The following is a 71697-nucleotide window of genomic DNA, read 5'->3' as shown; positions in this document are numbered from 1 at the left end:
CTGATTGGAGCTGGCTGCCCATCTATTTTCTGGCACAATGCCAAGGGTTTTAGAGCAGGGGTATCAAACATGTAGTCTGGGGGCTAAATCAGGCCTCCGGAGGGCTCCTATCAGGCCCCCAAGCAACTGGCTGTGATCTGATTCCTTCTCCCTCCTTCTTGCTTCCTTCCGCATAACAGCTTGCTTTGCCAAGCTTGCTCAATTGCACAGGAGCTATAAAGCAAAACCTCTATTTTCTCCATTGACTGAGGCTCCTCCGTTGGGGAGAAAGGGGGGAGGAATAGCTTGCTTTGCCAGGCTCTCTCAATCACACAGCAGAGTTACTGAGCCAAGCCTCTCTTCCTTCTATTTGCTGTGGCTCCCCCCCCCCAGTCCCCTGGGGAATGAAGGAAAGAGCCATAGCTTATATAGGCTTCCCAACCCTCCCACCCTGGCGGGGGACTCCAAAATTTCCAGCCTCTTCCCCCGCTCCCCCAAAAAAGGAAGCGGGGGGAGGGGGGAAACGGCGCCAAGGCTCAGGCTGAGGTAAAGGAGGAGGCAGCCAGTGGCCCGTCCGCGCCGCCACCAACCGGCCCTTGACGGTGCTCCGGGGCAGCCTCCCCTCCCCTCGGGGCTGCAGCGGTGCATGGCCTTGTCTGGTGGCTGCTGGGGCTGGCGGGGGGCTTCGGACGGCGCGGGTGGCTGCTCGCCGCGGCCTCGGGGCTGCCCACGGTGCCGCTGGCGCTGGGCCTGGCGGCGGGGCTCCTGCTCTCTGCCATGCCGCCCCACTGGAGAGGTAAGTGGTTGCGCTGGCTCTCCGCCACGCCGGGGCAGCCTCCCCTCCCCTCCCTTCCCCTTGGGGCTGCAGCGGCGCATGGCCAAGGCTCAGGCTGAGGTGAAGGAGGAGGCAGCCAGTGGCCCGTCCGCGCCGCCACCAACCGGCCCTCGACAGCGCTCCAGGGCAGCCTCCCCTCCCCTCCCGTCCCCTCGGGGCTGCAGCGGCGCATGGCATTGTCTGGTGGCTGCTGGGGCCGGCGGGGGGCTTCAGATGGTGCGGGCGGCTGCTCGCCGCGGCCTCGGGGCTGCCCGCGGTGCCACTGGTGTCGGGCCTGGCTGCGGGGCTCCTGCTCTCCGCCACGCCGCCCCACCGGAGAGGTAAGTGGTCGCGCTGGCGCTGGGCCTGGCTGCGGGGCTCTGAGGGGAGGCTGGGGGTTTTAATAGTAGTCTGCTCTTCTCGGGGAGTAGGAGGGATCTCAGGGCAGACCGGTGCCCTCAGCCCTGTCCGCTTCCCTAATGATGGGGGCCGGTGGGGCTCAACAAGAGCTGAGTAACCTTTGCTCCCTTAGCTTGGTTGGGGGTGTGAGTGAAGTTCTGAGGAGTGGGCTGGTAAGGAAACCAGTGACTAAGATAAAGATCAATATTGAAATGTAAGCATGTGTGCTGTCCCTTTAAATGTGATGGCCAGAACTCTCTTGGAGTTCAATTATGCTTGTCACACCCTTGTTCCTGGCTCCTCCCCCAATGTCTCCTGGCTCCATCCCCAAAGTCTCCTGGCTCCACCCCCAAAGTCCCCAGATATTTCTTGAATTGGACTTGGCAACCCTAAGCTTATATATATTTGTGTTTGTCTGTGTCCTTTATAAAAATTATATCTCTGCTACCTAATCTTAAATAGGTATACACATGGCCCGGCCTGACATGGCTTGGCCCAACCTGACATGACTCGGCCCCTCAAGGTCTCATTTATGTCAGATCTGGCCCTCATAACAAATGAGTTTGACACCCCTGCTTTAGAGGTTCCTTATGTATAAAGCCCAAAAGGACACGGGACCAGGATGCTTGAAGATCCATCTCAACCCATAGCATCTAGCCTGCAGTTTCAGATCTTTTGCTGTCTACCTCACTGCTTTCAGAGGTGAAGTTGGGTGGTGACCAGAGACAGGGCTTTTTCAGTGTTGGCCCCTCACCTTCAGAATGCCCTCTCCAAGGAGGCTTGACTGGCATCTACCTTACTTTTTTTAAGTGCCTGGCTAAAACATTCCTTTTACCCAAACTGTGAACCGAAGGAGTTTGTCTTTTAAGCGTTTGATGGTCTGCTTCTGGTCTGAGGATCATTTCAGCAACATCATTTTAAGCTGCTCACTGTATATTTTGTGTAGCCATTGCATTTTAATGGCATTTTTAACGGTTGTGCTTTAGCTTTGACTTTTTTATGGCTGTGTGTTAATAGGGTTGTTTTTAGTGGGAGTGTTTTAACAATTTTGGGTTATTATGGTAGCTGTAAACTGCCTCCAGCAAGCCTCTGGAGAGGCTGGTGTTGGCAACCTTAGCAACCATATTGAGTCTGATCTATTTTACAGAGTTGCTGCCATGGTTGCATGAAAAGTTGGGAGAGGAGGACTTTTTCTGGACCAAATAAATGCTCAGAGGTATTGTAGAACATGCTGGAACAATGCATTCCCTAAAGAAATAGAGATCAAATAACATTTTCCAAATGAAGCGTGCTGTATCCCACCCTGACCACCCCTAGTCTTCACTCCAGTGTACAGTGTAAATTATCTTAGGTCTAGGAATCAAAAATAGCATCACCAGAAGGAGAGGAGAAGGAGAATGAACTGACCCTCTCCTCCCCAGTCTTTAACAAGTACATTGTGTGTGTGTCTGTGTGGGGAAATAATGTCTCCAATGGGAAAACAAAAGTGGGAAATCAAGATCCTTCCTTCCTCTTTCTTTCTTTCTTTCTTTCTTTCTTTCTTTCTTTCTTTCTTTCTTTCTTTCTTTCTTTCTTTCTTTCTTTCTTTCTTTCTTTCTTTCTTTCTTTCTTTCCCTAAAAGCTCAGATCAGGGTGGTGTACAGCAACATACTAAAACAAACATATCGTACAGTTAAAAACAGCAAATTACAATAAAATTCCAATATCAATTCAAAGTTAAACAGATGGTGGTTGAAATTTCTAGTTGTGCTACTGCTGTGTGTGTGTTTTGGGGGGGGGGTTTCTTTAGAAGAAACAACTACACAAGGCACTCCATTTTTGCTTCTGTTTTTTTTTTTGTCTGAATGCTTTGTTTCAACTCTTGTTTCAATTAAATTAATATCTGACAATTAGCCACTTCCATCTAGTCTGGCGGCTGTGTTCATTAAGGCGCTGCGCTGCTCTCCTATTTTATTTTGCTCCTCCAAAATCCTCTCTATCTTTCCTGCTTAGCCAGCTCTGAGAGGGAAGGCTATTAACATGTCTCTAAGATCTGTGTTTCCCCCGGTCACAGTGACACACATGCATTATTTACAGGCTGTCTGTCAGCAACGAAGTCTGAGAACTATCAGGCAGTTTATTAGATTGAAACAAACGTCTTCATTTTCTCTGTTTAAAAATGCTCTGTGCAGAACATGAACGATGAGCCTGCCACTCGTCAAAGTGCATCTTTCTTCTGGCCAGTGCCTTTCGTCCAGTTATTAAAGCATAATGGACAACTATATGCATTCTGTTATTTACGCTCCTTTCATGAAAGATCCAAGTATCTCTCAGCTCTTACTAAATATTTGGGAGCTGATTCAGCTATGGAACTTCAGGGGGTTTTTTGTAGCAGGAACTCATTTGCATATTAGGCCACACACCCCTGATGTAGCCAATCCTCCTGGAGCTTACAGCAGGCCCTGTATTAAGAGCCCTGTTAGTTCCAAGAGGATTGCCTTTTGTGGTATTTGCTATTTCTCTAAAGCATCCTGACCCTGTAGCGATATAGATTCAACTGATTTTTTTAAAAAAGCATTGGTAAAAGCTATCTTGTACTGCTTGTGTGTGTGTGTTGGGAGCAGAGGGAACAGTGGGCATGAGGGGATAACCAAGGAAAGCACGAAGAAGACCCTCCTTCTGGGCACTTCATTGCTCATGTGAACGATTTGCAGCCTTGCCCCATGAAACAAGAAGAAAAAAGAAGACAAAGAAGAAGAAGAATAACAACTACAAGAAAGATTTTGGATTTCTATCCCACCCTATATTCTGAATCTCAGAGTCTCAGAGTGGTCACAATCTCCTTTTACCTCCCCCCCCACACACACAACAGATGCCCTGTGAGGTAAGTGGGGCTGAGAGAGCTCTCCCAGAAGCTGCCCTTTCAAGGACAACTTCTGTAAGAGCTAAGGCTGACCCAAGGCCATTCCAGCAGCTGCAAGCGGGGGAGTTGGGAATCAAACCCAGTTATCCCAGATAAGAGTCCACGCACTTAACCACTACACCAAACTGTCAATTCAATTCAAACTGAATTGAAATGAATTGTCATTCATAGTAGATTTTGATTCATAGAATAACAGAATCACAGAGTTGGAAGAGGCCATGCATATGAGCTGATTTGGAGCCGAGTTATGGCTGGAAAATGAATAGGCATCAAATTAGCTATCCACAAGGACTTGGCGGGGGGGGGGGGCGGGGAGAGCTTATTTTTCAAGCATTCTACATTGGATTAATTTTTAAAAATGTCCTTGCAGTCTCACTTAATAAAATACGTTGAGGGTGGAGTTAGATGGGGAAGGTGATATGTCCCCTAGGCAACTGTATGACGCTCCCTTTCCTTCCGATCTGCCTTTTAGAAAGGTCATATTTGCATTATGCATGGTCAACCCTCAGGGCATACATGATCACCCCCCCCCCCTTGAAAATTCTCAGCCAAATGAATGGCTCAGGGTGAGAGACAGCCTGCTGTCTTGTAAGTGACAGTTCCACGACTAAAAGTCCAAGTCACTTTCAGTGGTTAACAACCATGTGGCTGATGTAGCTGCTGAATGTAGGAATGCTTCATCGGAGCTGTGCAAGACTTCGTGGAGTCTGCAAAGAGAGGCAGGAGATAAATATTTTAAAATTAAATAAATTAGTAGAATCTACCTGCATGTGCTCTCATATACACTCACATTCTTACTATGAGCTGTGAGCAGAAAACCCTGCTCAAATGCAAGGGGATTAGTAGAATCTACCTGCATGTGCTCTCATATACACTCACATTCTTACTATGAGCTGTGAGCAGAAAACCCTGCTCAAATGCAAGGGGATTCAGCTCAGAAGATAGTTGAATATTGATAGCTGTTTAAATTCATATATTGACGTCAGTGGTTTCAGGCATTGCTAGCGGTCAGATCTTTGGAATCACTGTAGAAGGAGGTGCTGGAAGACCTCAAAAGAGCAAGACGGTATGTAGCCAACACTCACTCTACAGCTATTGTGTTCATTTTTATCCCACCTTTCCTTGAATAAGCTCGGGGGTGGTGTAGATACTTCTCTCCTCCTCTCTTTGATCTCCATAGCAACCCTATGTGGTAGGTGACACCCAAAGCCGTTCTATGAGCCTTATGGCTTCAGAGATTTGAACCTGCAACCTTAGACTCCTATCTATTGGTTGCCAAACTTGCTTAACATAAGAGCCACAAAGGATAAACATCATATGTTTGAGAGCTGTAGGACATGAATGTTAGATGTTTGAGAGAAGGAAGGAAGGAAGGAAGGAAGGAAGGAAGGAAGGAAGGAAGGAAGGAAGGAAGGAAGGAAGGAAGGAAGGAAGGAAGGAAGGGTAAAATTATCTGGTAGGCAGTGGTTTAGAATGCAAAATAGTACAAATTTAAGATCCGTTGACAGAATAGTAAAATTGACAAATGGAGCAAACCTTTGAGTAGCATGAGCATGGGAAAGCAATAAAACAGTAATATGTCAAAACGTGAGAATGTCTTTCCTGGCCCAAACAGAAGGCATTTCTATCTCAGAAGTTTTATTATTATTACGTTACGCTTATAATAATAATAATAAATTTTATTTGTATCCCGCCCTCCCCACCTAGGCAGGCTCAGGGCGGCTAACAGCATTTCATAAGATATACAATAATAGATAAAACCGTAAATTTAACAATATAAAACATTACATTTAACAACATTAAAAACCAGTTAATACAATTAAAATAACTTGGTCTGACAGTGCCAATGGTGTTTGACGCTAGTTCTGTCAGTTTATACAATCTATAAGCTTATATCCCGCCCTCTCCGCAAGCGGACTCAGGGCGGCTCACAACATCACATTTCTGTTTTCTGATAAAGTTTCGTCTGATGAAGTATGCTTAGAGCACACGAAAGCTTACATTCTGAATAAAACTAAGTTGGTTTTAAAGGTGCAACTTGACTCCTGTTTTGTTCTACTACTTCAGACCAACACGGTTGCCCACTTGGATCTATTTACCTTTAAATGCATTCTCCAAGCTGCCTGCTGGCTTGGCTTGGAGAAGTGAGTTAAAGAGAGAAATGCCTTCTCCAAGCTGGCTGACAGGGCAGTGGGGATTTCAAGAGCCACACAATGTAAGTGAAAGAGCCACATTTGGCTCCCAAGTCGCAGTTTGGCCACCCTTGCTTCTATCCAATGCTGGAGTGCCAGCTCTGCTTACCAGCTGTGCGCTGCCCTTGGTCCTGAAACTTGCTACCCTCCCAGTCACCTGATTTGCAGTTCGTGTTCTCTGCTGTTGTTTGTGCCTGCCAATCCCTGCACAGGACCATTTCTGGAACATTATGTATTTTCCATGGCTCTGTCTCAGCCAGTGGATGGCGCCTTCTCAAAGGGCCTCTGTCTTGAGCAGGGGATCTACTTAATGTTCCCAAAGTGTTTCCTGGGCAAGTCACTCCTTACTTCCTAAAGGTAAAGGTAGTCCCCTGTGCAAGCACAAGTCATTTTCGACTCTGGGGTGACGTTGCTTTCACGTTTTCACGGCAGACTTTTTATGGGGTGGTTGCCTTCCCCAGTCATCTACACTTTACCCCCAGCAAGCTGGGTACTCATTTTACCAACCTCAGAAGGATGGAAGGCTGAGTCAACCTGGAGCCGGCCACCTGAACCAGCTTCCGCTGGGATCGAACTCAGGTTGTGAGCAGAGGGCTCCAACTGCAGTACTGCAGCTTTACCACTCTGCTACCCATGAGCTTATCTGGGCAGGAGACAAATGGTCACGGGGGATGTGACAACATCACAGTGTTACTTTATTTATTTATAAGATTTATATTCCACCTTGCTGCCCAGTCGAAGTCACCAAGATGGCGAACCATGCATGCATTTTGTGTATTTATTTGCTGCATCTATAATTTCCCCACCCCAATGGGGACTCAAAGCAGCTTACATTGTTTTCCTTCCCTCCATTGCATCTTCACAACAACCCTGTGAGGTAGGCTAGGCTGACCTGTGGCTACCCAGCAAGCTTCCATGGCAGAGTGGGGGATCTGAACCCAGGTCTCCCAGATCCTAGTCCAACATTCTAACAGCAAAAATTATGAACAATTGATTAATAAAGCCAAGTGTTGGTCTGAAGCAGTAGAACAAAGCAGGAGTCGTTGCACCTTTAAGACCAACAAAGTTTTATTCAGAATGTAAGCTTTCGTGTGCTAACAGCACACTTCATCAGATTCCTCATCTGATGAAGCGTGCTTAGAGCACAGGAAAGCTCACATTCTGAATAAAACTTCGTTGGTCTTAAAGGTGCCACTTGACTCCTACTTTGTTCAATTGATTAATAAGTAACTATTTTTTTTAAAAAAAATAGAACATTATAAATAATCATAAAACCTAATTAAAACTAAGAGTAAAATACATAGGGTGATTCATTAAGTTGATATACCAATACTCATACTACTACTAATAATAATAATAATAGCTTTTGTAGAAAAAGTCCAACATGAACTAATTTGCATTTTAGGCCAAACCCCCTGATGCCAAGCCCTGCGTTGCTGTGTGTTCCTGCTCAAAAAAGCAACAACAACAACACAGACCCAGCAGTTCAACATATGACAAGAACAAGGGGTCACTGAGGGAACAGCAGACAAAACCAAAGTCTTCCCTCACAGGTAGAGGACAATGATTGAAGGGCACAGACAAAATATCCATGGGGAGGAGGTTCACAGTTTTGGTGACACAATTTTAAAAAATCCCTCCCTTGAACTTTTACCCATCTAACCTCAGAAGGTAGAGGTAGCTACAGCAGGGCTTCAGAAGAGGTAGGTTTGTATGAGAGTGAGCGGTTCTTAAGTTACATTGTGTTTGTGAGGTCCTGTCAAGTCCCAGCCAACTTATGGCAACTCCAGCAAGGGGCTTCCAAGGCAAGTGAGAAGCGGAGATGGTTTGCCGTGGCCTTCCTCTACAGAGCCTTCCTTGGTGATTCATTTCCCTTCTGAGTACTGATCCTGCTTAGCTTCTGAGATCTGACAAGATTGGGCGATACCAGGCCGCCTTCCCTCCCTGAGGTGTATTCAGGTATGTAAAGTCCGGTCTGTGTTGCACAGCTGTGTCCCCACACTTTATAAGAACAGTGGACTACCCACATGGCAAACAGTAGGCCCTTCCCTTCTTGCTGGAGAGATGACAAGTAGGTTTCGGGACAGGCCTTCTTCCCTGTATGCCCACCTTGTGTGGAGGAGACCAACCCCTGCTTTTCAGATCAAATCCAAGACCTCAAGGTCTCCAATAATAACTTAAGAGGGAACAGAGATCTAACGTCTGCCTCTGCTTCATGCTGTTGATGAATGCATTTCAGAGTAGCAAAAGGGACCTGTGAATATTTATTAGTTTTGTGTTGCTGTTGAACAGAATGTGTTACAGAACCCAACTGAGAAAACAGCAACAGTGACAGCTGCGAAGGAATCGGAGAGAGTCGGCCTCTTCCTTCTCATGTAAACAAATGAACATATGGACAGCAGGATGCTCTTGAAAACAAGACTGATGTCTTCCAAAGAATGTCTTCTTTAACTGAAACTTGGTCGGAGGAAGGACCCATGTGAATTTGCCAAAGGATTAGACGTGCGCCAACATGTCGAAAGCATTATTTGGTGCCTAGAGCGCTTGGCGTGACCTGCTTGGATAATGGGCTGAAACACAATTCAGATGTAACAAAAAAATTGTAGTGTGCTTATGAGTTTAGGAAGCGCTCAGGCTCACTGTTTCCTTCCCGTGACCAGAGATGGCATGTCCACTAGGCTTGTCCACCAAATTGGGCCCTCCCTCCCACCCCTGATTCCAGGGTGATTGATATCACCAGGGAGGAGAGGGCCCTGGGAGCCTGGAAGAGGTCATGTGCTACCCAGCCTCCTCTGCGGTGCCTGCCCCAGTTGCCCCCGCTGCCCCCACATGCAAAGCTGGAGGGTGGGGAGAGTGCGCGCACCATAATGCCAAAGCAGAGGGAGGCTGCATGCCACCCAGCTACCATCGCTCTACTTCTGGAAGCGGAGTGATGGTGACCAGAGGTACATGGTCTTTCTGTGTCTTGCTGTGCATGCCCTCCCCACCCACTGGCTTTGCCCGCGGGGGTGGCAGCAGCAGTGGAGGCAGTGGGGTGCCTAGGGTGCCAGATGCCCTAGGACTGCCCCTGCCCATGACCCCTTGTGTGTGGCTCTGGTAGTTTGAGTTGCCAGCTTCGGGGGGGGGGGGGGGGGGGGAAGGATGGAGATCTCCCAAATCACAGCTGATCTCCAGACTACATGGAGATCTGTTCACCTGGAGAAAATGGCTGCTTTGGAGGGTGGAGGGTATGGCATCGCAGCCCTGTTCAGCTCCTTCCCTTCATAAGAACATGAGAAGCCATGTTGGATCAGGCCAAAAACCCATCCAGTCCAACACTCTGTATCACACAGTGGCCAAAAATTTATATATATATATATATATAAATATATACACACACATACATACATACATATACACACTGTGGCTAATAGCCACTGATGGACCTCTGCTCCATATTTTTATCTAACTCCCTCTTGAAGCTGGCTATGCTTGTAGCCGCCACCACCTCCTGTGGCAGTGAATTCCACATGTTAATCACCCTTTGGGTGAAGAAGTACCTCCTTTTATCCGTTCTAAATCAACTGCTCAGCAATTTCATTGAACGCTCACGAGTTCTTGTATTGTGAGAAAGGGAGAAAAGTACTTCTTTCTCTACCTTCTCCATGCCATGCATAATCTTGTAAACCTCTATCATGTCACCCTGCAGTCGACGTTTCTCCAAGCTAAAGAGCCCCAAGCGTTTTAGCCTTTCTTCATAGGGAAAGTTTCCAAACCTGTAATCATTCTAGTTGCCCTTTTCTGCACTTTTTCCAATGCTATAATATCCTTTTTGAGGTGCGGTGACCAGAATTGCACACAATATTCCAAATGAGACCGCACCATCGATTTATACAGGGGCATTATGATACTGGGTGATTTGTTTTCAATTCCTTTCCTAATAATACCCAGCATGGCGTTGGCCTTTTTTATTGCAATCGCACACTGTGTTGACATTTTCAGTGAGTTATCTACCACGACCACAAGATCTCTCTCTTGGTCAGTCTCTGCCAGTTTACACCCCATCAACTTGTATTTGCAGCTGGGATTCTTGGCCCCAATGTGCATTACTTTGCACTTGGCCACATTGAACATCATCAGCCACGTTGATGCCCACTCACCCAGCCTCAATAGATCCCTTTGGAGTTCCTCACAATCCTCTCTGGTTCTTACCACCCTGAACAATTTAGTGTCATCTGCAAACTTGGCCACTTCACTGCTTACTCTCAACTCCAAATCATTTATGAACAAGTTAAAGAGCATGGGACCCAGTACTGAGCCCTGCGGCACTCCACTGCTTACCGTCCTCCACTGCGAAGACTTCCCAAGAGTCACCCCCAGATCTCTGAGTTGGCAACCCTGCATCCTGAAGTTTTCTGGTTTCCTAGAAACCAAAGGTCTTTAAAAACAATTTTTAAAAAATTATGCATATTACAATTTAACAAATGCATCACCACCAACAAAACAACAAAATGTATTCCAGAAAATAGACAAATGATCAGGAAATTGTAAACTTAAAGTCCAGACTGGCCAAAGTTACAAAGTGCAGAATGTCCTTTTATAAATACACCCAGACCGATTTCGCACTCACCCTACGCCGCTCTGACGTTCCTCTTTTCAGCGCGGCGTCCTTCCGATTTCCCGCTGTCTGCCCTGGGGCTTCACCTTGCATCACCGTTTTTGTGAGGCAAGGAGAAACCACTAAAAACCAGTTTCTCTTTGCCGCTCAAAAATGGCGACACAGGCTGAGGCCCTGGGGCAGATAGCGGGAAATCAGAAGGATGCCACGCTGAAAAGAAGAACATGAGTGGTGTAGGGTGAGTGCAAAATCGGTCCCAGATTCCAAACTAGAATTAAACCATAGTTTAGAGTTGTGGTTTGCAGACAAGAGAACAAACCGCAGGCTGAAGGAGAGCTCCACCGGTGGCTATTAGTTATGGTGACTCAAGAGATGCCTTGCATTCAAAGACAGTAAACTTTCGAATCCCAGTGCTAGAAGGCAACCACGGGGAACACCTTGGCCTCTCTTCCTGTTTGTGAGATGTCCAGGACAACTGGTTGACAATCACATTAAACAAGAAGCTGAATTAGATGGACCACTGGTCTGATCCAGCAGGGACCTTCTTATGTTGTTGGTTTATGTTGTTTTGGCCAATTAAGACAGCACATCTCAGGACCCAGGAAACCTTTAATCCTGGAACCTCAGACCAGGGGGAAACAGTGGGAATGTATGAGCTTGAGGGCTTTCAAAACTCCTACCTGTAATGAACAAATCATGGCTTGTTTGTTATGTCTGACATGAAGCATTTGAAATGCTCTTCATTGCACTGACAGTGTTATTTTTTTTTTCTGGGTCACTCCCAACCATGAAAGGAAATATACTTACCTGGAAGCCACACCCTTGAATCTGGAAGTCCTGCCTTCTAACCTTATGTATGTGTTGAGAGTCACAAGTTTTAAAGTGGTGACCAAAGCATTCTAATCACAGGTCTTAGCAATTGCGTTGATCCAGTCTTAGCTATATTTGCTGCTATTCACAGGTCATACTAATTGCCTTAATCCAATCATAGTTCTAATTTTCTCTTCCTGGCAACGTCCTCCTCACCCACTACCAATATGTAATGGTTGGTGACTGGGTTTCAATGTATCTGGAATGTGAAGCTTATATCCAGGATACAGCTGTGAATACAAGAAAGCTTATATCCAGAATACAGCTGTGAATACAAGAAAGTTTATATCCAGAATACAACTGTGTTGGTTTTAAAGATGTCACTGGACTGAAGCTTTGTTCCCTGCATGTATTCTTCTGTATGGATTATCTCCATTGTTCTCTGCTGGTGGTCCCTGGTCAAAAGGATATTTGGCTGTCCTCAACAAAAAGGGCCTTTTTGGCCCTGGCCCCAGCCTGATGAAACTTGTTACCTGGTGACATCTGCACCCTGCGGAACCTTGCTCAGTTCTTCAGGGCATGTAAAACAGAGATGTTCTACCAGGCCTATGGTTGAGGACAGCAACGGCTCACACTGTGGCTCTCATCATGGCCTCCTCCATGACTGGCATCTGATTCACCCAGGGGAGGGAGCGAAGAGCCATTTTATGCCATCACCAGCAAGAACTCACTTGCATATTAGGCCACACCCCCTAATGCCACCATTGTTTTGCAAAGGGATATTTTTGGTTAAAAAAGAAGATATTGGATTTATTTCCTGCCCTATGCTCTGAATGTGGGAGTCTCAGAGCTGTCACAATCTCTTTTACTTCCCCCCACCCACAACAGACACCCTGTGAGGTAAGTGGGGCTGAGAGAGCTCTTACAGCAGCTCCCCTTTCAAGGACAACTCCTGCGAGAGCTATGGCTGACCCGAGGGCCATTCCAGCAGGTGCAAGTGGAGGAATGGGGAATCAAACCCAGTTCTCCCAGATAAGAGTCCGCGCACTTAACCACTAGACCAGACTGCCCCAGCATGAACTCATTTGTATATTAGGCCACATCCATAACATCAAGCCAGACGGAACTGTGTTCTTGTGCATTCCTCCTCAAAAAAAGCCCTGGTCATTGTTAATTCTTGATTTTATTGTAAACTGAAGTTAAATTATTCTGTCTGTTTTAACCTGCTGTGCACCACCCTGAGCTCTCTGGAGAAGGGCGGCCTATAAATTTAATAAATAATAATAATCCTAAATAATAGTATTCTCTAGTTTAGTATTACTTTCCTATGACTGAGGCTCAGCGTGAAAAACAGCTTCCGAGAAACAAGCCAGTAGATTGTGGGCCTGTGTCCCATCTCACCCAGATTGGACATTAAGCTGTACACTGATCCATACAGGCCCATTTTGTTTTTCTCTCTCCAAACGTTTCTTGGGAAGAATTGCTGAACCTGCACTGCCATCCGCCTCTGGTTATGGAGCATCTATCGAGGGAGCCAGTGCAGTTGAAAAGTGGTTGTTACGTTCCGGAGGGATATTATACTCTGCCCCTCGCCGAAATGAATCACGAGCAGTGACACATTCAATAAGAGGATGCTGGTACATGTTGCGTTAGCTCCAAACTCCCGAGTTTTATCCTCTTCAAGGGCTGGGAAGCAGCAGGTAGGACGAAGGCCCTGCTGTTTTCAGGCTGCAATCTGTTGCACAGGGAGCTGTCGATCAACTGTGGGGGCGGGGAGGAAGAGGACAGCGTCGCTGTGCAGCTGATGAGCACCTCCCGCACATGGGAGTCTGCTGCTAACCTTGGCAGCTATTGAAGTTATGGCTGAAACTTTTCCTTTCTAGTGGTGGTCCGAAGACGCCAGCTTGTGCAGATGTCCCTTTCGAATGGGACGCAACTGCTGTGGCTGAACCTGTCACATCCTGAGCAGGGCAGCAGAGGCCAAGGTCCCCGGTTCCAGCCAGTGAGGCTGATCCCTGCAAGAAATAGGGTTGCCAGGTCCAACTCAAGAAATATTAGGGGACTTTTGGGGGCGGAACCAGGAGACTTTGGGGGTGGAGCCAGGAGCCAGGATGTGACAAGCACGACTGAACTCTGAAGGGAGTTCTGGACATTGCATTTAAAGGGACTGCACACTTTTTAAATGCCTTCCCTCCATTTGGAAGGATAGGGGCACCTTTTGGGGGGACTTATAAAATTGGACTCCCTGGTCCAAGCTTTTTGAAACTTGGGGGGGAAGGGTGTTTTGAGGAGAGGAACTGGAAGCTATCCTGCAAATTTGGTGCTTCTACCTCAAAATCAGCCCCCCTCGAGCCCCAGATACCCACAGATCAATTCTCCATTATACCCTGTTGAAATTGGTCTCCATAGGGGATAATGGAGTGCCCAACAGAAATGTTCCTTCCCCCCCCCCACTTTCTGATAACCCTGAAGCAGGGGGAGGGCCTACAAACTGGGGGATCCCCTGCCCCGAACTGGGGATTGGCAAGCCTTTCAGTTTTGGCCATGGAGCTCCCACAATCGTCCTTGATTTGGCCAATTCTTTGGTGCGTTTATGCCTGCCAGTGTGGTATAGCAGTTAAAATAAAAGCTGGGAAATCCCAGTTCAAAAACTTAACTCTGCCAGGGATGCTTGCTGGGTAACCTTGGGCCAGTCACACCCTCTCAGCCTAACCTACCTCACAGGGCTGTTGTGGGGATAAAATGGAGGAGAAGAGAATGTTGTAATCCGACTTGGGTCCCATTGGGGAGAAAGGTGGGGTATATAAATAAAGAAATAAACAAACATGGACAGACAGGCCAATTCTTTTATTTCTATAGATTCCTGGCAATAGCCAGCCAAGTGATTTGTTTGTTTTCTTATGATATTTGGTTTGGATCAGGGTCATATTGGAGGGGAGGGGCAGATGGAATCTTTGTCTGAGTGGCTCTTGGTAGCCCAGGTTTTAGATACAAACTAGACCAGACAATTTTCAGAGTTGAGTTCTGAGGCCCCTCCCCCCACCCTGACTTAACTACGGTATCAACCACGGGTTATGCTGCTGGGAGTTTATCCCCCCCCCATCTGCAAGGCCCCAATTTAGATCAAAACCATTGCCCGGGGACTGGGGAGAAAGGGCTTCAGCCTCCACCCCCCCCCCCCAAAGTTTGGTGTAGTGGTTAAGTGCACAAACTCTTATCTGGGAAAACCGGGTTTGATTCCCCACTCCTCCACTTGCACCTGCTGGAATGGCCTTGGGTCAGCCACAGCTCTCGTAGTTGTTGTCCTTGAAAGGGCAGCTTCTGTGAGAGCTCTCTCAGCCCCACCTACCTCACATGGTGTCTGTTGTGGGGGGAGAAGATAAAGGAGATTGTGACTACTCTGAGACTCTGAGATTCAGAGTATAGAATGGGATATAAATCCAATATCTTCTCCTTCATTTCCCCAGCCTGAAATTATCCTGGGGTATACTATTTGCCCTACTGGTGACTTGTATGTGTACTGTTTGGCTCTCAAAAATGGTTTGTCCTGTTTGAACCTCAGTGAAATGCAGGGCTTTTTTTGTGGAAGGAACTCCTTACATATTAGGCCACACACCTCTTATGTAGCCAGTCCTCCAAGAGCTTACAGGGAGTACAGGGCCTACTGTAAGCTCTTGAGGGATTGGCTACATCAGGGGGCATGGTTTAATATGCAAAGGAGTTTCTGCTACAAAAAAAAGCCCTGGTGAAATGATAAAAAGTCACCCTGTGCTCACAAGATAAAGGCAGGGGCTAGCCATTTTAATAAGCAAATAGATGTATTCTGTCATTGTAATAGTCTTCATCTTTCCCCCTGGGCTCGATTCAGAATTGGAGAGTTCTGCGAAGAGAGAGGAAAGCAGGGATTCTTCCTTGGCTGAGGTAATTGAAGCCAAAGAAGAATTCTCTGGGGATGAAGATTTCTTTGTAATACAGCTAAGCCTAAACATCATGAGCCGGACAGATGCATAAGAACATGAGAGAAGCCATGTTGGATCAGGCCAATGGCCCATCCAGTCCAACACTCTGTGTCACACAGTGGCCAAAAATTATATATATATACACACACACACACACACACACACACTGTGGCTAATAGCCACTGATGGACCTCTGCTCCATATTTTTATCTAACCCCCTCTTGAAGCTGGCTATGCTTGTAGCTGCTACCACCTCCTATGGCAGTGAATTTCGCATGTTAATCACCCTTTGGGTGAAGAAGTACCTCCTTTTATCCATTCTAACCTGACTGCTCAGCAATTTCATCGAATGCCCACGAGTTCTTGTATTGTGAGAAAGAGAGAAAAGTACTTCTTTCTCTACTTTCTCCATCCTATGCATAATCTTGTAAACCTCTATCATGTCACCCCGCAGTCGATGTTTCTCCAAGCTAAAGAGCCCCAAGTGTTTTAACCTTTCTTCAGGGGGAAAGTGTTCTTCTGAATTCCACTTCTTTGAACTTCAAATGGCTTCACTATATATTTTTTTCATATCAGCTAATAATCTGGCTTTGCCAGATCATTTCCCTTGGACTCCCACCCCATTCCCTTCGGCGCTATATTCCAGTTTCCTGCAAGTATTGTGGTATGTCTAAACAGATGAATTGTCTATGCTTAAGGCAGGGTTGTCAAACATGCAGCCTGGGGGCCAAATCAGGCCCCCGAAGGTCTCCTATCAGGCCCTCAAGCAACTGGCTGTCCTCTGCTTCCTTCTCCCTCTCTCTTGCTTCCTTCTGCAAAAGAAACTTGGTTTGCAAGGCTTGCTCAATCACACAGCAGAGCTACTGAGCCAAGCCTCTGTTCCTTCTATTGGCTGAAGTTCCTTCCTCTCTTTGTCCCCTGGGGAAGGAAGGAAAGAGCCAGAGCTTCCTTTGCCCAGTTTCCTGGATCCCATGGGAGAAATACAAAAGAAAGCACATTAGGAGCTTGAAAGACTTCTCAAAATCTGTTCTCTGCAGTTTTAAGCATGTTCTAAGTTTAAAAAAAAATCTTTAATTGTGTTTGTCTGTAACCTTTATAAAGTGTATGTCTCTGCTACCTAATCTTAAATAGGAAAATGCATGGCCCAGCCCAACATGGCCTGGCCCAACAAGGTCTCATTTATGTCAGAAACAAAATGAGTTTGACACACCTGGCTTAAGGCTAAGGCCAAGAGGGGGAGGGAGAGAGGATTTTTACAAATCATGTTTGATAGCATTTAAAGGTTACCTCCTCTTGACAATTTCCTGTGGATTGATGCCAAAGAGATACAAATGTTGACCCGCTCAAGGAGTTTTGCATTTAATAGGATTTGTTCCTGATTGGCTGGGATCACCATAAGGCCAAGCCAGGAAATTGGCACTCCTTTTTAATTAGCTCCATTTGCCCTTGTTGATATTGACACATCGCTCACATTTGCCGTAGTGATGTTTGTGATGCTACTACGTTCTCCATGATCCCTGATTGGCTAGGATCTCCCTATACAAGGGGAAGACTGTAACACAGGGCAAAAAAACAAACAAACCCAAAGTCTATCGATTTGAATAAGTTATAGATGCAAATAAGAGCAAAAAGGAGAAGACATTCAGGTCCCCCCAGCCTGGCCCCAGTGAGGATTGGTGAAGACAAGGTTGTCAGATCCAGATTGGGGGTGGAGCCTAGAGATTTGGGGGTGGAGCCTGGGGAGGACAGAGACCTCAGTAGAGTCCAGTGCCGCAGAGACCATCCTCCAGAAGCATCAATTTTCTCCAGAGGAGCTGATCTCTGTAGTATGGAGTTGTAACTCTGTGAAATCCCCAGGTCCCACCTGGAGGCTGGCATCCCTAATAGATGAGATTTTGGGGGGTGGAAGGGGGAGAAACCTCAAAAGAACAGTTGTGGTTGTAAAAAATGATAAAGGGTAAAATTTCAGCGGAATATCACAGTGAAATTAATTACCTTACCAACCCCCATTTCTCCTATGTAGCCCAACATTGCTTAAGTATTGCACATGAAGAAGAAACGAGCAAATCCGTATTTTAAAAAGAAGCAGGCACTCAGATTAAAAGTCATTATTTTAATGATCTTCCCCCAAATACCCAAAGGCACTAGTCAACGTATGGACTAATGACTTACAAATAGACATGATCAGTACATTTTTTGTAGCATTTTATCAGGGTTTTTTTTTTTTTCTCTTTTGTACAGTTTTAGATGGCACATCAAGTGGATTACATCCTCACAGTACAATTCCATTTCTGGAACATCAAATCAGTGTCTGACATTAGTACAAAAGACATGCTGGTCGAAACAAGGAGTGATCGGTAGACTCCAGGGTCGGGTTGGATCCAGGTTTCGTCCTCCCTCTTTCCTAGGAATGATTCAGTGCAAATGTTGGGCCTGTTTCATCTCCAGGGCTCATCCGTACTCCCTATTTAGCAGCGTTAACCAAAGGCACAGACCAGATCCATAGAAAGGACAAACTCAGGGCTTTTTGGGGGGGAGCAGGAACTCCTTTGCATATTAGACCACAAACCCCTGGTGTAGCGAATCTTCCTGGAGCTTACAGTAGGCCCTGTACTAAGACTCCTGTAAGCTCTTGGAGGATTGGCTGCATCAGGGGTGTGTGGCCTAACATGCAAAGGAGTTCCTGCTCCAAAAAAAGCCCTGGACAAACTTCCATTCCCGCTGAACTCTCTTCTCTGTCCCAATCCAAGAGCAGCGACGCGGTTGCACAGAATGAAACGATTAGAGGGGGAAATGCGGGTTTTAAAGCAACCACATTTAAACCAATGACTTTGCAAAAATCCAAATGTGTATTATTTTAACCTGATTTCTTTTCCCCAATGTTCCCAGTCAGCTGGATTTAGGGATTTGGGAAACAAGGCCTTTGTCAACAAGATAATCATTTTAAGCTTTCTTTGCTAGTGTTCAGATTTGGAGATTTAATCATACGCTCACAAGAGCGAGGCAAATGTTAAAGGAGGCTTTTTCAATAGTTCCACCTGCCAAAGGATGAATTTTAATTTTGAAATGTTGCTGAGCTTTTTATTTTGGTAAAATTTCATGAAGGAGTGTGTGTGGGGGGGTAGGGGCGTTATGCTTGTTCTGCAGGGGAACGTCACCTTAGTGGAGAAATACTTCACACACGGGCGCAACACGAGCTGCATGCGTCTCCTCTCCCAGAAGGAAGATGAATTTTCGCCTTTAAGATTACCAGGATTCGTCTTTGACTCTTGGATGAGATACTTACAATGTAATCCTGAACAACTACATGGACCAAACTCCTACTCAGATCTCCATGTGATCCAAGTGTAGAGGGCCCAATCTGATGGCTTCCAATATGCACAGGAACCTTTATGGACCTAGTGTGCATTGAAAGGCTTCTTCATTCACTTCAATGGCAGGGTTAGCCCTACATATGCATTTTCTCTGTGCATAAGGAGGTGTCTCCTTCATAGGCATGAAGGATGGAGCTCATATTATGTGTCACTTCCTATGAACACAACAGGGCTTCTGCCGTTGCATGGAAGTTCATGGCACAGAAGCATCTACGGGACTTTGGACTGGTACCCCAAAGTTTAAGACTGTCAGCTTTGGCTCATATTTCACACAACCAGCAGCGCTTTTTTTGTAGCAGGAACCCCTTTGTACATTAGGCCACACACCCCTGATGTAGCCAATCCTCCAAGAGCTTACAGGGCTCTTAGTGCAGGGCCTATGGTAAGCTCCAGGAGGATTGGCTACATGAGGGGGTGTGGCCTAATATGCAAAGGAGTTCCTGCTACAAAAAAAGGCCTGGCCAGCAGGACTGAGGAATGTGGCCGATGAATGTTCATACTCTGCATTCAATACATCGCAGGGTCATTGTAATACAACAAATATATCACCATGACAAAGGACAACTCTACAACTTTTTTTTTTGTAATCCATTGTGGAAAAACAGTGCTATGTGTTTTAGCAGTAGAAATGTCACAAAATTACATTCTAAACAAAATACCGTAAAAGTATCTGCTTTCGACCTTTTTTTTTTTTACAGTTCTAACAAAAAAAGAGAAGAATTCAAGGCTTTATATAGATATATAGATATATAGATGATTTCCTTTAAGAAAGCACTTTAGACTTGTACACACATGTCCTGACAACATTAGATTACTCAAAGCTGTAAACTTTTGTGCAAATTTCGGTGAAAACAATGAATTCAAATCAGGCAGGTTTACACCTTTCCAGGTTTGTAGGATAAACAGGCAGATTCGCAACACTGTCAACTGCAAGATATTACATCAACGGAGTGCTGAAGGTATCGATACCAGTAACAAATGAAAAGTCATCCGAAGGAACTCTTGGTACAGATTTATACCTGAAGGTAATAAGAGAATGACCCGGTTTCAACACTTACTGAGCTGATGATCCTTTCCACATGGTGGAAGAACCAGTCGGCGGCTCTTGAGGTGATCACACACATAATAAAGCGTGGAAAGTGGTCATCCCATGTGAAGGAAGGATTCACAGAGACGCTCAATTCATGCAGTTCTTCCCCTTCATGCAAATTGGGCAGTCATGCATCAAGGCCATGTGCAGAGCCCCTGACTTACACATTACATTAGGTAGATGGTGAAGGTGTCCCTTTTTGGGTCACCCTTCCCCTTCTCCATGAGGCTGAAAGGACCACCGGGACGATAAATGTATGAACTGAGATACAGATAAGGTGCAACTCCAGGAACATGGCACCATGGAAGCTTCACAGCAACCTTTGTCATATAATGACTCCTCCTACTGCATCAAGAGCTATCATTGGTAGCTTCAAGACACTCAGCAAGCTGAGCTCTGTTTATGCCCCCAGACATAATGCTTACAAATCTGAGAGCAGGTTGCTACTATGTGGTGGACTGAGTGTTATATGTCCCCAAGGATGCTCAGAAATCTGAGCATAGGCTGGTAATACATGGTGGAACACTATACCCCCCAGAATGTTCAGAAATCTGAGCACAGCTTGGTAACACCTCAGAAATACTTGGAAATCAGAACACAGGTTGATAATACATGGTAGGCCAAGCATTACTACCCCCCCCCCCCCCGGGAATGCTCAGAAATCTGAACACAGTTCGGTAATACATGGTAGACTATGTAGCCAAGGGGTGCATATTTCATAGTAAGAGCTATCTCAGCATGATTTTTTAAAAATGTAGCCATTATGCAGGTATTCTGCTGTTTCACCCAGAGTTCCACAAGAACACAACTGTGCACCTGAGCAACTTTTATTCATTTCTGTTCAGCTTCCACAGGGGATGTTCCCAGAATAATGTGCCAAAGACCTGGAGAAGAGGTTTCCACATTGTATTTTACAAATCTACATTTCTCAAGCAGCAATCTAATATATAAATTCCCTCTGTGTGCATGTGTGTGTGTCTTTTTAACAGAATCAACAGACATTTCCATAACTCTTTAAACTTCTACATAATAATATAACCTATGAAAAGGAAATGTTTATAAAACATTACTGCTCGTTGATCTTATATGTACAGATATCTCAAATAATTACCCTCGGGCGACATTCAAACTTGATCTACTACCTCTATGTAAGAAATGTGAGACCTTTTGAATATATTAAGAGTTTTTTTTCAATTTATACCTGAGACTTTTTTTTTTTTTTTTGCATATCGGCATTCTCACACTGTATAATATTCTCGCACCTTTGCTATCACGGTACACTTTCTGACTCAAAGACCTCTTGTGTCAATTGGAGCATTTTCATTGACTTCTCCGGGGTTCATTTCCAGACCTGCTGGTATCGCTTGGAAATACTTAAAATAACCCATGAAACTGAACAAATGGACAGCTGGTATAAGACTATTTGGGCTGGTTCAGGAACACTATCGGGGTTTTCATCGTTGGTTGTCAACAGGCAGAATCCAACAGGCAGATTTGTCAAAGACCAAAGTCTGGTCTTCAAAGCCCAGCTGGTACTACAAGGCACACCAAGTGAATGATCCTCTTAGCAATAAAATAAGAGTCCAGTGGCACCTAGCTACAGTAATCCCTCACAGTCCAGTTTCAAATGTCACAACTGAAACTATGCCAGAGTTATCGTATACAAAAACAATTTGCCAAATTTCATAATTCCTTTTGACTGGTACATCTTCTTAGGATGTATTCACAGATTTAAACTAGTTTAATAGTCCTTCTCTCTCCAGAGGGGATAACTGGTGGTGCAGAGTCATAAGCAGAATTATATCTTTCTGAGCCAATCAATCTCAGTGGACTCAGAGGATTGCATGGTAAGGAAACGCTAAGACAAAATCCCCCCAAACTACATTTCCCAGGATTCTTCAGGGGAAAAGCCACGACTAGATATATTCTTAGGTCAGAGAAGAGCAAATTGTGATCTAGAAGCCATGGGCAGCTCATCCAGTCCTCAAACTGCTGAACAGTTGGACCGGGGCACTGAGCTGTCACACTGCAGCATTGCCTGCAGGGAACCGTCAAGCAACTCAAGGTTCAAGGACCATTAAGAACAGAAAAGAAAGAGAACCACGTGGGAGTGGAACCTTCAACCACAACCTTTTGAGACTCCTTTGAACCACCCCTTTGTGTTAATTGGTTACAGGCATCAGAAACAGGAGGGACCAGAATCCAACCTGAAGCCCTCTGGCTGGACATGGCCCTCTGGTTGAAAATGTTACCCACCCCCTTCCTTACAGGCAACTTTCCTTGCCATTCAAGTATTGCACGATGCTCTTTGTTTAACTCAAAGTGTCTATTTCTTTGTACCATTTGTCTATTTCTTTGTATCTGTCCATAGGAATGCAGGAACCACATAGGAAAGATAAGAAGATCTTGACAGTGCCATCCACAGCACAGTTATGTCTTTCTAAATCCACTTAAGTCAATGGACTCAGAAGAGTGTAACTCTACTTAGGATGGCACTGTTAGTTAGACCCATTTCAAAGTTCAGGCTGTCACATTCTGAAAAAAAATCAGTAGCTTTCATCACAATGTTCCCTTTGCCACATTGCTTTGGTTGGCTTTTCCACATTCATCTACAGGAGTTCCAGAAGTGTTTAGATCCTTACGAGTTTTGCACAGCATAACAACAAAGAGATTAAAATTGCTGATCTCATTTGCTACATCAGGCAAGACAATTAAAGGACTCTAACCCAGGAATATTTTTTCTAAAAGGTCAGTTTTAAAATGTCAGTGTATCCTGAGGCAAGGGGTTAGGTGCACAGGCTCAATCGCACCTCATCAGAAAATGAAAAACAATGAATTAAAAAAGAAAACCACAACACAGATTATTGGCCTCAAGGTGGAAGAAGGTGCTCATGACCATTCATCTGCTAGAGTCATTATGTTGCTGTGATGGCCTAAAAAGTATACTTAATTAGGATCCACTGGAATTGGGAGGGTTTCCCTTCCCCTGAGGCAAAGCCATAACTAGCCTGAGGCAAGAATACAAAACGGAGCCCCTTATATCTTCATAGTAGCAATTTTGGCAAAAAAGGTAAATGCATAAATAAAAAGAGTAACGACAACACAGGTATTTTAGTCATTATATACTTTTCCTGTACTCCTCAGGTTTCCATGCCCTCAAGGCAATTCTGCCCTGAAACATTAGAAATGGGCCCGTGTTGTTTTTTTTTTTTTCTGGAAGGGGCATCAAAGACACTAATTTAATCGATGCATAAACGAGAGGATTGGGGGATCAGGAGAGGGTTTATCTGTCAGATTTGAGCAGGGGCACTGCCCCTACAGCCCCCACCTAGTTACGGCCCTGGAAATGGCCCCGGGAAAAAAATGGGAAGATGGCCAAACAGAGTTGTGCTAGAGGCCCAAGATCATTTCCTGACAACAGATTTTCTTTGCACTTAAAGCTGGTCTACGACCCGGATAGCCCAGGCTAGCCTGATCTTGCCAGATCTCAGATGCTAAGCAGGGTTAGCAATAGCTACTCTTTGGATAAAAGACCACAAAGAGTACCAGGGCTAGGACTCAGAGGCTGGCAATGGCAAACCACCTCTGAATGTCTTCTGCCTTGAAATCTCTACGGGATCACTGTAAGTCAACTGTGATTTGACAGTAACAACAACAAAAATGGTATTACATGCAGCATGGGACATACAGTCCCTGTGAAAAATGTCCCGCCTACTCCTAGAGCATTTTCTAGCAAAACTCCCTCAGTTACTTGAGCCATTGAGTACTGAATTTCGCTACTCAAAACTCAGAGAAATACATATGCAATGGTACAGTGTGCCATTATATTCATAGCATTCTACTGTGTGATACCTTTGGGGAACGAGATCTTGGGGGACCAGCATCTGTGGGCCAAAGATCATGCTGAGGTTAGCTCTTAGAAACAATGTAGGCAGCTCTGTTGGAGCTGGCAGTGCCTTTGCCCCAAGTAACAGCACTGAATTTCCATCTTTGACGTAGCGATGGCAAGACCTTCTCTTGCAGGATCCGGTGCACATTTTTGCTCTTGTGAGGAAATGGTGTGTGTGTGTGTGTGCGTGGGAGGGAGGCACTTTTTCTTGGCACATTGAAAAATCCTGTTTTTGGTTTAAAAAAAATGGCAGTCAGTATAGATTTCCTGATCACAAAGAGAAATGGAAATGTGCCTTTCGTGGGTAACAGAACATTTACAGAATATCCATCTAATGGATTGCATTATGCTAGATACCATGAATCAGATTTTCCTTTAAAAAAAACAACTGAAGAGCACTATCCCCCTCCCAGCATCAACCTGATCACCAGCCAGATATTTAAGGCTGGATAGTACAGTGCTAAACTAAATGTTACAGCAGGTACTCAACTGTCCCCCCCCCAAAAAAAAAAATTGACATTGGTTTGTCCTCTTTTTCTCAGAAGATCTCACCTGCATTCAGACAACATGCTCAACTAAGACCTGGTTAAACTGCAGTTTGTGCATTGGTAGCTGTCTCTGCCTCTCTACACTTTCCCCTCCTCCTTGATCTTGGCCACGTAAGTGCAGAATGGGTAATAAAGCCACCTTTGCACTTGCTCTCCTGTGACCCAGCAACTCCCTCCCTCAATAGCTACACTATTGAGGCTCAGCCTGGTAAATTAACCGAAAGCCCTTGAAAGAGCTGAAAAGGAGAGAAGGAAGCATGAAACACAACTCTGCCATTTTGAAGGCAAAGCTTAGCAACGCCATGTCCTTGGATAGGCTGTGGGAAGAATATTTACGCTGATGCTTCACCTGCAGCCGCCCCATATTCCCCCCTGATCAAAACAGGTTCTTATTTGATGTGGTTCAAATGCAAAAAACCCTGGGAGTCCCACAGTTAGTGCTTAGACTGAGCACAATATTGAGCAGATGATCCCTTTCCATGCTGGGGAATGCTCTTCTCCCTTTGGGAGATACTCCTCCCCCTGGCAGAAGCGGCCAGGATTTTATCTGCCACAGTTGATTGTGATGTCTGAATGCACCCCAAAACATGGAACATTCATTCTTGGTACTGTGAGGCTTCCTAATTCTGCTATTGCAGGGGCTTGAAAGCTCAGTGAGATCATTTCGCTGGACATTTTGGGGGAGGTGAGGAGAAAGAGACACAGGACTGCTGGTTGAGTGGCATCCCTGTGTCTGCTCTAACCTCTCGCTCTGGCCTGCACCTCTGCTTATCATGCAATGGACACTACGAGCAGAAAACGATTTCTACCTTGCCAAATATTGGCCTTTGACCCAGATTTTGGGGATCATTTCTTGGCTGGAGCAGAAAGCGTGTTTTCCGTAAACTGTCTCTCTAGAGGGGAGAAAAACAAAAAAACCCAACTATTTTAGCATAGATCCACTGGACTATTTTTGAGGATGATGGATGGCAGGTGAGAAAGATGTGCTGCATGGACTGAAATCATTACATTTGCAGAAACGCTCCAGCGGATCAGACCCCCAGTCCTGGATACCTAAGGGCGTATCGGTCTGTGCTGCAGGTTTTGACAGTGATGTCAACAGCAAGCAAGATTGCCCTGCCGGTATTAGAGACCTTGGTCTCAGGGCTCTGCTTCTCCTCTTTTAAGCACACCCAGCTCTACCACACATGAAGTAATACATAATACGTGCAAGTACTTGTGACCATGCACAGAGTGCGTTTTGCTCACATTCTGAAAATTAAGGAGTAGGGCTTCCTTCTGGAAGGAACGCCCTGACTTGATAATCTTCTCAATCTAACAGTGTATCTGAAACGTTCACTGCTGACAGTTGAAGATGGCATCCCTCTACCAGATTTAATCTTTATGCCATTATTTCAGTCCTGACTGCGCTTGACAATTTTCGCCATTTGACTTTAAATGAGAGATGTTTACAGTCAGAAGTGGCAACTGCTTATTGGAATCAATCTTTATCTCCTAGCATATGTGAGTTAGACTGGAGCTGTTCAGTTTCTACTTGCTTGCTTGACTTCCTTTTCTGTATTCTCTGTGCTTATGTCATCCGGGGGCATTTCTGTGAGAAGATCTTTGCCATGAGTCCCACTGAAATGAATGAGTGCTACCCATGAGCACTGCTGTTCATTTCAGTGGGACTCGCAGAGCAGATCTTCCTGCTGGATTGGATCCTCTACATTCCCAAGATGAAATGGGGGGTGGGCATACAAATCAGATGGGTGGTGGGCAGCTTTTTCATCGTACCTACCACCGGCCAAGTCACATTGGCATTTACTTATCTCTATCCCATTCGTCTCCCCAGTTGGGACTCAAAGTGGCTTCAGAGCATGGTTCTCCCCTCCTCCAATTCCCCACAACAACATCTCTATGAGGTAGACCAAGGCTGAGAGTTTGTGATGGGCCCAGGGTGACCCAATGAGCTTCCCTGGCAAAAGTGGAGATTTGAATCTGGATCGTCCAGGGTCCTAGTCCCCCACTCTATCCTCTACACCACACCGGCTCTCAAGTTCAAAATATAGGACAGAATCACTCTGGTGGGCCCTACAAGAGCTGTTCATATAATCTCTGTTCCATGGGATTGCTTTGCTTCTAATCCTCTGAACGAAGGCGTAAGCGACAGCAGAGACCTGGAAAGAGAGGCAGAAGTATTCACCTGATTCTTATAAGCAGGACTAGAGACCCTCCCATCGCTGTCCAGACATGCCACTAGCTTCGCAGACTATGTGACATTTATACTGCTGATGGGCTAGGCCATGAGTATGTACTGCTGATTGGCTGGACCATGAGCAGATGACGTACAGCTGATTGGCTAGGCCATGGGCAGATTATTACAACAGAGAGAGAGACATGGCATGATATGCAGTTAGGATTCCAGTCTGGAAACTCGACAGTCAACACGTAACTAATACAATATATAGAACAGAAGATTTCATGAGCAGCTGAACAGAAGTTTCCAAGTGCTTGGCTGATCGTCAGTCGTTGGCAACTCCACACAGGCACGCACGCCTGACAAAGAAACAACAAAAAAAGGAATGTCCTGAAAAATCAAAAGTGGCAGGAAAGCTTGCTTGAACAGGGGCTTTATTTTGAAGTGACATGGGGCCAAAGTAGTGAGGAAGGGGTGGGCACTGATGTAAGGCAAGTCGGTGGAGTGGTTTCCTACACCATCCCACTCTGCATGTGTATGTGAAAGGAAAAGGGCTGGTAGAGAATAGGGGGTTGTCCATGGGCAATATAATAATTGCTGAAATTCCTGTCGCTGATGTATGGAGCAGGCTGATAGTAGCATGTTACATTTGCCGCATTGGGGATGATATTCTGCTCTCCGAGCACTTTGAGGCCCAGGATTGTAATCATGTTGAGCGTCTGCCTTCGCTCTTGCCCCATGAGGCAAACCGTGCTCTCGTTTACTACCCCACGAAGTGTCATCAGGTAGTCGTATTTGCTTTTCTCTTCCCCAATGAAATGGTTGCGCAGGTAGGACTCGATCTTCCTCTGTTGCTCTGCCACATCTGGGAAATCGATGAAGAATCTCGAACACATATACCGTTCCAACGATTTAATCTCCACCTCATCTGCCGGTTTAAAATCCCGCACCAGAAGATTGCTGTATTTCAAAAGGCCTCCTCCACGGATTTCTTCAGGGTTCCTGGTAGCAATCAGTTTGTATTTCAGGTGGTTCATGGCCTCCTTGAAGTCTCCGTACATGCTCTCTGCGATAACGGACAGAGAAGAGTCTTCTGACAGCTTGTTGTCTGCCCCGCTATAAAAATCCAACACGGAGTCTAGGATAATCTGAAAGGAATCGACACTGAACTCAAACTGCCGCCTGAGGGAATTTACAAACTTGAGTTCGACATTCTTGCCACTGTTGTTGGACAAGGAGATGAGGCTCCAGCGATCATGATCTGTGGACACTTTGACCATCTTCTGCACGTAGGCATCCTTCATAGTCTGTGCTGTGATTTTTTCCTTGTTGACACATTTTGGCAAGAAGTCCAAGAGGCAATTCAGGACAGCCTCCTTAACAACCTGAAATTCTTGCTCACCTGGAAGTTCAACCCCAAAAATGATGTCCAGGTCTTTGTAGCTGGTACCATTCTGCTTTGCGAGGATGTGACTTGCCGTGGAGCCGTTCAGGCGGATGTCTCGGATGATGATTTGCTTCTTGGTCAGCTGCTCCTTGACAACGCGAATGATGTCCTTTGGCTTTACCTCCAACGTTGGGAAGTTCCCTCTTCCATGAATGGGTATCACCTCAGTGAGCACTTGATCCAATATTTTAATCTGTTCCCAGGTGAGACAACTGAATCTGTGATCTAAATCCTCAGTCATCATGAAATCAGGTGGTAAACTAAAAAAGAGAAACACAACAGGGAAAAAGTCAGAGAGTTCTCAAAACCATTAAAATACTCTTGGATTGTATGATAAATGATCCAGATACTCAGGCCTAGTGCTAGGGGTTCTGGCGTCCCAGGCAGAACCCCGCCTCCCCCAAGGACTCTACCAGAAGTTACATCATCAGACTGTGCATGCTTCATGAGGACGCTCAGCCCGCCCCTCTCCCACTTCAAAGGGAGCCAGGAAGAGACCACCTCCTTCTTTCTTGAGAAGAATGATGGATGCATCCTCTTCTTGGCTCCCTCTGAAGTGGGAGAGGGCTGGGCAAGGGGCGGGCTGAGCCGCATGTTCTTTCTTTAAGAACACGCAACTCAACCTACCTCTCCTCTTGCCTGGCCCTCTCCGACTTCAGAGGGAGCCAAGAAGAGGCTGCCTCCTTCTTTCTTTGCAAGAAAGAAGGAGGCAGTCTCTTCCCAGCTCCCTTTGAAGCAGGAGAGGGGTGTTCAAGGGGTGGGGCAGGTCAAGCCATGCATTCTTTCTTCAAGAACGTGCAGTCCTCTCCTGCTTCAGAGGGATCTGGGCAGGCACCACAGGGGTCGGTGTGAGCAGGGATGAAGAGAGGGCTCCTGCCGCACCCCTGTGTCAAGGTGACGCCTTAGTCAGCCACCTACCTTGCCAACTCCCACGCGCCAGCCCTGCAGATACTATTGATGACCATATTTGGAGTTAGGAAGACATTTCACTTTGCTCTTTTGGATGGAGGCAAACAACTTCTGAATGTCGCTTGCCTTGAAAACCCTATAGGATTGCCACAAGTCAACAATGACCTGAGAGTACTTTCCATCACCACTTCTTGGGCAATTAATAAATGACAACTTTAGCTCTTACTAACAACACTTGGTATTTATCTGGTGCTTCTGAGTGCTCAGCACATGTCACATACATTATCACTGCAATGCTTACAGCAAGGAAGGTAGGCCAGCATTCCTGTTTCAGGGGGAGGGCTGAGGACAAGAGAGAGTGCAAGGATTCAAACTTGTCTTCGTCAAACACTCTGACCACTGCACCATCTCAGCTGAGGCAGAGCACTATAGACCAGTAACAACACTCACTGCTCTGTTGCTTCGGTCTCTTTAATTGGAGATTGAATTTAAGATCTTCTACCAAGCCAAGACACTGAGACAGCCATCAACCCATGGTCTTCAGAAAAGCCATCAACTGTAGAACACTTCAGAAGAATGCAAATCCTATTCCAGCTAGGTTTTATCCTATTTGCAAAGCCAGCGCATCCATGAGGTGACCTTAGGCAGTCACCTACAGGTGAGGCACTGAATTGGGTGCTCCCCTCCCGGGCAACAGGTGGAGTGAGCAAGCAAGGAAGGGCAAGTCCCTGCCCTTTTCACTTGCAAATGAAGTCCCTGCCAATCAGCTGATATTTCATGAAGAAGGGAGGGGGGGAGATCCTGCCAGGAAAATCTGCCATTTTTCCTGCTCAGCGATGGGCAGACAGCTGATCTGATCTGAACTAAATGATATAACATTTCTGAGAATTCTTAAAACCCACACACCTTCCCTTCCTTGAATTATGGTACAGAATTAAAAGGATTGTTGTTCCAGTGCATATCCTTATTCTGTAAACAAGAGATCAGCGGTGAGGATCACATTTCCAAGACCTTTAGATGACTGGTAGCCTTGAAATTTACCCATCCGGTAAGTTTCTGAGTAGAACAGTAAGGCCATAAGAACATAAGAGAAGCCATGTTGGATCAGGCCAATCACCCATCCAGTCCCAACACTCTGTGTAACACAGTGGCCAAAAAAACCAAGTGCCATCAAGAGGTCCACCAGTGGGGCTAGAAGCCCTTCCACTGTGCCCCTGTAGAGGCCGTGTTCCCAAAGGATGAATCAGTGTGTCCAAGTAGGACACTGCAAAGAGTAGCACAGAGGACACCAAAAGAATGGTACACGTTTGTCATAAACCCCAAGACAGAAACTTCGGCTGTACAACAGCAAGTGATGAGTATGTTTTTGCATACCCGCAATTTTAGAATTGTTTGGCAAGGCTTGCAAGACAGTATTATTCCAGTTGGCTTTTAACTGAATGACGACCACCGCCACGATATTAGATCCAATTGAATGTCCAAGAACACCGAATGCCATCCTAAATCATACGGAATTAGCACCAAATTGTTTAAACCGCTTTAAACTGTTTATTTTAATGTTTAATTGAACTGTTTTTGTTATTATTCTATGACGTTTGTGAGCCACCCTGAGCCTGCTTCGGTGGGGAGGGCAGGATATAAATCAACTAAACTAAACTAACTAAACTAAACTTCTTCAAAACTACCTTTGGCAATCACTTAGTTCAAAATATGGGTGTTAATAGTTTGGAGAAGCTCTCCTCGCCCCTTTTTAGCTGGGGCTGTGACTCAGCGGGAGAGCATCTGCTCGCGTGCAGGTCTTGGGTTCTATCCCCGGCATCTCCAGTTGAAAAGACCAGGTAGGAGGTGATGCAAAAGACCACTGCCTGAGATGCTGAAGAACTGCTACCAGTCTGAGTAGGAAGTCCTGATGGACCAATTGTCTGATTCAGTATAAGGATGCTGCAGACTCAAGAAAAGCAGCAAGAGCCAGCAGCGTCAAGTTTCACATGCTGCCAAGGGAAGGTGTGGAAAGCACTGTTTTCATGGAAGTTCATTACTAGAAAAAATAGATCATATCCAGCATTCAAACTCAGACAATGACATCTCGAAATTCACAGAGAAATGGTTTCCTTTTTTGAGTTCATTACAGCAAATTATATTCAGCCACACAAACCAGAATATCTTGATCTTCTCTACTTGTAAGTTTTTAATATTTTTCTTCAGTTTTTTTTTTCTTTTCCTTTTACTAGTACTTTTTATTTCTCTCTTTTTCTGCCTTCCTTTTCTTTTACGGTGTTAGTCGTGGATCACACCTAATAGCAATTACTCGATAGTAATTTTTGGAATAATCTGTAATAGTTTGCATAAAAATTATTTAGGCAGTTAAGAATTCTTAGCAATGCTTACTTAATAGCTTAATGATAATATGGGTTCAATTAGCTTGATTGTATTTTGATGCAGGAATTATTGCCTTAACTTTAATCTTGCTTTCATCTTGATCTCTCTCCTTGGATAGAAAATGGTCTACATATCTAGACACATCTATATAATTTAAAATTCTCACTAGATGTTTTATTGTATGTATGTAAGTATTTATGCTTGTTTATAACCTGATTCCATAAGGTAAATTGTATATGAGTATTAATATTGATATTAACTTGTATATTTTCAAAATTCAATAAAAGACATAAATGAGAGATGACATTAAGTGTTCCAGTGGTATAATTTTAAGGACGTGAGCTACAAATATAATTAAGTGAAATTACATGACTGTGGAATGAGGGGTAATCATGGCAATTAAATATACTGCCCCCAAATGACATTTCAGCATTTTTTTAATTTCTTAAAAAGATAATTCAGACATAAATCCTTTAACCACAGATCTTCAAGCATCTTGCCCACAGACATGTTGGTAATTGTCTGATGATGAAGAAGAAGATATTGGATTTATATCCCGCCCTCCACTCCGAAGAGTCTCAGAGCGGCTCACAATCTCCTTTCCCTTCCTCCCCCACAACAGACACCCTGTGAGGTGGGTGGGGCTGGAGAGGGCTCTCACAGCAGCTGCCCTTTCAAGGACAACCTCTGCCAGGGCTATGGCTGACCCAAGGCCATGCTAGCAGGTGCAAGTGGAGGAGTGGGGAATCAAACCCGGTTCTCCCAGATAAGAGTCCGTACACTTAACCACTACACCAAACTGGCTCTCCTGATGAAATCTAGTGCAGAAGACCCCAGGTTCAATCCCTGGTATCTCTAGTGAAAAGCACAGGGCAGCAGGTGATGTGAAAGACTATTGGGATATGTGGTTAATATAGCAGAGTTCTGCTCAGTCGTAGCAACGTGATACTGAGTACAGTAAATAAATCTCCCAAGAGATATATTGCAGAAAAGGGTAAACTGACATTTATTCAAGTAGATCCAGCTCACATTCAGGGTGCAGTCATAAGAAGAGAAAGAAGCCTATCGCAGGGCTGTTTTTGTGTCAGGAACTCCTTTACATATTAGGCCACACATCCCTGATGTAGCCAGTCCTCCTGGAGCTTACAGTAGGCCCTGCATTAAGAGCCCTGTAAGCTCTTGGAGGACAAGCTACATCAGGGGGTGCATGGCCTAATATGCAAAGGAGTTCCTGCTACAAAAAAAAGCCCCGGTCTAATCTAAAGAGGACTTTCCCTATTACAAATGGCCAGCTAGTCTGGCATCATGTGTGTGAGAGTATGAGGTCATTGTATCCACAAGAGAGCCCTGCAGAGATATGTGTCTCCGCAGAAGGCCATGTAAGGATTGTGAGAGGACAAAGGAAGAGAGAGGAGGGGCCAGAGGGCAGCTCCCAGGTGAAGACAAAGAGAGGCATTCCATTCAAGGAGAGAATACCTCTGCACCCTGAGAGTGATGCAATGCCCCCCCCCACCCCACAATGTCCAGGCATGTTGAGTTGCCCATTTCAACAAACACTTACACCTGAGATTCTAGAGAGCTGCTGCCAGTCTGAGTAGACATCGGTGACCAAGATAGACCAGTTGCCTGGTTCAACAGAAAGCAGCTTCACGTATTCATGTCAAAGGCTGATGAGGCAAGGAGAAAACTAAAGAAACAAGGCAGCAGGACACATACAGGGAAAGTGTTTGCCGTGCTATTCTGGCATCATTGAAACCATTTCCTTGTAATCTCGACTGTCTTTCCCAGATTCTTCCCGGCTCCCTCCTCCCTTGACACCTGTGTGCTGAGTTCAGGTTTTGTTTCTGAAATCCAGCCTTCTGCCTGGCAGAAAAGGAAGACGAGGAAGAGACAGATATTACAGAGAGACACCCGCCCAAAACAAGGATGTGGCTGCCATGGAAACCAGATAGAATGGAGTGAGACATGAAGCGAGAGAGAACTAGAGAGAGGGGGGGGGGGAGAGGGAGGGAGAGGGAGAGGGAGGGGGAGAGAGAGAGAGAGAAAGAGATAACAATATCTGGGCTCGTAAGTCAGATGATGCAGCAGCATCTGACTGATTCAAGTGGCTGGCTTGCACAAACATTGGTTTTGTGCTGACTGAAACGAAGGCCTCCTCGGAACACTTTATTCCACACAAATGAGCATCATAGAGAGGAGGAAAGTGGCTGACCCCTGCGAGGAGGATGAGAACTTCCAAACCACATCAGCCAGCTGGCCAGACAAGGGAAGGGGCTCTGCGTATTCAGGGGGTTTCTTGGGATGCAGACAAAATATGTCTTCATAAATTAATCCAAAGAGAAAAGGCTTCCTCCCCCCCTTCACATGGCTTTATGTGGGGGGGAAATATGCTCCAATAAGCATGAAATATTGAGAGCATCAGTTAAAGGGAGGGGGGAATTAACCTCTAAGAATTTCCTTGCAGGGCTGTCAGAACTGGGGGAGCACGGGAGTCCTTCTAACCTCCTCAGGGAAGCTGTTCCAGAGGGCAGGTGCCATGGTTCAAAAAGACTAGGTTTGGGTGATGGCTGATCGAATGCTTGGGTGTGGCCCAGAACAAACTAGACAGAGTATTCAGAAGCTCTCCGCTGGCACACAAATTTGTTTTAGGCAGGGCTTTTTTTTTTGCATATTAGGCCACACCCCTTGATGGCACCATTTTTCGCACAGGGCTTTTTGTAGAAAAACTCAGCAGGAACTCATTTGCATATTAGGCCACACCCCCTGATGGCACCATTGTTCCACACAGGGTGTTTTTTTAAGAAGACACTCAGCAGGAACTCATTTGTATATTAGGCCACACCCCCTGATGGAGCCAGTTTCACACAGGGCTTTTTGCAGAAAAAGTTCAGCGGGAATTCATTTGCATATTAGGCCACACCCCTGATGGTATCATTGCTTCACGCAGGGTTTTCCGTAGAAAAGGCCCAGCAGGAACTCATTTGCATATTAGGCCATGCCCCCTGATGGCACCATTGTTTTGCACAAGGCTTTTTTGTAGAAAAAGCTCAGCATGAGCTCATTTGCATATTAGGCCATACCCCCTGACACCAAGCCAGCCGGAACTGTTCCTGTGCCAGAAAAAGCCCTGGTTTTAGGAATCATAGAACCACAGTGTTGGAAGGGGCCATCTAATCCAAACCCCTGCTCAGTGCAGGATCAGCCATCCCGGACATGTGTTCGTTCAGCCGTTGCTCCCAGACTGCCAGTGAGAGACAGTATAACCCATAACAATGGCACACATTTTCTGATTGGCGTTATTGCCTCTGCTCACAATGAGTCTCCAGATTTTGATTACAGTGACTGAGCTCTCTGTTAAAGGAGTCACCCTGCATGCAATGGCATGGCTTAGGTCTGCTTTGGACCCATAGGATCCATGCACTGGTAAAGCCCAGCAAACTTCTACTGGAACAAAGGGAGAGTCCCGCTGGTGTAAGCAGCTACAACTTTGGGGGGAGGGGAGAGGAGAAAACCTGGCAGAGGCATCTGACCATGGCGCATATGCAGAGAGGGTCCCCTGTCACTATCAAAGGCTCAGTTGAGGATTAAAGACCAATACATTTGCTGCTTGAAACGGGACCTCCTGCTATGTCCAGACTGCATACCATGCGACCCAGCACTGTCCAGAAGCATGTAGTGAAGTGCAAAAAAGGAGCACTCTAGGAACCTCGTAGAAGCCCAAATCAGCTCTCCACGGGAGAGGCTGCAGCAAACTACCCATCTGGAATAGCATCAAAATTTTGGATTGGCCATCAGCCCTGCCTCTCATCCTAGCGCAGGGGTGGTTAAACTTGCTTAATGTAAGAGCCACACAGAATAAGCATCAGATGTTTGAGAGCTGAAAGACAGGAATGTCAGATGTCTGAGAGTGCAAGGAAGGAAGGAAGGAAGATGGGGAAGGGAAGAGAGACGGAGAGGTGGAAAGAAAGCAACTTTAAATGCATTCTCCAAGTTGGTAGCTGGCTAGGCTTGGAGAAGTGATTTAAAGAGACAAATGCCTTCTCCAAGTTGACCAATGAGGCGGTGGGAGCTTTGAGAGCCACACAATATGTGTGAAAGAGCCACATGTGACTCCTGATCAGCAGTTTGGCCACCCCTGGCCTAGAGCAAATCAAGCCCGAACTCTCCCTAGAAGCTCAAATGATTAAACTGAAGCTTTGGTTACATTATGAGAAGACCAGAGCCACTGGGAAAGGCGCTCATGCTAGGAGAAGGTTACAAGAAAAGAGGAGGACCCAACAGGAGATGGGTTGACTCAGTGAAGGAAGCCACAGTGGCCCTCAGTTCACAAGGCCTGAGCAAGGATCTTAATCACAGGGCATTTGGGAAGACGTTCATTCATAGGGTCGCCATAAGCTGGAAGTGACCTGCTAGCACTTCACACACACACAATATTAAAATATTGATCCTCTGGCTTTCCCATGAGCCAGGGAAGCTCAAGGTGGTATACAAAGGACTGCTCAGCGGGCAACAATCAATCAGTCAGTCAATCAATCAATAAAATGAAAACTTGAAAAAGTACAGATTGAACAAGAAACATCTTGCACCTCCTGTTCATACAGGATTGCTTCTTCCAGGTGGGGCCTGGAGATCTCCGGCTGATCTCCAACTGACAGACACCAGTTCCCCTGGAGAAAATGGCTGCTGTGGGTGGGAGACTGTAGGGCATTATCCCAAGCCAACATCCCTCCCCTCCCCACAGTGTGTATATCAGGGGTGTCGAACATGCAGCACGGGGGCCGAATAAGGCCCCTGGAGGGCTCCTATCAGACCCCCGAGCAACTGGCCATCATCTGCTTCCTTCTCCCCCTCTCTTGCATCACAGCTTGCTTTGCAAGGCTTGCGCAATCGCACAGAGCTAAAGAGCAAAATCTCTATATTCTCCATTGGCTGAGGCTCCTCCCTTGGGGAGGAAGGGGGGTGGAGAGAGCTTGCTTTGCCTGGCTCTCTCAATTGCACAACAGAGCTACTGAGCCGAGCCTCTCCTCCTTCTATTGGCTGAGGCTCCTCTCCCTCCTGGTCCCTTAGGGAAGGAAGGGACTAGCCAGAGCTTCCTTTGCCTAGTTCCCTTGATCCCATGGGAGAGATACAAACACTTTTAAGACCAGTGAGCACTAATGTTTTAAGCATCAAAAAAACCCAAATCTTTAATTGTGTTTTTCTGTGTCCTTTGTAATGTTTATATCTCTAATCTGAAATAGGTACGGACATGGCCTGGCCAGACATTGTCCAGTCCAACGAGGTCTCATTTATGGCAGATCTGGCCCTCATAACAAGTTAGTTTGACACCCTTGGTCTATATGATAGTAGAAAGTGCCATCAAGTCGCCGCTGACTTGTGGCATCCCTGTAGGGTTTTCAAGGCAAGAGACAAACAGAGGTGGTTTTGCCATTGCCTGCCTCTGCAGAGCAACCCTGGACTCCCTTGGTCTTCCATCCAAACACTACAAAGATCAACCATGCTTCGTTTCCAAGATATGACAAGATCAGGCTAGCCTGGGCCATCTAGGGTAGTGCAGCTCACTAATATAAACATTGGGGAGGGACGGTGGCTCAGTGGTAGAGCATCTGCTTGGGAAGCAGAAGGTACCAGGTTCAATCCCTGGCATCTCCAAAAAAGGGTCCAGGCAAATATGTGTGAAAATCCTCAGTTTGAGACCCTGGAGAGCCACTGCCAGTCTGAGAAGACAATACTGACTTTGATGAACCAAAGGTCTGATTCAGGATAAGGCGATTGTGAGTCGCTCTGAGACTCTTTGGAGTGGAGGGCGGGATATAAATCCAATATCTATCTTCCAATATGTTCATTGGGAATAAAGGCCAAAGTAGCTGAAAGAGTGACCACGGTATTTCCTGTTGAACCTTCCACATAGTCCCTCGTCTGTACTATGTAAGACTCACATGGCAAAGGAAAATAAAAGCGGCTTGAAATGGTGCACAAAAAGGAAGAGAACTCAATCCCTTTCGACCTTGGACTTTATCTGGTTCCATTAAAGCAATGTCAACATACAGACTGTAGGTTGTTCGCAGGCTCTGCTCTCGCCAGATAACGCATGGGTGGCTGCCGCAAGCTTCCCAGACTGTTTCTCTCGCAAAACACATGGTAACTGAAAGCCATATGCCACTCACCTGCTCTGACAGCAAGGGAACAGCGTACGATGAGTGCTGTGTTTGAAAACATGCAATATCGATTTCCTCCGACTGTGAAGTTGTAAGCCGAAACAGAAGACTGAGAAATCAGTTGGAGCCCTATCCTAACTGGGTGGGAAGGCACCCATAACTAGCAAGCTGGGTCTCCAAACTCTAAACCATGTGCTTTAAGCAGAGCACGATAGCCTCCAAACGTAACAACATGCAATATAAATATTTTGCATTAGGCTGTGCTTGAAGTATTTGGTTTCCTCGGTAATGATATTGTCAGGATCTCAAGGGAGATTAAAAATGACCTGTATCAATAGAGAGATATCAAAATGTCCCATATCAATGGATTGTTGGGCTGTCTGAATCCTATGGATGTTGCTACATGTTTTGCTGAAGAACACCAATGGAGTGGAATCTTGATTACAGATAACAGAGAGGCTTGACATATGCTGTACCAAGGGGTGTTGAACATGCAGTTTGGGGGCCGAAGCAGGCTCCCAGAGGGCTCCTATCAGGCCCCCAAGCAACTGGCTGTCATCTTTCTTCTCCCTATATCTTGCTTCCTCCTACATAACAACTTGCTTTGCAAGGCTTGCTCAATTGCACAGCAGAGCTACTGAGCCAAGCCTTTCTTTCTTCTATTAGCTGAGGCTCCTCCCCCCCAGTCCACTGGGGAAGGAAGGAAAGACCCAGAACTTCCTTCGCCCAGTTCCCTGGATCCCATAGGAGAAATACAAAGAAAGCATCTTTAAGACCAATGAGTGCTAACATATTAAGCATGCTTTAAGTTTCATATATATATGTGTGTGTGTGTGTGTGTGTGTGTTTGTCTGTGTTCTTTATAAAATTTATATCTCTGCTACCTAGTCTTAAATAGGTAAACACATGGCCCGGCCCGACATGGCCTGGCCCGACAAGGTATCATTTATGTCAGATCCGGCCCTCATAACAAATGAGTTCGACACCCCTGTATACTCTGCATGAGGAGTCTTTAAAATTGCATTGGGAATGGACTTTAGGATAGTTCCTTACAACTGCAGTGAGGTACTTAGTAACATTGTGGAGGGAAGCCCATGGGGCTGCCTTTGCCGCCTCCCCGCCTTGCTAGTAGTACTAGTATCGGGTGACATCCGTGCATCACATGACATTCCCACCCACCCCCAGAACACCCCAATGGCTATGATCAAGGTGGAGAAGGTCTGTTACATTGTTGAATAGGTTGTAGAAGTCTCACTTTTGCGTGCTAGAATGTTGGCGCATGAGAATCAATAACTTATTCAGTTGTACCTGTCAGTCCTAGATGACAGGAACACACAGGAGGCAAAATATGCTTTGTGGGCCCAGGATAGGTTAGACTAATTTCACCTGTTTCTCCCCCTTTCCATTCTGATGAGGAGTTTTGTGAAGCTCAAAACCTTGCACCCTCTTATCTGCCCTAAGTTGGGCCACATAGATATTTCCTCCGAGGTGCTTTGCGTTTCCTATCGCAGGCTCCTTGACTCCTCAAGCAGAACTTCTTTGGAGATCCGAACAGAGACAAATGTACTCACTTTGGTGGGAATCTTGCCAAGTGTGCACTTCTGAAGCTCTAACGCGATGACTCACTGGATCCTTCGGCAAAAATGAGAATCGTCATCTTGTCACCCGATGAAAACATGAACCACCTGGGGAAATGCTGTGGGCTGAAAAAGAAACAGGAAGGATTTTTTTCCCCCCTAGACATGAATACCAGGGTAGTCACCTGCTATAAATCATGCATTAGCTCTTGCTAACCCTGCAGTCATGACAATGTCCTTTAAAGTCTGAACAGCAAGGCAAGCTCTGAGATTTTGGAACTAGAACTGTGCCTAGAAAGAATCGGAGCACCCCATCACACCATAATCCGACGGCTTTCCAGCTTCCTGCTTGTTTTTTGCATTAGAGTGGGGGAAGGCCATAACCAGGGCTGGCCTAGACTATCTGGCACCCGAGGCAAGGCTAACTTTTTTTTTGGGGGGGGGGAGGGGGCCCACATTGATAACCGATTTTCAAAAAACAGATGAATTGTGGGGAAAATGAAAAGGCCAAAACTTGAAATTGCTCCCAGATAGCCCAGATCACTGAATCACGTGGGGGGTGCCCAATTCTGCGCACCAAGAAGGCTGGCGCCCTAGGCAATCACCTAGTTTGTCTAGCGACAGGGCCAGCCCTGGCCGTAACTTAGCCAAGCACTGAAAGTCCAAGGTGTGCTCTCTTAACTAGGGATAGACACAGACCTCATCACGAACCTAAATTCATCACGAAAAATCACCCTGTTCGTGGTTAATGAGCCGAGAGTTGTGCGACTGTGTCTGCAACAAACCTCCCATGAACCTCCATGGTTTTCACAGAGGTTCATGTGGTTTATGTCAGTGGTTAAGAACATAAGAGATGCCATGTTGGATCAGGCCAGTGGCCCATCCAGTCCAGCACTGTGCCACACAGTGGCCAAGAAAACCATGTGCCATCAAGAGGTCCACCAGTGGGGCTAGAAGCCCTCCCACTGTGCCCCCCCCAAGCACCAGGAATACAGAGCATCACTGCCCCAGACAGAGAGTTCCAACAATACTCAGTGGCTAATAGCCACTGATGGACCTCTGCTCCATATGCTTATCCATTCCCCTCTTGAAGCTGTCTGTGCTTGTAGCTGCCACCACCTCCTGTGGCAGTGAATTCCACATGTTAATCACCCTTTGGGTGAAGAAGTACTTCCTTTTATCAGTTCTAACCCAATTGCTCAGCAATTTCATTGAATGCCCACGAGTTCTTGTATTGTGAGAAAGGGAGAAAAGTACTTCTTTCTCAACCTTCTCTATCCCATGCATAATCTTGTAAACCTCTGTCATGTCACCCTGCAGTCAACGTTTCTCCATGCAGCAGACACATTGGCACTGATCAAATCAGGGGTGGAATTCTAGCAGGAGCTTCTTTGCATATTAGGCCACACACCTCTGATGTAGCCAATCCTCCAAGAGCTTAACAAGGCTCTTTTTTGTAAGCTCTTGGAAGATTGGCTACATCAGGGGGGTGCAGCCTAATATGCAAAGGAGCTCCTACTAGAATTCCACCCCGGATCAGTTAATCATCAAAGCCACAGAGAGGATGGACTTCTGCAGCCCAGGAAACACCAATAGTGGCCTTCAAAGCTCAACAGGCAGCGCTGGCTGCCAACAAGAGAGTTCCCCTTCTGCTCTATGGGAGCAGAATGGATATATACCCCCAGCTCACACCCAGCTGTTTTTACTTTGTAGCAGGCTGTTAGGAAGGGAGAGAGTTAGAGGCAGAAAGGAAAGGGAACTGGAAGTCATTCCACAGTGTGAAAACAGTGGTGTTGGGGGTGTTTGGTGCTTACTCTGAGGCCAAGCAGAGGGGCTCAGCCAGTGGGTTCCTTGGTTGAGGATCCACAATCCCCCTCAGTGAGACTTTTGAACCCTCAATTTCTTCCTCCACTCATTCATTCATTCATTCATTTAATTTTCTATCCTGCCCTCTCCACAAGCGGACTCAGGGCGGCCAGCAGTTAGTTCAAAACACTTCCAGAATACAACTTAACAGCAATCAAAACAATTAAAATACATAAAATACGTTTCATGGTGCTGCTCAATACTTCAATCGGCAGGATCATAACTTTCTTTCTTCTGACAGTGATCCCACAGTGATCGTAATTCCATATAAGTGGTATCACTCAGTGTAAGGTGGCAGTCCTCTCCCATTTAAGTGTTAAAAGCCTGTCAAAATAACCTGATTTTACAGGCCTTGTGGAATTGGGAGAGATCCCACAGGCCTGGGCCCTTAAGGCCTCCGGGAGGGCGTTCCACATTGCTGGTGCTATCACTGAGAAGGCTCTAGCCGATGTAGAGCACAGTCTGGCCTCCTTTGGTCCAGGGATAGATAATAGATTGTGTGTCCCTTTGGACCTGTGGAATCCTGATTTCTTACCTCTGAGCACCCCCACTGGCTTATCAGGGGCCCATTCTACTGTATCACGAACCTCACAAAATGAACCAATTTGGTAAATGGGAAGGTTTGTGGTGGTTTGTGAGACCGCACGAACCCGGATGGATCTCAGTTTTCCCCAGTTTGCGTCCATCCCTACTCTTAACATTTCTGATGAAAAAGACCTCAGATGACCCAGCTAAATAGCGCCATCCTAAGCAGAGTCATGGCTTTCTGAGGTCACGCGTGTCAATGCCTTTCCCCCTGCGTTTGGAGGGAGATGTCATAGGCTTGTGGAAACCTTTATCCTAACACTGAGTAGCCCCATTGTTTGGATTTCTTGATCCTCCAGAGGGCATTTCACAATGCTATTAGATATACTGCACAAGAGATTCCCTTTTAGCACCTGCCTGAAGGCCACACTAAATATGGCTTGAGAGGTCCACACTTAGGATCTTTCTGTTTTTAATCTAATTTAAATTGTGCCCCCACCGAAGTTGTAGTCGGGTCTGTTTTCCTCCCTCTCCCTCTTTACCAAACTAATTTTAGAAGAAGAAGACTGCAGATTTATACCCCGCCCTTCTCTCTGAATCAGAGACTCAGAGCATCTTACAATCTCCCATATCTTCTCCCCCCCACAACAGACACCCTGTGAGGTGGGTGGGGCTGAGAGGGCACTCACAGCAGCTGCCCTTTCAAGGACAACTCCTGCAATAGCTATGGCTGACCCAAGGCCATTCCAGCAGCTGCAAAAAGAGGAGTGGGGAATCAAACCCGGTTCTCCCGGGTAAGAGTCCGCACACTTAACCACTGGCCCTTACCATTCCGGCCCGATCTATATATGCTTTCCTGGGCTGTTATGAGCCCACCAAAATTCATAGCCAAAAGCCCTAGAACAGCAAAGATGAGCATTCCTTGCCCAGCCCCCCATTGAATGTAGCAGATGCCAAGAGAGTCTCTGAAGAGGAGACAGCATGTCCCTGAAAACCAGACATGGGCCTCTCCGTCAGGGCAGAGTAATTACTTTATAAGGCTCAGATAGCAGCAAAACAGTCTATAGCTCCCCCAAACATTCCCAGCGCAGTTACAAAGATTCACAGAAACATGGAACAGCAATTTTGATGGCAAGGCCCCTTGACACCCTCCACGATTTTCAAAGCTTCTTGCAAACAGAAGTAATCAAGGATCTCCCATCTCAAGTTTAGTTTGACTTGGAGTCTCATAGATTTTTTTTCCCCTTTCCAATATGAAAGGTGCAGAGCAACAAATAACGTTGAGCAAAACAGAAATATTTTAAAAAGGTGACACGTGTAATAGTAGGCTGTCACTCGCATCACAAAAATATCTAGTAGAGCATAAAGCTGTTACACGGAACATTTACAATAAACGGATTGCTATCGAGAAAAATAACAAAGCACACTGCCTAAAACACTCCGCAAACTTAAATAAATAAAACAACAAGGACCAAAAGCGAAGAAATACTTAAATAAGTCGTTGCGTCAAACAAAAAAGAGGATTTAATGGGAACAGTCAGTGAGAGGTTAGTGACGAGAGAAAATCATCCTGTGGGGAAGCAGGAGCATGAAGAGAGGAATCAAAATTCCATTTTAGGAAAGGTTCCCATTTATGTAAGAGAGAAGAAGCAAATAGTGGGATTGGACTATTAATATTAGTGGGATTAGAGTCTCAGAGATGCCTGTGATCAGGGCTTGGTTCAGACATGTACATAAATCCCTTAATGACAGCAGCATCAGGCAGAGAGTTGTATTCAGGGCTTTTTTCTTTAAGCAGGAACTCCTTTGCCTATTAGAACACACCCCTCTGATGTAGCCAGTCCTCCTGGAGCTGACAGTAGGCCCTGGACTAAGAACCCCGTAAGCTCCAGGAGGATTGGCTACATCAGGGCGGCGTGGCCTCATAGACAAAGGAGTTCCTGCTACAAAGAAAAGCCCTGCATTTATGAATGGGCTTCTCATATTAACACAGGTGACACTTCCATATTTCTTTATGTAGGAATGTAAAGGCATGGGTCAATCGGGTACAGGGTTGCCACCTTCCTTTTGGCAATCAGCAGGGGATGGAGAGGGGGGCAGGGGATGTATTTGTATTTCTTTTAAAAGTTATATTTATTTTTTTTAAAAAAAATTGCAAAAGGACCACTGATGAAGCTGAAGGATTGTTTGGGTTAGCAGAGTGCTCAAGGCACATAATGCAGCACTAGGGCTGCCAAACCCTCGAGCCGGGCGGGGGTTCTCGCACCCTGGAAGTTCTCGACCCGTGGGAGGAACCTCCCCCGATGTCGCATTGACATCACCCAGAAGTGACGTCATCGCACTGGCGACGTCGCTCGTCAGCTGTTCTAGTCATTTCCAGGAAAACTCTATGGTTTTCCCAGATACTCTAGCAATTTGGGAGGGAACCATAGCATTTTCCCCTCCCAAATCGCTGGAGCATCCGGGAAAACCATAGAGTTTTTTTGGAAACTCCTAGAGCAGCCGGCAAGAAATGCCGCTGGTGCGATGACGTCACTTCCAGGTGATGACGTCACTTCCAGGTGCATTGCACGTGTGAAAAAAAGTCCCGCCGGAGGTCAAGGGGGACTTGGGAACCCTCTGCAGCACAGTCTATCTCTATCCGGTCTGTGTGTGCTAACAAGAAACAAAGTTACACCTGGAGCCTCTTTGACTTTGTAAAAACTAATACGAGTCCTATATTGTAAGGAATTCCATTCTAGGCATGATAGAGGTAGGATTCCAGTCTAATCCAACTATCTAGGATGGATACAGATGCAGGAAGCATGTCCTGCCCTCATGGTGCCACTATGGAGAGGGCTAGGAGCAGAGTCACAGTGCAGAGAGAAGGCGTCAAGACTGGAAGGAAATAAGATTCTCTGAGAGTGGCAATCTACACCATCAAAGGGATAGCATAAAAGCAGTAGAAAAGGAAGGGTGATCAGTGTCCTGGCCTGTCTATCTATCTGACTCTCTTAGAGTCCCCCTCTGAAGTCTGAGGCTAAGAGACAGCTCAAGGTCGTTCACCTCCAACAGAAGGCAGTAGTCGAAATGTGTTTGGTCTTTCATGATTTATAGCAGGAATGTTCTGCAGGCTGTCAGGTATTTAACTAGTTTATTAAAGAATATGTAAACTGTAAAGTGACTTCGCTCAAATCTCCCCTCTGCTATGATGCTTGCTGGGTGACCTTGGGTCAGTCACTCTCCCTTAGACTAACCTACCTCACAAGGTTGTTGTGAAGAGGGAAAAAGATAGGAAAGAGCCATGTAAACCACCCAGAGCTCCTTGAAAGAGAAACGAAATACAAACATGAGAGATAACGCTAAGCTTAAAGAAGGACAAAACCTGCAATTTGCAAAGCCGGACTGTCATTTTCAACCGCTGTGCTAAGTTTAACATTACAAAGATGCCATCTTAGGCCCATTAAGTGCTCGTTTCCATTCAGTTATGAGCTCCGCAGAGAGCTGATTGACTTAACAGCGTAGGTAAAACCCTTCTTCGGCCCGAAAAGAAGAGAACTGCTGTTGGCTGCAATGACATCAAAAAAAAACAAAATAGCAGGGAAGGCTGTCAGTACAATAACAAAGTGATCAGTTGCAGGGACGGTGGCCAAAACGCATGCAAGCTTTTGATTGTTTTCACCAGAGAGCCAACAAAAGGCTGTGGGGGAAGGCAGTCATTTCGATGCAACGAAAAGGCATCAAAGAGAAGGATCCTGGTCCAGGTAAGAGACTTGGGCCCAAGCCACACATATAAAGAAAGTTGTAATAATAATAAAATCATTCCACATAATAGCGCGTGGCACAAATGGACTGGTCACTTCCAGGCTTCCATTAGACGTTGGAAATGATCTTTATGGACTTCAGAACATGCTGTTCGGTAATGCGCTAGATGGCTGCTTTGCTAGCTCTGTACAACCGAGCCGAGAATTGTTTAAGGTGGGAGGGCGTCCACCCCATAATAGCAGAGGGGTTCCTCCTGTTGATCAGCAAAGGCAGTTCCAAGAGAGAAAATTGCATTCCACTCTTAACTTCTCAGCTCCCATTTTTGGAACATGTGGTTTGTTTATTAACATATTTCCACCCTGAGCTCCCAGGAATAGAAGCATCCAAGGCAGCTTCCGACTTGCCATTAGACCCGACGATTAAAATTTGCTATCATCATCAACACGAAAAACATAGTTGAAAAGGCAGCCAGAAGAAAACGGTCATCAAAACTATAAACATATTATTATTATTATTTTTTAAAAAAAGGCCTTCGAGGGAAGTCAGCAGCATCAAAGCTAAAGGAAATCAACTGAAGCTGAAAAAGGGGGATGACGCTGGTGCTGAAAACTAAGCTGGTTTAATGCCAAGCATTCAGTTTGGGGCAAATTGTAAAGTTGAGATGACACCACATAGAAGGCCCTGTTGTGTGTGAGTCAGGATTGATGTATGCCATGTTTCAAATGGATCAAAGCCATGGAAGAGACTAGGGAGGGAAATTCAGTTGCCAACTGAATGTAAATCCCTCGTAATGATGATCTTTGCTTTAACATTAATCTTCTGCCTCTACCTTTCTCTCTGTCCACCTTTCCTTGTGCAATTTTTTTCAAGTTTTTCTTCCAAGGGGGTGGGAAGAACCTGCGTCTTATTTTTATTTCAGTCCAGTGAGACTGCGACTAAGGACGGCAGCGAATTTCTCATTCCTGTGGTTTTGACCCCCAAATTCTCATTTCGGTTTTGGTTCTCTTCTGTGCAGACTGAAATGGAGAATGTTTGTTGGGTTAGCCACTCAGAATTCATTGGCTACTGTTTTATCAGTGGGGGCTGCTAATTATTAGGGGTTAGTCCCCCCTATAAAGAGCCCCGTGGCGCAGAGTGGTAAAGCTGCAGTACTGCAGTCGGAGCCCTCTGCTCACGATCTGAGTTCGATCCCAGCGGAAGCTGGGTTTTCAGGTAGCCAGCTCCAGGTTGACTCAGCCTTTCATCCTTCCAAGGTCAGTCAAATGAGGACCCAGCTTGCTGGGGGAAAGTGTAAATGACTGGGGAAGGAAGGGCAAACTACCCCGTCAAAAAATCTGCCGTGTAAATGTTGTGAAAGCAACATCACCCCAGAGTCGAAACCGACTGGTGCTTGCACAGGGGACTACCTCTACCTTTTAGTCCCCCCAATAGCTTTCTTAAGAAGATGAACCCTCCCAGACAGGAAATGTAGGTATGTGTGGGTGTGTGAAGAAACAACAGGTCTAAGTTAAGTATGGACAAAGAGACACAGAGACAGAGACCTGTGTAAGAGAAAGCATCTTAAGATGCAGAATCCTTCCATCTAGGGAGCCTATTGTAGCGTAATACCAGGGCTTTTTTGTAGCAGGAGCTCCTCTGCATATTAGGCCACACACCCCGATGTAGCCAATCCTCCAAGAGCTTATAGGGCTCTTAGTACAGGGCCTACTGTAAGCTCTAGGAGGGCTGGCTACATCAGGGTAAAAAAAGTAAAGGTAGTTCCCCTGTACAAGCACCAGTCATTTCCGACTCTGGGGCGATGTTGCGTTCACACCATTTTCACGGCAGACTTTTTACGGGGTGGTTTGCCACTCTGCACCATGGGGTGCATCAGGGAGGCGTGGCCTAACATGCAAAGGAGTTCCTGCTATAAAAAAGTCCTGTTACCCTTTAAAAATAGCTCCTTTCTTCCTCCTATGCTCTGCCTAGGGTTGCCAATCCCCAGGTGGGGGCAGGGGATCCCCCGGTTTGGAGGCCCTCTCTCCGCTTCAGGGTCATCAGAAAGTGGGGGGAGGGGAGGGAAATGTCTGCTGGAAACTCTGTTATTCCCTATGGAGATTTATTCCCATAGAAAATAATGGAGAATTGATCTGCGGATATCTGGGGCTCTGGGGGGGGGCTGTTCTTTGAGGTAGAGGCACCAAATTTTCAGTACAGCATCTAGTGCCTCTCCCCAAAATATCCCCCAAGTTTCAAAACGATTGGACCAGGGGGTCCAATTCTATGAGCCCCAAAAGAAGGTGCCCCTATCCATTATTTCCTATGGAAGGAAGGCTTTGAAAAGGTGTGCCATCCCTTTAAATGTGATGGCCAGAACTCCCTTTGGAGTTCAATTATGCTTGTCACAGCCTTGATCTTGGCTCCACCCCTAATGTCTCCTGGCTCCACCCCCAAAGTCTCCTGACTCCACCCCCAAAGTCCCCAGATATTTCTTGAATTGGACTTGGCAACCCTAGCTCTGCCTTTAAATTTAAAGATAAAATGAGTATTACAAAACCACCATAAATTCCCAGTGCTCTGTTTTCCATTCATTTCTAGTATTCTGTTCTCCAAAAAGGAACCATCCCAGTGTTGCCCCTGGAACTTCTTGCTGCACTGGGATGTTTGGAATGCCTGGCAGCATATTATATGAACAGATAACGCACATCGTTTGTATAAATGTGCATGGTAACCATACAGCACATGAGTACAATATCAACAACGCTAACAGCAGAAATATTGGCATATTGGAAACTGCCAACACAAAAAGTATTGATAAATATTAAAAGAGAGAATCAGAGAATATCGGAAACCGCTGACAAAAATATAGATACATTTAAAATAGAAATGAAATTGAGAACATTTTTCTCATTCTTATCTATCTCCAGCCCTTCCGAGAGCCAGGAAAGGAAAGGAAAGGAAAGGAAAGGAAAGGAAAGGAAAGGAAAGGAAAGGAAAGGAAAGGAAAGGAAAGGAAAGGAAAGGAAAGGAAAGGAAAGGAAAGATCCCCTGTGCAAGCACCAGTCGTTTCCGACTCTAGGCTGACGTTTTCACAGCAGACTTTTTATGGGGTGGTTTGCCATTGCCTTCCCCTGTCATCTACACTTTCCCCTCAGCAAGCTGGGGACTCATTTTACCGACCTCGGAAGGATGGAAGGCTGAGTCAACCTCGAGCTGGCTACCTGAAACCCAACTTCCACCGGGATCGAACTCAAATCGTGAGCAGAGGGCTCCGACTGCAGTACTGCAGCTTTAACACTCTGCGCCACGGGCTTCTTTGCAGAGAGCCAAGGCTAGTCCAAACTTAGAAGCTAAGCAGGATCAGCCCTGGCTAGTCTTTGGATGGCAGAACAACAAGAAAGAAGACGCTGGATTTATATCCCACCCTCCACTCTGAATCTCAGAGTGGCTCAAAATCTTCCTCCCCCACAACAGACACCCTGTGAGGTGGGTGGGGCTGTGTGGACTCTCACAGCAGCTGCCCTTTCAAGGACAACCTCTGCCAGAGCTATGGCTGACCCAAGGCCATTCCAGCAGCTGCAAGTGGAGGAGTGGGGAATCAAACCCGGTTCTTCCAGATAAGAGTCTGCACACTTAACCACTACACCAAACTGGAAGACCACAGTTGTGGCACAGAGGCAAGCCATGGCAAAACACCTCTGACCATCTCTTGCCTTGAAAATCTAGGGTTGCCAATCGCCAGTTGGGGGCAGGGAATCCCTTGGTTTGGAGGCCCTCCCCCCGCTTTAGAGTTATCAGAAATCAGGGGGGGGAGTCTGCTGGGCATTCCACTGTACTCTGTGGAGACCAATAGGGTATAATGGAGAACTGATCCGTGGTATTTGGGGTTCTAGGAGGGCTGTTTTTTGAGCTAGAGGCACCGAAGTTTCAGCACAGCATCCACTGCTGCTCCTCAACCCCCCCCCCCACCCAAGTTTAAAAAGATTGGACAAGGGGGGTCTAATTCTATGAGCCCCCAAAGAAGGTGCCCCTGTTCTTCATTATTTTCAAATGGAGGGAAGGTATTTTAAAAGGTGTGCGGTCCCTTTAAATGTGATGGCTAAAACTCCCTTCAGAGATCCACACAGGGCTTGCCACACCCTTTCCCATATTGTATGGCTCTGGAAGCCCCCACTGCCCTAAGGGTCAGCTCGGAGAAGGCGTTTCTCGCTTGAAATCACTTTGCGAAGCCAAGCCAGCTGGCTTGGCTTGGAGACTGTATTTAAAGTTAAAAATTGCTTTCTTTCTCCCTCTCCCTCCCCATCTGTTTCCCTCCCTCCCTTCTCTTGCGGCTCTCAAACATCTGACGTTCATGTCTTGAATCTCTCAAACATCTTATGTTTATTCCATCTGGCTCTTACGTTAAGCAAGTTTGGCCATCCCTGCCCTACAGGGTCGTCGTAAATCAGCTCTGGCTTGATAGCACTTTACGCAGAGACAGGACTTACAGGAATGTGCTCCTCCCAGATAGGAACAAATCTAGCCTGTGACCAGTGTTCCCTCTAAACTGAGTTAGCATGAGCTAGCTCACAGCTCTTTAGCCTCCAGCTCACCCCTTTTTTGTCAGTAGGTCAGGCAGGATGAGCCCAGAGCACACTAATCTATGCAGTAGGTCACCACTTGAATGCCAGGAGCTCCCAAAGTAGAATTTTTGCTCACACGACTCTGCAGCTTAGAAGGAACATTGCCTGCGATCCCGTGAAAAAGGCAAGGTTGTTTCGTCTGCGGTGTATCAAGGGTCAGGCTCGAAGCTGCAACCAAAGGATCACACCATCGCTGCTTTTCCTGGGCCCAGAACAGTTAGAAATGTCACTGCTGACGCTGGTCCCATGTTGCCAAAAGAAGGGAACGCAGTGACGGACGGTGGCTAATTGAGGAGCATCGCCCAGATGCTTGCAAGCAAAGGCTTTCCCCTCCTCTGGTATCAATAAAGGCTGCTGCCGAGCGATTCCCAGCAGCGCCTGGGCGAGGGCGTGGTGCTTCCTGAGAGCCATGTTACATTAAGCACACCATCATCAGGGCACTTAAACGACAGCCTCTCCGCCAGCAGGGCTTATTCACGAAGCCACTCCAGGGCAAAGTGGCTGCCAGTCACCACGCGGAGCTGACAGCTCAGTCAGAAACCGGGTTCCAGCTGCCTTCGACTCCATTCATCCTTCGACTCCTTTCATTCATTCATTAAAAACACCAGGGCAGGAGTGACTTCCCTCTGCTTCAGCCCACACGCGAAGAATACAGGAAATGGCCTCGTCCTGCCCTACCGAGGTCAGCGTCGTCTACTCTGGCTGGCAACTACTCTCTAGAAAGGAAGGGGCCGTGGCTCAGGGGCAAGAGCTTCTGGTCAGCAGGTGCACGGTCCCAGGTTTGATCCCCAGCATCTCCAGTTTGATGGATCAAGGAATAGATATTGGAAAAGACCTCCCCACAGGGCCATAGCCAGGATTTCATGTTTGGGGGGGCCCTTTTGTTTGGGGGGCTAGGGGGCCACCTGATTTGGCCCAAAAACATTTTCTCTGCTTCTCAAGTAAAGCTACAGCCTGCCCCCAATTTGTCTAACAGAAGAAGAAGATGATGATGATGACGGATTTATATCTATACTCTGAATCTCAAAGTCTCAGAGCGGTCACAATACCTGCCCCTGCCCACAACAGACACCCTGTGAGGTAGGTGGGGCTGAGAGAGCTCTTACAGCAGCTGCCCTTTCAAGGACAACTCCTACGAGAGCTATGGCTGACCCAAGGCCATTCCAGCAGGTGCAAGTGGAGGAGTGGGGAATCAAACCCGGTTCTCCCAGATAAGAGTCAGCGCACTTAACCACTACACCAAACTGGCTCTCAGACCTTCCAGCTGGCTACAAGTAGGCTTCCCCTCCCCCCATGCGAATCTGAAGCTCCTACGGTACCAACGCTGTGCTTGTTCAGAGCAGTGGCAAGTGGCGGTGAGCAAAGGAGACAAACTGGAGGCCCTCCAATGGAGGAGCCATATAGTAGGAGGCGGGGTTGAATGGAGTGGCCTTCGCCCCGGGCCCCACTGTAGCTACGGGCATGCCTCCCCCTGAGACCCTGGAGAGCTGCTGCTAGTCTGAGTTAGAGAATGCTGATCCTGACGGATTGATGGCCTGACTCAGCATAAAGTAGGGTTGCCAATCCCCAGTTGTGAGCAGGGGATCCCTTGGTTTGGAGGGCCTCTCCCCACTTCAGAGTTACCAGAAAGAAGGGTGGGTTTGAATGCTCACTGTCCACTCCATTATACTCTATGGAGACTGGTCCCCATAGGATATAATAGAGAGTCGATCTGTGCGGTTTTGGGCAATAAATAGAAAGTTGGTTTGCAACCTACCTACAGATGCACACCTGAATAACACCTGAACGGCATACTCAAGGTTGCTACAGCATAGATGTTGTTTCCAGATTTTTTTTTTTTAGAAGAAGATGATATTGGATTTATATCCCGCCCTGTACTCTGAATCTCAGAGTCTCAGAGAGGTCACAATCTCCTCTACCTCCCCGCCCCCTTCCACAACAGACACCCTGTGAGGTAGGTGGGGCTGAGAGAGCTTTTTACAGCAGCTACCCTTTCAAGGACAACTCCTGTGAAAGCCATGGCTGACCCAAGTCCATTCCGGCAGGTGCAAGTTGGAGGAGTGGGGAATCAAACCCGGTTCTCCCAGATAAGAGTCCGTGCACTTAACCACTACACCAGACTGGCTCTCTCTTTTGCATCTTATTTTGATGAAATAATTCAGAGCAAGAGGTGACAGTTATCAGAGACTGTTAAATAAAGAAAATATTGCAAGAGTGCTAATGTTTTAAGCATGAAGTGTTTTAAAATATTTAATTGTTTTTGTCTGCATCCTTTATAAAGTTTATTTCTCCGCAAGGTGGCATTACATTTTATAACACATTTGGCCTGGCCCATCCAGGTCTCATTTATGTCAAATGCAAACCTCATAACTAATGAGGTCGACACCCCTGCCTTAAAGCTTGGGACAGAATATTTGAAGGCCCGTGTCCTCCCATACAATCCAGTTTGCCAGTTAAGATCTGCCCCCTCTCAAACCTGGCTCTCTTTCTCTTTGCTTTCAGAGGCGAGGCGGGTGACAACTAGACACAAGGCCTTTTTAGTGCTGGCACAAGGGTTGCCCACCTCCAGGTGGTGACTGGTGATCCCCTGGGATTACAATTGATCTCCAAGTGATAGGGATCAGTTCCCTTGGAGAAAACGGCCACTTTGGAAGGTGAGCTCTATGGCATTCAACCCCATTGAAGTCCTTCCTCTCTCTAAACCCCACCTTCTTCAGGCCCCACCCCCCAAAATCTCCTGGTATCTTCCACCCCAAAGTTGGCAACCCTAGTTAGCACCTTATCTGTAGGCTGCTCTCCCCCCTTGAGTCTTGCCTAGTGCCTGCTTTACTTTCCTTTAGGTGCCAGGTCAGAATATTTCCTTTTAGGCTTTTGTCTAAAGCCCCACCGCAAGGTTTTTTGAGCAGGAACGCACAGGAAAGCAGCTCGAGCTGGCTTGGTGTCAGGAGGTATGCAAAGGAGTTCCTGCTGGATTTTTTCCTACAAAAAAACACCCTGTGTGAAACAATGGTGATGTCAGGGGGTGTGGCCTAACGTGTAAATGAGTTCCTCCTGGGATTTTTTTTTAACAGAAAAAAATCCCTGGGTTTATGGTCTGCTCTGAGCCCAAAGCCTGTTATATCAATAACATTTTAGATTGCTCTGTTTGTTTTCTACCGCTTTGATTCCCAGGCACAGGTTCATTGACTTATAGGTTGGCTTGTTTTGTTTTTATCATTTTAATCATGAGCCATCTCAAGCAGCTTCTGGAGAGCCGGTATACAAACTCTCTGAATGAATAAATAAACACATATGCCAGCATATATTTAGACTTGGCAAAGGGCCTGGAGAAAAAAAAAAATCTCCTGCCCCTGTAATAGAGTCTTAATCTGTGGAAATAAGCAACTGAAGCGTCTCATAGCATGAAGGAAGATATTCTCACTTGGTAAATAACAGCCAAGGAAATCTTTATTAAAGGGACAGGGCATTTTTCTCAGTTGGTAACCCTTGCACCAGGGCTTCTTTTGTTCTTTTATTCATCCTTATTCTCAGGGGTGGAAATCTAGCAGGAGCTCCTTTGCGCATTAGGCCACACACCCCTGATGTAGCCTGTCGTGATCCTGGGCTTAGCGAGGCCTGCAGGTCCCAGGGAAGCCTGCTTAGGAGTTACTGGGGAAAGCTTACATCTCCCAGGATTCCCTCTGTCCCTCTGATTGGGTAGCGAGGGTTTTGGAGGGAAACAGGCCCAGAGAGGGGTGGGGCTTGGGGAGAGAATAATAAGGTCAAGCCCAGGAAGTTGGTGTTCTTTTCCTGGGAGGAAGAGCTGCTGCCAGGGAGAGACCCTCACCCTGTGATAGGGTTGCCAAGTCCAATTCATGAAATATCTGGGGACTTTGGGGGTGGAGCCAGGAGCAAGAGTGTGACAAGCATAATTGAACTCCAAAGGGAGTTCTGGCCATCACATTTTAAGGGACCGCATACCTTATAAATGCCTTCCTTCCATAGGAAATAATGAAGGATAAGGGCACCTTCTTTGGGGGCTCATAGAATTGGACTCCCTGGTCCAATCCTTTTGAAACTTAGGGAGTATATTGGGGAGAGCCACTGGATGCTATACTGAAAATCCAGTGCCTCTACCTCAAAAAACAAGGCCCCCAGAGCCCCAGATACCCGCAGATCAATTCTCCATTATTTTCTATGGGAATAAGCCTTCTTAGGGAATCATGAGTTCCCAGCAGACATTTCCCTCCCCTTCCCCCGCTTTCTGATGACCCTGGAGCGGGGGGAGGGTCTCCAAACCAGGGGATCCCCTGCCCCCAGCTGGGGATTGGCAACCCTACCCTGTGAGGTAGGGTGAGTAGGCCCAGGTCTGACTGAGACAGTCAGGGGCAGTGAGTTCGAACTTCAGATGCGTTAGGGCATTTGTTTATTTTTCCTTTTACCCCTTTTACTGTTTCATGCAACATGTTTGTTTATATTGCACTGACTTTAAAATAAACCTTTTTGTTGTTGTTCACTCTGCCTGGTCCTCACGCCTATTATTTGGCCTAAGCTACAGGAGGCCTGAAGGGCTTGGGAGGGAACTCTGGACCTTCTCAAGGGGAACCCTTAACCCAGAGTGGTGGCAGCAATTGGTAATACCCCCCTGAGTTATGACATAGTCAATCCTCCAAGAGTTTACAAGGCTCTTTCTTGTATGCTCTTGGAGGACTGGCTTCATCAGGGGTGTGTGGCCTAAAATGCAAAGAAGCTCCTGCTGGAATTCCACCCCTGCTTATTCTGATTCATTGTTATGGGGAGGAGGAGAAGCAGTTGTAGCAGGAACGCCTTTGCATCCTAGGCCATGCACCCCTGCATGTAGCCCATCCTCCAAGAGCTTACAGGGCTCTTCTTACAGGGTCTACTGTAAACTCTTGGAGGATTGGCTACAGCAGGTGGGTGTAGCCTAATATGCAAAGAAGAAGAAAGCTGTGCAATTAGGTTGTGGCTTGACACTTTCAGGGAACAGCAATTTGTGTTCCTCACAAAGCCCAACACTTGGAGCATAGAAATGGTCCTTCAAAAAGGCAGATGCCTTCCTTTTCTAGGGTTGCCAAGTCCAATTCAAGAAATATCTGGGGACTTTAAGGGTGGAGCCAGGAGACTTTGGGGGTGGAGCCAAGAGCAAGGCTGTGAGCAGCATAATTGAACTTCAAAGGAAGTTCTGGCTATTACATTTAAAGGGACTGCACACCTTTTAAATGCCTTCCCTCCATTAGAAATAATGAAGGATAGGGGCACCTTCATTGGGGGCTCATAAAATTGGACCCCCCCAGCTCCAATCTTTTTGAAACTTGGAGGGTGTTTTGAGGAGAGGCACTGGATGCTATGCTGCAAATTTGATGCCTCCACCTCAAAAAACAGCCTCCCAGAGCCCCAGATACCCATGGATCAATTCTTCATTATTTCCTATGGGAATGGGTCTCCACAAGGAATAATGTAGTGCTCAGGAGAAATTCCCCTTCCCCCACCCCACTTTCTGATGACCCTGAAGCGGGAGGAGGGCCTCCAAATCGAGGGATCCCCTGCCCCCACCTGGGGATTGGCAACCCTATTTGAGACATCCAGGTATTCAGAACAAGAACTCTACTTCACAAATTAGAAGATCCACGACTGTTTATATAATCATCACTTTCACAATTGGTTTTATCCTATTTGTATCCAGAGGGCATCAGCTTAAAGCCAACGGGGTGAATTTAATTTCCCCCTTAAAAAAAAAAAGTGGTTCATACCTTGATCACATCTTTTTGCTTTATTATTATTATTATTTATATTCCACCTGTTCCCCTGTTTGGGGGCTCAGAGCAGAGTACATCATAAATAACAGTAAAACTACAATAACATCACAATAAAAACCAATTACAACATTCCGTAAAGTGCAACAGGATGGTCCAGCAAGATGACATAACAGAAGAGTATGGCAGAATGGAACTGCAGAATGGTGCTACAGAATAGCACAGAAAAATAGTACCACAGTACAGTACACCGTACTACTTTCTTGCCTCCACAGTCAAAGACTATGTGGGAAAGGCCTGGGACAGGCATGTATCTGGTGGTAACAACAGCAAGCTATCATTCATAAAACACTGGGATAGAGCCGTGCGCAAACAAAAGAGCAGAAATATGTAAATGAAGGCACTCTACTTAACTGCCAGAGCATCCTTAGAAACCTTGCTTTGTATCATTCAATTAAAAAAAAAATCCCCACCTAAGAGATAAAGTAGCAACAGGACTTCGAATTGCACGATCCAGCCTTGAACACACATCTCAGCTTCCGGCTTACCGATGAAATGCATCCAGAAGTTCGTACTTCAACTACTTGAGGAACATAATGGCTCGTGACTCATAATTATTAAACGTTTATGCAATTATCGAGCTGTTGTTTTAGGCTGCAAAGCCTCTACTCATCCTTATTCTGATTAATTGTTACGGGGAGGAGGAGAAGCAGTTAGTGGCAGGAATAATAGCCAAGCACTTAAAAATAACAGCAAAGCGCTTTCAATAATCATAAAGGACTTTGGAGAGCCAAGCTGTGTGCGGAAATTTACCCAGTGATTCTTTCCCTGTTTATTCTCAGGTTCCTCCTTTCCTCTTTCTGTATTTGCTAGCCCTGAATAACATTGGAGATTGTAAATCCCTCTGGGCAAGGACCTCTCTTTTTGGCATGCAGGGCAGCATTATTATACAATATGATGGCCCCCTTGCAAACCCGTCATCTTAATCTAGAAAGACAAAACTGATGTGGACTGGGATAGAAATTAACACAGGAATAGATGTACGGCTTGCTCTGGACAGAGTTGCGCTGCCAATAAAATATCAAGTTTGCAATTTGGATCCTCCGCCATCTCAAATAAGCAAATCCTTGTGGGAGCTGGGAGTGGCTGTTACCAGTCTAGGATGTAGCCATTCATAGGAAAAAAACATACCTGGCCACTGGCATAAATGCCCTGGTAAACTTCTATGTTAGACAACTGTAAAGTTGGGGCTGTCCTTGAAGACTGTTTGGAATCTTTAGTTAAGTGCAAAAATTTGGATTTAAACAGGGGAGCACCACATTGAACATTAAAGACCAGTGCAGTCATCTTGTCTGTTTTAGGGCTAACTTAAAAGTGTTTTTGTTCACTTGCAAAGTCTGGAAAGGCATGGCTTCAAAGTACCAGACGTTAGGGGTGGGCTTTTTTATTGGACACCCTAGGCAATTTCCCCAGACTGCTCCCATCAAAACTGACAGCGTGATATTTTTACTAGTTTGAGCTGGAGTGCGTTGTTTTTCAAGCCCAATACAATGTGCTCACACTGAGATGAAAATTAAACTGGAGATTACATTCCTATTATTTTTCTTTCTTATAGCAATTGCTCTGTTTTCAGTATTGTGGTGGTGCAGAGGTTAAAGTATCAGACTAGGATCTGGAAGATCCAGGTTCAAATTACCACTTGTGCCATGGAAGCCGTCTTGGTAACCTTGGGCCAGCTACATACTGTAAGCCTAACCTACATCAGCAGAGCTTTTTTTTTCTAGCAGGAACTCCTTTGCATATTAGGCCACACACCCCTGATGTAGCCAATCCTCCAAGGGCTTACAGGGCTCTTAGTACAGGGCCTACTGTAAGCTCCAGGAGGATTGGCTGCATCGGGGGTGCATGGCCTAATATGCAAAGGAGTTCCTGTTACAAAAAGACCCCCTGATCACAAGGTTGCCATGAGCACAAAATGGAGAAGAAGAGAACAATATGACCTGCTTTGGGTCCCTCATAGGGCAGAAAGGCAGGGTATTGATAATTAATTAATTAAATTGTTTGATGCATCGTGGAAAGACAATTGAGCCCAAACTCAAACTGGAGCACACAAGAAGGAGCCACAGCCCAAAACGCTGCATAAAATGGCCAAGAAACCGACGAGGCACAAAAAAGACACAGAAAAATGAACCAAAGAATATGTCATCATCACTATACTCAAAAATCCATCAGATATGCAAACTTACGAACGTAGTCACAATAACAAGGAGATTAGTGTAGGGTACACAAAGTGCTCTGATGGAAAAAACCAACCAGTCCTCAGCCCATTTTCAGTCCATAAACAAAATGTACCCAGAAAATCCTCAAAGCCTCAGAGGGCTCGAACAGCTATAGGCAATTAATCCAAAGTCTATTCTTCAGAAATATCTCCCTGCAAAAGTTGCTTCATAATATTGGGGTTGCCACAGAAGAGGCCCTCTCTCATGTACCCACCAAACAAGCCTATTTAATTGGTGGAAGGAACAGTCAAGAGGGCCACTGCTTGTGATCTTCATCCCTGTGCAGGAACATGCGGGAGAAGGTTGTCCTTCAGCTATCCCGGTTCTGAGCCATGAAGTCTTTAAAGGACAAAACCAACACCTTGAATTGGGCTTGGGAGCAGATCGGTGGCCATTGTAATCGCTGTAGTGTTGAGGATATGTGTGTCCAATAACTGGCCCTGAAAGGCAGTCTAGCTGCAGGATTCTGCATGAGCTATAGCTTCCTAACACTCTTCAAAGGTCTCCCCAAGTGGAGTGCATTGCAATAGTCAGGGCTTTTTGTGTAGCAGGAGCTCCTTTGCATGTGAGGCCACACACCCCTGATGTAGCCAATCCTCTCAGAGCTTACAGTAGGCCCTGTACAAAGAGCCCTGTAAGCTCTTGGAGGACTGGCTACATCGAGTGTGTGTGGCCTCATATGCAAAGGAGTTCCTGCTACACAGAAAGCTCTGGCAATAGTCCAGTCTAGATGGCATTAAAGCATGGATCAGTGAGGCTAGAAATGACTGACCCAGGAATAGATGCAGTTGACCAACCATCTGGAGCTGGGCAAATGCACTCCAAAACACAGCAGCCACCTGGTTGTCTAAAGAGCCCGCTGTGTTAAGTGGCACTCCCAGGGCTCTTTTTCTAGCAGGAGTTCCTCTGCATATTAGGCCACGCCCCCCCGATGTAGCCAATCCTCCAAGAGCTTAGAGGGCTTTTAGTACAGGGCCTACTGTAAGCTCCATGAGGATTGGCTGCATCAGGGGGCATGGCCTAATATGCAGAGGAGCTCCTGCTAGAAAAAAAGCCCTGGGCACTCCCAAGCTGAGAACCTGGCTTTTCAAGGGGATTAGAACCCCAACCAAGACAGAGGAGGTATGAAGTCCCTGGTCTGCCTTACTACTAACGACTAGGTTGTTTTTCCTTCTGGTGGAGACCCCCAAGCAGCTTACAACAGTCCTCCCTCTTCCATTTTAACTCCCCAGCCACCCTGTGAGGTAGGCTAGGCTGAGAGAAAGCAACTGGCCCAAGATCACCCAGTAAACTTCCCCAGCAGAGGGAGAATCTGAACTCCACTCTCCCAGATCCCAACTCTGCTATAACCTTTCTCCAAGGAGCTGAGAACGACATACCTGGTCCTCTGCTCTTCTGTTTTATTGTTACAACAACCCTGAAAGGTGGCACAGGCCGAGAATGGCAAAGAACCTGGTGGCAGAGTCCGGATTTGAAGCCTGGCCCTCCTAGCTCTGCTCCAACTGCCTTGCTAAAGCCAAACCCTGGCATTGAAAGCCAGATGTTGGTTTGGAGCCAAGATTCAGATTCGCTCCTGAGCAAGTTGGCGAACGCAGCTGAATCAAATCGGTTTGTTTACAGCTGTTCCGTGAGTGCTCCTGGGATGGGAAATAATAGACAACCGTCAGGAACATGACTGAATCTCTCCAAGTGATTGCTTTTTTTAAAAAAAAGCATGCCATTTCATTGAAGGATTTTTCATCCCGGCCACAAGATAAACACAAAGAGCAGAAAGAGGAAATCATATTCATGATAAAGCAGAACGATTCTGGCAAGAGATGGCTGAGCTCCCTCCCGGCTTAACCACCTCTACCCCGTCTTGCAGTATTTAAGACATCTATAAACCAGAAGACAAATGCATCCGGCACATCTCCGGTGAAGAAAGAGGGAGAGGGGAAATCATTTGGGGCAATGATTCATTTATGAAATTCTGGCTTCCCCTCAAGGAGAACCGGCGTGCCGCTCTCAAAAGAGCACAGGCAAAGCGAACTGCACATCCTAACCATTAAGCTGAAGAAGGAGGAAAGGGAGGGTGCAGAGAGGGAAAGGGTCAGGAGAGGAGAGCGGCAGAGACACCCCCCCCCCCTGCCCACGGACCAGAAGCAATGGAGCAATTAGTGCAGGAGAGTAGAGTTGATAGCAGGCTGGAGACCCCGGCTCATAAAACCACCCCTTCCAGCCAATAAATCTACTTAACCCTTCTCCGCTGAAGACAAAGCCTGCTGAACAGTGCAGCCCTAAGAGCAGTTATAGCTTTCTAAGCCACTGATATCAACAGCCTTCGACAGGTGTAACTGTGTAGGCGGGCGCTGCAAGAATGGGAGCCACTGTTCCTGCCGGATCTCTCTGATCCATAACTTCCAGCCTGGAAGCCAGGGTCGCCCTGTTTCTTGTTCCCCTTGTGCTTGCGTACACCCATGCAAACACGTACACACCTGGTAGCAGGGCTTTTATTACTTTTTTTCTGCAGGAACTCCTACTAGCCACCCGCCCCTGGTGTAGCCAATCCTCCTGGAGCTTACAATAGGCCCTGTATTAAGAGTCCCATAAGCTCTGGGAGGATCGGCTACATCAGGGGTGGGTGGCCTAACATGCAAAGGAGCTCCTGCTACAAAGTATATATATATATAAGCCCGGCCTGGAATAAAAGAAAAGCAGAGATCTTTCTAGCATCGGGATAATACAGGAATCCTGAAAGAGCCAGGAAAGATATCTTTAGCATCTGGAGCCCAGGAATATTCAGAGGTTGGAGACCTGGATCCGAAGCAGGGGCCGCTGCTAACAACCAGAAAGAGATGAAAAATGTATTCTGCTCCTTTGCGGTGGTGGGAAATGCCTTTCAGGCGCAGCCCACTGATGGGGCCCCTGCAGGGTTTTCAAGGCAAGAGACTTGAAAGGTAGCTTGCCATTGCCTGCCTTGAGACCCTGGGCTTCCTGGGGGGGGGGGGGGTTTCCCATCCAAATATCAACAAGCCTACCCTGCTTAGGTTCCGAGATGTGAGGAGATCAGGCTCGCCTGAGCAGGGCCACTGGGCAAACTAGACAATCGCCTAGGGCGCCGGCCTTCTGGGGGAGCACGTATACACTTGGAAGCAGGGTTTTTTTTCTTTTTGCAGGAACTCCTTTGCAGATTAGACCACCCACCCCTGATGTACGGTGTTTCCCCGAAAATAAGACACTGCCTTATATTTATTTTTTCTCAAGAAGCCACACTAGGGCTTATTTTCAGGGGATGTCTTATTTTTATTAAGTATACAACAATCTACATTTATTCAAACACAGCGGGGCTGGTGCTAGCGATGCGTGGACTCCTTTCCCCTAGCCTTTCACGCATGCGCAATAGGATGCCTGCGACCGCGGTTACCACACGCACACCCGTGCAGGCGTGAACGGCTAGGAGAAAGGAGTGATGTGGTTGCCACTCGCGCACCCGCGCAAGTGCGAACGGCTCGGAGAAAGGAGTTGTAGCAGATAAAAGGTATTTCAGTCTTCCTTACCGCTCCGCGCCAAAATGCATGGCGTGGCTATGCAGATACGCTGCATAGCCACACCCAACACTAGGTCTTATTATCGGGGTAGGGCTTATTTAACGAATGCATAGAAATCCTGCTAGGGCTTATTTTTGGGGTAGGTCTTATTTTCGGGGAAATACGGTAGCCAATCTGTGTGACTCCGTAACGTTATCAGTGTGTGTTTCTGCGTGTGTGTGGGGTGCCGGAAGTTAGTCCTCCCTAGGATGCCAGTCAGTCTAAGGCTGGCCCTCAACCTGGGCTATCCAAGTCAGGGCAAAACATAAGGCTCTATTTGATGCCCTCTTCAAGGCCAAGAATCCAGGGGGTGGTGGAAAGTGCCCTCAAGTCACAGCTGACTTATGAGGACCTTGTAGAGCAGGAGTGTCGAACTCATTTGCTATGAGGGCCGAATCTTGACCTTATTGGGCTGGGCCGTGGTGTGTCATAAAATGTAATGCCAGGTCAGGGAGATATAAACTTTATAAAGAACACACACGCACATCCTAATCTACCTCACTGGCATGCTGAGCCTCAACCAACAGAAGGACGAGAGGCTTGGCTCAGTAGCTCTGCTGTGCAATTGAGAGCGCCTGGCAAAGCTAGCTCTCCTTCCCCCTCTTCCTCCCCAAGGGAGGAGCTTTGTTCTGTTGCTCCTGTGCGATTGAGCAAGCCTAGCAAAACAAGCGGTGATGCAGAAGGAAGCAAGAGAGAGGGAGAAGGAAGCAGATGACAGTCAGTTGCTTGGGGGCCGGATAGGAGCCCTCCGAGGGCCTGATTCGACCCCTGGGTCACATGTTTGACACCCCTGTCATAGGGTTTTGAAGGCAAGAGACCAAAGGAGGTGGTTTGCCAGGGCCTGCCTCTGGGCAGCCACCCTGGACTTCATTGGTGCTCGCCCACCCAAGTACTCACCAGGGCCAATCCTACCCCTGATCCTTTAACAAAGGCTTAATGTGTGGAAATAGCCAGCTGAAGCTATCCAGGGCATGGAAGTAAAAAGCATCACCTGGTACATTAGTTCCATTAGGGTTCTATTAAAGGGACAGGACTTTGTTTCCTCTCTGGGTTGCTGGCAAGTCTTTTCCAAAGGGAGGGGCCCAGCAGGGCCCAGGGATACTGGTCCCTTGGGAAGCGCTCATGTTTTGCCCCCCCAAGTGTCTCCAGCTAAATGGTAGCACATCTATTTTGATGTGTGAGGTTCCCCACTGAATCCTCCCGCTTGGAAAGACCTAAGATTGATGGCCCAGGACAGATGATGCCCTGCCTGAGAGACCTTTCAGAATGGTCCCTGGAGGACCTGGTGAGAAGGACCCCGGTGGTCCCACAGAGCATGCAGAGATCAGCTTCACACGTTAGATGCACTTGTGTGCGAAGGATGCAAAAGGCAAGTTGACCATCTCGCAAGGCTAAACCATCTCAGCCTTCCCCGGGCCCCGTAAAAACTCAGGTATTTAGCAGCCCCAGGAAACCCAGCTTGGAAATTTCACAAAGGCTTGTGGACGCGCGTCGCCACCTGGATTGCTTGCAAGCTAAATGCAGTCTAGGTCCAGTGGAGATCAAACCTTTTTTTCGCCCAGCATCCTTTCTGTGGGATGCCCATTGGTCTCTGAAGTCTGTGTAGAACTCCAGGCTTCTACAGATCCTTAGAGAGATCCTTATCCTCCGGGGAACTGTAGGAAATTCAGCAGCTGGATTGAAATCTCTAAGAAGCGGACTTATTCTAGAGAGCATGACCAAAACTTCAGAAAACATACAGCCCTTGTGGGTCCTTTATTAAGTGGCCAGATCATAACGTTTAGGCACTGTGCAACAAACCGACATGGTTCTGTTTTGTGGCACAGACAGACCTCCTGGAATTCAAAGATTCTTTCTTCAAAAAGCAGAGAGTATACATCACCCCGAAGTGGTGTGGGTCCACACGTACACATCCTAAAACAACACAGCAGCCCTGGTTCTTTTAACCGAAAAAGTAAACACAGCATCCTAGGTATCGCCAAACAAAGATCACAGAGCACACAGAGATGATATAGTATCTTCAAAAGGGCATTTATCGTATTTTCATATCACTCTGCCTCCTTTTCACTGTATCAGAATCATGAGCGCTAAGGATAGAGCTTCCATGTTCAGGAGTATACCTCTGATTTCCAAACTTTGGGATAAAACAACAGGCACTCCAGCATCCCCCCCCCCCCCATAATTTTAACTTGGGGAAATCAGGAGGACCCACGGCATCCTCAGGTGCCCCCAATTTCAATGGGATTTAAGTACAGCTTTGGGGATCAAGGTCAAAACCCCTTAAAGGCACCCCCAACCTTCTAGAATAGATCGCACAAAGAAGGCTTCTCCACGGCTCCCCAATCTCGTCGCACATTCATTCCCCCCCTTCCTCTCCCACAGTCCCGGAACTTCATGTTGCCCAATGAAATTGGTGGGCAGCAGATCCAGGGGAGACAAAAGGAAGTCCGCAGCACTCATCCTTAATTCACAGAATTCAGAACTTCTAACCAGACCCCGGGGGGGGGGCGGCCACTGGTTTGGGTGGCTTTCAACGGGGGAAGGGGGCAAAAGTACATTCAGGGAGGACGGCGTGATCAGTGCAGTATTAGCCCTGGGATCTCGAAGGAACCTCCATGTTCCAAAGCAGTCTACCTCTGAAGACGGGTTCGGCTCGGAAGCAACCAGCAGTCCCCGGGGCGGGGGGGGGCGGTGAGGGGGAGGGAAGCCTGCTGCCTCCATGCCCAGCTTCTGGGTTTCCCGGGTGGAACTGTTCCCCGGGCATTAAAAATTTGGATGGAAGGGAGGGGGAAGCAGGCAGGCAACTAGGGATCTGCCTAGGGGGCGGGGGTCCAGTTTGGCGCCCCTGCCCTGCCGGGCGCCCTAGGCAAACGCCTAGTTTGCCTCGTGGCCCAGCCGGCTGTGGGTCCACCCCTCTGTGCCAAGAGGACCCCACTTTCTCCCTCCCCCCCCCAAAAAAAAGAGCCAAGTACTCACCGGGACGGCCAGGTGGAAGCGACAGCTCCGGGCCCCCCTCTCCCCCGTGGCGTCCCTCAAGCCGCCAGGCGAGGGGACCGGGGAGACGCACCCCTCTCGCCGCTCTGGGTCCTCCCTCCGTGTTTTCTCCCCTTCCAGGGAAGGCTCAGCAGCCCCAGCAGCGGGTGAGGGCGCCCGGAGAGAGAGGTGGGGCGCGGCGACCCCCCAGGACCCCCGCAGCCGAGTGGGGGGTGAGTGGGGAGAGGGGAGAGCCCGAGATCCGGGCTCGGGAAGGGAAAGGGGGGGAGGAAAGAGAGACGAGGCCAGGCAGCGGAGTCCGGGCGCCCAGGCTGGCTGCTGTCCGCCGGCGAGGTGGTGCTGAAATGAGCCCCGCGCCTTTCCCCGCCTCAGCCCTTGTAGCGTAAAAGAGTGGCCATGGCAACTCGGCGTCACACAGTTTCCGAGGGAGGGAGGCGCCGCCCGGAGCCCGGTGGCGGGGGAGAGGCGGCAGACGGAGGGAGCCCCCATCGCTCGGAGGGAAGCCCCGCCGCCGCCCCCGCCGCCAGAAACTCCGCGCCGCCGCCCGCTCGTCAGTTGCGCCTTCATTTCACTCCCCTCTTCCTTCCTCCTCGCCCAAGGAGGCGCTTCTGCCGTCGGTGGGGCAGCCTCCTGGTTTCCAGCCGGCCGGCGCCTGGGCTTCCCAACCACGAGCAGAGGATGAGACGGAATCAACATATTGGAGCAGAGGTCCATCCAAGGGATCAACGTGTTCTCCCTTTCTCACAATACCAGAGCTCGTGGGCATTCCATGAAATTGCTGAGCAGTCGGGTTAGAAGGGATAAAAGGAAGTCCTTCTTCACCCAAAGCGTGATGAACATATGGCATTCACTGCCCCAGGAGGTGGCGGTGGCTGCAAGCATAGACAGTTTCAAGAGGGGATTGGATAAGCATATGGAGCAGAGGTCCATCGATGGCTAATAGCCACAGGGTATTGATGGAACTCTCTGCCTGGGGCAATGATGCTCTGTATTCTTGGTGCTTGGGAGAGCACAATGGGAGGGCTTCTAGTGTCCTGGCCCCACTGATGGACCTCTTGATGGCGCCTGGTTTATATGGCCACTTTGTGACACAAACTGTTGGACTGGATAGGCCATTGGCCTGATCCAACATGGCTTCTCTTATGTTCTTATATGGAGCAGAGGTCCATCAGTGGCTATTAGCCAAAGTATATTCTTGGAACTCTCTGTCTGGGGCTGTGATACTCTGTATTCTTGGTGCTTGGGGGCACAGTGGGAGGGCTTCTAGTGTCTTGGCACCAATGGTGGACCTCCTGATGGCACATGGTTTTTTTTGGCCACTGTGTGACATGGAGTGTTGGACCGGATAGGCCATTGGCCTGATCCAAAATGGCTTCTCTTATGTTCTTATATGGAGCAGAGGTCCATCAGTGGCTATTAGCCAAAGTATATTGTTGGAACTCTCTGTCTGGGGCTGTGATACTCTGTATTCTTGGTGCTTGGGGGCACAGTGGGAGGGCTTCTAGTGTCCTGGCACCAATGGTGGACCTCCTGATGGCACATGGGTTTTTTTGGCCACTGTGTGACACGGAGTGTTGGACCGGATGGGCCATTGGCCTGATCCAACATGGCTTCTCTTATGTTCTTATATGGAGCAGAGGTCCATCAGTGGCTATTAGCCAAAGTATATTGTTGGAACTTTCTGTCTGGGGCTGTGACACTCTGTATGCTTGGTGCTTGGGAGGGGCAACAGTGGGAGGGCTTCTAGTGTCCTGGCCCCACTGATGGACCTCCTGATGGCACCTGGGTTTTTTTTTGGCCACTGTATGACACAGAGTGCTGAACTGGATAGGCCCTTGGCCTGATCCAACATGGCTTCTCTTATGTTCTTAACTGAGGGTTCCAAAAGAAATATCGGGCTCAAATTTTGGGTGCATTCACAACTCCATTAAAGAATGTGTTTTGCATCTGGATTTTTGCTGTTCAAGAATAGCGAAAATCCACTTGCAAAACACATTTAGTGGAGTGTGAATGCATCCAAAGCGTAACCCTCCCCTCCATAAATGGGGCTGGGGGGATTTTAATGCCCAGAAAGCTGTGGATGACGGACACTCAGGAGAGGCATTCTCTGTTTTCCCATCCCCAAGGAGGGAATGCCTCTCCTAATTAAAGGTGCTAGTTGCTGCAATGTGCAGGTCATGTAGAAGCAAGGCTGCCTCTCCCCCTTCAGAAGTATTGACTTGTTCAAAGGCAAACAGGGGCAGGCTGAACAGGTGGAATAAAACTTTTAGCATGAACCAGCCAAGATGGCTTTGGTTGGATGACAGCAATAGAAAGCAGAGAACTGGGGAGGGGGGGGGAATAATCTCCATCCTTTTAAAAGACTCCAGGCCCACAAAGGAGTCCAGGGAAGTAGTTGGTGTATTGGAGAGAACCAAGGAGAGACCTGGGTTCGAATCCCTATTCAGGATGACTTTGGGCCAGTCGTGCACACTGAGTTGTTGTGAGGAAAAGAAGAAAATATTGGATTTATATCCCACCCATTTTCTGAATCTCAGAGTCTCAGAGTGGCTCACAATCTCCTTTATCTTCCCCACGCCCCACAACAGACATCCTGTGAGGTGGGTGGGGCTGAGGGAGCTCCCCCAGAAGCTGCTCTTTCAAGGACAACTCTGCCAGAGCTATGGCTGACCAAGGCCATTCCAGCAGCTGCAAGTGGAGGAGTGGGGAATCAAACCCAGTTCTCCCAGATAAGAGAGCTATGGCTGACCCAAGGCCATTCCAGCAGCTGCAAGTGGAGGAGTGGGGAATCAAACATGGTTCTTTCAGATAAGAGAGCTATGGCTGACCCAAGGCCATTCCAGCAGCTGCTAGTGGAGAAGTGGGGAATCAAACCCGGTTCTCCCAGATAAGAGTCCGCGCACTTCACCACTACACCAGACTGGCTCTCACAGGACACTCAAGGAGTAGAGAAGCATGTAGGCTGCCCTTTAAACTGGAGTTTCAAAGGGGGGAGGGTGCTTCTGTGTCTGTGGTGGGTCCTCCCAGCAGGATCAAGCTCCCATAGACACGCCCCCCCCCCACACACATACACACCCTTTACAGTCAAGCGTTCAAGCTGGCAGAGGGATTTGGTTTCCTATAGTGGAATACTTAGCAACACAAGGAACAGTTCCACGTAACCCATTATATGCTCAAATACTATATTTCTATTTATTATTGATTTATTATAGCATATGGGTAGCTGTAAGAGCTATTCTCTGCTATGATTTTTTTTTAAATAACATGCTGTATACTTACTTTTTTGTAGAAAAAGCCCAGCAGGAACTCATTTGCCTATTAGGCCACACCCCCTGATGTCACCATTGTTTCACACAGGACTTTTTTGGAGGAAAAAGCCCAGCAGGAGCTCCTTGGCATATTAGGCCACACCCCCTGACACCAAGCCAGCCGGAACTGCGTTTCTCTGCCTTCCTGCTAAAACAAAAAAACTAAAAAAGCCCTGCTTCGACGTATATTTACATAAAAACCATAAATAAAATTTTAAAAATTAAAAAAAAAAAAGCTGGCAGAGGGAATTCTCCCTCCGTGGTCATTAAGCATATGGAAGAACTTTCAAGGTAACCATCATTGCTGGGAAATGAGGCAGGGAAAAGGTCGGGCCTGTCATAGCGATGACACACCAATTAAGAGGCCCACACAGAGGTCAGGGCTGGAGGCAGCACAGTCATGACAAATGCAGCTTCCAGAGACACTGAACTTTACGTACACGACTTCCCTTACAACTGGGTCTCATAGAGTTCCACGGGGAACTCTTTCCTCCCTGTGACATTTATTGCGTTACATCCACAGGATGATTCCCTCCCTCTCACACACATTTGCAGCTGGTTTTTCTTCCAAGGTACTCAGGGAAGCAGTCGTGGTTCTCCCTTCTTATATGAACATCTGAAGCTGCCTTCTCCTGAATCAGGCCCTCGGTCCGTCAAAGTCAGTATTGTCTACACAGACTGGCAGCGGCTCTCCAGCTGAGGTTTTTCATGCCTATTTGCCTGGACCCTTTTTAGTTGGAGATGCCAGGGATTGAACCTGCTTACCAAGCAGATGCTCTACCACGGAGCCACCGGCCCTTCCTTCTCCTTCCTTAGAACAGCCATGTGTGAAGTAGGGCAGGCTGAGAGAGGAAGAGACTGTGATTGTTCAGACTGTGCCAGTTGTTGACTGCAATAATAAAGACTGATCTATCGATCGATTGATTTGATTGACTGTGCATGTGATTAGCCCAGTGAGCCTTATGGTTGGATGATCTGTAGAGCGGGCAATGGCTCTGTACGCAAGGCTGAGTTGTATGTTGTCTCTCCCTCAGCCTCATGGATTCCTCCCCACTCTCCTGATATAATATTGGAAACTGAAATCTGACATTTTATTTATTTATCATTGGATTTCTACCCTGCCTTCCCCACAAGCAGCCTCAGGGCAGGTCGTGCCAGTCATGTCACAGTGCAATTCATAACAAATTATTTAAAAAAAAAATCCATTGCAAAACAATCTCTGATGCCCACCAATGCCTACTGCTGGCACAGGGCATAAAAGATGAACGACTGAGTCTATTCAGCTGATGCCAGAACGGCTCTTGAGGGCAGTTCACCCAGGCAGTGTGGGCAGGGGAGGCCATGGTCTTTCGGTGAAATCAGGGCTTTTTTGTAGCAGGAACTCCTTTGCAAATTAGGCCATGCACCCCTGATGTAGCCAATCCTCCAAGAGTTTACAGGGCTCATATTACAGGGCCTACTGTAAGTTCCAGGAGGACTGGCTACATCAGGGGGTGTGGCTTAATATGCAAAGGAGTTCCTGCTGGGAAATAACCCCCAGAAATGAAAGTGCATTGTGAGAGAGAAGCTTCTTAACTCTCTCCCTTCTGGAAGTTTTTTATATAGCAGAGCAAGAAAAGGGTAAATTCTACTTTGGTTCACTACACACAATCCTTTTGAGTCTGTCTGTCTGTCATAACTTGGTGGTATCTGCATGAGGCTGGATCCATTCTCAGGAAAATCGGCCTGCATGCCCACTTCCAGAGCATGGGGATCCCCTTAAGGGATCTTGACGTGAGGGGCACTGTTCCCTCTAAGCTGCAGAGTCTTGTGAGCAAAAATTCTACTTTGTGAGCTGTTGGCCTTAAAGTTGTGAGCGACTGGTATTAAAGTTATGAGCATAGATGCATAAATTAGTGTGCTCTGGGGTCATCCTTTCTGAGCTAAGACAAAAATGTGTGAGCTGGAGGCTAAAAATCTGTGAGCTAGCTCACGTTAACTCAGCTTAGAGGGAACACTGGTGAGGGGCAACTGATATGCCCAGTCTGGGGGCAGGTATGGGGGATAGCCCTCACGCTCAGGTGGCAAGGGAGACCACCTCTGGGTTTCTACCCTTGTGGAATCCCAAACCTGCCATCTCAAGGTGACCAGCAGATAATTGACTGGCAGGTATGTCAGTTGATGAGTGGGAGCCTTACCCTATGCTCTGCCAAGGCTTACCACAGCTGTAACCAATAAAGTTTAGCCGATTTTATTCCACTCTTTTTCAGAAAATGGTGTGGAAAGCAGCTTACAATTGCCTTTCCCTTCCTCCCCGCCCCCCCCCCCCAAACAGGCACCTTGTGAGGCAGCTGGGGCTGTAAGATGTTTGAGAGCTGAAAGACATGAAAGTCAGATCTTTGAGGGAAGGAAGGGAGGGAGGGAGGAAGGAAAGAAAATAGATATGTGGAGGGAGGGAGGTGTGGAAAGAAAGCAACTTTAGGTTGAATTGCATTCTCCAAACTGCCAGCTGACTTGGCTTGGAGAAGAGATTTAAAGAGAGAAATGCCTTCTCCAAACCAGCCAGTGGGCTGGTGGGGGCTTCATGAGCCACCTGTGGCAATCAAACCTTGTGGCAATGAGAGATCTGCAGCAGCAATGGGGAGATTAGAGAATATACTGACACTGGTGTGCAAAAGCTATGTTCTTATATTTTCCCAGCTTGGATTCCATTCTGCCATAGTCTCTAATCCAGAGGCAGAGTGGTGCCGGGGTCTATGCACTCTCTGAGGGCAGGGTTCAAACCCCACTTTGCCCTGAAGGTTGCTGAGTGCCATTGGATTTCAGACTAACCTACCTTACAGGATTGTTGAGAGGATAAAATTAGGACAGAAAAACCACATGAGACACAGCAGCTCTCTTGGGAGGGTGGTCCGGATGAAACTTTATTAGATAGACATGACAGCAGGCACACGTGGAAGCCCGGAGCACGGCATCTTATCCCTTAGCATCTATTTCACATAAGATGTGATGGTTCCTGTTAAACAATGAACTCCCTGGGTTCGCTTGCAAAAGGAATGCTTTATACTGCTCAAAACGTGCGCAGAATATTTCCGCTCTCCTCTTGCCTCAATTTAGATCTATCATGTGTGGCTGCTTTCTCTTCTCTCTCTCTTCCTCTCTTTTGCACAGAGAGGCTTTAAGGCGAATATAGAAGAGCAAAAGAGAATTAATAACCTGGGGGGAAGATGGATCCCGCCTTGATGGGCAGACCCAACCCAGCGGCTGCAGCTTTTTCCTTTACAGATCCCAGCATTTCTCAGAACTTCCAACGGGGATGGATGGAGCTGCCGGAGGGAGGGCAAGAAGAAGCCAGGCAGCTGTGCCTGGGTCCCGCTCCAGCTGTGGAGCCCCTCCCTCCAACCTCCAGCCACTCTTGCTGAAGGCATCTGAAAAAGGGGATGCAGCAGCTGGGCTGGGCCTGTCCCCCCCACCACCAGCAGAGGAGAGATTCCTAGCCAATGCTTCTCCCCTTCCGCAGATCTTGGCAATGGGCATTGGGAGAAGCAACAGTTTATGGGCACTTAGCTATTCCGACTCCAAGGTCTGACTTTCAGCTGCCATTGATGAGGCCATCCAAGGATGGCAAGAACAGGAACCTCCATGCCATTAGGCAAGCTAGGCTATTACATAGGGCGCCAGCCTTCTGGGGGTGCCAAACTGGGTGTCCCCCATGTGACTCAGTGACATTATCAGTGCAGGGGAGGGGGGCACCAAAAGATAGCCTTGCCTAGGGTGCCAGACAGTCTAGGGCCGATCCTGGGCAAGAAGCAGACAGTCTTACAATTGCCTTTCCCTTCCTTCCCCCCTCCCCCAACAGGCACCTTGTGAGGCAGGCGGG

General features: G+C 47.1%; 1 protein-coding gene across 5 annotated transcripts; it reads right to left on the bottom strand.

Moving 5' to 3' along the window:
- Positions 1–27149: 27149 nt before the first annotated feature.
- Positions 27150–64616, bottom strand: TENT5D (terminal nucleotidyltransferase 5D). 5 transcript variants are annotated; one of them, XM_060249785.1, is made up of 3 exons: positions 64513–64616; positions 39193–39328; positions 27150–28439 (listed from the first exon to the last, which is right to left on the bottom strand). In XM_060249785.1, exon 3 carries the CDS (start codon positions 28421–28423, stop codon positions 27245–27247), a length of 1179 nt encoding a protein of 392 aa, XP_060105768.1. In that variant the 5' UTR covers positions 28424–28439; positions 39193–39328; positions 64513–64616; the 3' UTR covers positions 27150–27244. The 5 variants fall into 5 exon arrangements, with proteins under 5 accessions (XP_060105768.1, XP_060105767.1, XP_060105770.1 ...); XM_060249784.1 differs by having other exon boundaries at positions 39197–39328; XM_060249787.1 differs by lacking the exon at positions 64513–64616 and adding an exon at positions 50015–50309 and having other exon boundaries at positions 39197–39328.
- Positions 64617–71697: the final 7081 nt, after the last annotated feature.

This window comes from Heteronotia binoei, chromosome 11, assembly GCF_032191835.1.
Source record: "Heteronotia binoei isolate CCM8104 ecotype False Entrance Well chromosome 11, APGP_CSIRO_Hbin_v1, whole genome shotgun sequence".
NCBI classification, from domain to species: domain Eukaryota; kingdom Metazoa; phylum Chordata; class Lepidosauria; order Squamata; family Gekkonidae; genus Heteronotia; species Heteronotia binoei.
This window is presented reverse-complemented; position numbering and strand designations above follow the sequence as displayed.

Excerpts from the sequence above, each read along its gene's own strand:
- TENT5D (XM_060249785.1), bottom strand. The coding sequence starts at position 28,423 with ATGATGACTGAGGATTTAGATCACAGATTCAGTTGTCTCACCTGGGAA.